This window comes from Lissotriton helveticus, chromosome 2_2, assembly GCF_964261635.1.
Source record: "Lissotriton helveticus chromosome 2_2, aLisHel1.1, whole genome shotgun sequence".
Lineage (NCBI taxonomy): Eukaryota > Metazoa > Chordata > Amphibia > Caudata > Salamandridae > Lissotriton > Lissotriton helveticus.
In genome coordinates, this window is record NC_136060.1 from 9,480,398 (window position 1) to 9,552,486 (window position 72,089).

The window sequence follows — 72,089 nt, forward strand, 5'->3', positions numbered from 1 at the left end:
AAGATGTTGGGGTCTTGATTGCACCAGATATTTAATCACCTTTGTTGCATTGTTACCCTTTCCCTTGGAAATATTATCAATTTCTGTGGGTCCCTCTTTGTTCAATTGTCAAGTATTGGTGGCTAATATGAGCAGACCATCACCCACGATAAACTCTAGGGAGCATGTCATCAGGATCTATAAGGAAAACTAGAGAGCAGAAGACCCTGCAAGTCCCAAAATTCTGAATATCATTCAGTTATTTCCTGTGTATTTAGCCAGTCTCTTTTGTCTTGGAGATCAGGAATTCTCAGAGACCTCAATATAAAAACACTGCTCACTCCCGATAGTGTAGTTCTGCATAGATACGCACACAAGCAACTGACAGGAGGCATGCTCACCTTTTGACCAAATGAGAACATGATGCTTCACCAACAGTCATACCAGGCGAGCCAGCTGTCCATCGCTGGTTATCACAGCCACCGTCATTTTTTTGCAGCGCCTCCAATCACAAGAGCCGGCCATGATGAGCGTAATCCCCAGCCGAGTCTTGATAAACGCAACATCCACGAGGCACGCCTGCGTCACCTCAAAGACTTGCCACCTTGCTGAAGACCTGGAAGCAACCTGAAGATGGGGGAGGAGCTTGCGGTCTCTAGCAGCTACGCAATATGGGCATGCTGTAACTACCACCCTCTACAAGCACCGTCTCTCCTATTTTCTGTCAACTGTGGAAGATAATAATCTTGCCCTTGGTCTAGACTGTATTTTAGACCACAACCAATGGTGCTAGTTCTACACTGGATTTTATATGCATTTATGCAGGCTGGTGTGCAACATTTGCAAAATTTCCTTTTTCGTAATGATAAAAGATTATGTAAAATGTATTAAAATGTGATTCTGGCATTTAGCACTATGTTTTAGCATGAAATGCATTCTTCCATCCATTTTTGATGTAAGAACACATTTTGCACTGACATTTTTTTATTTTATATTCATTTATGCAGTCTGGTGTGAGACATTTGCAAAATTTCCTTTTTCATAATTATAAAAGATTATGTAAAATTTCATAAAATGCGAATCTGACATTTAGCTGTATGTTTTAGCATGAAATGCATTCTTGCATTCATTTTGGATGTAAGAACGCATTTTGTGTTAAATAAATTTGCACAAAAAACACAAGTGCCATGAATTTTGAGTAACAAGTGTGTGGCAGGCCAGGTGTATGGTAGCAGGCCCTGTGAGATGCAGCACGCAACACAGGCACACAGGATGATTTAGTGTATCCTCGCCCAGTGGTCATGTGTGATCCTTGCCCATTTATGTATACACTCGGGCCAAGCCTGGCCACGAGTGCTGTCTGCGGATAAATTGTATGAGAGAGACTGGGTGGCTCTCTACATCCCTCCGATCTTTTAGTTTTGAGCAGAAATATAAGAAGAGGGAAAAACAGGAAAGGAAAAACAAACAGAAACAAATAAACAGTGCATTGGCTGCTTAGCACATAAAGTCTCTCAGTCTCTGACTCAGCACTGGTTTAGGTCGCAATAGATATCGTTGACTTCTTGACTCCTCCACCGGGTTGGGATGGGGCCTGTCCCACTAGGGTCTCGCTAGTGTTTCCTGGTGTGATTCCTCTCTTCTATCACCTTCTGGTGTTGCTGCTTCCGTCCGCTGTGAATTGGGTGCTGGGCTCTGGCTGCCCAATGTGACTGGCACATCACCATCACTCTCGGGCCCACGTTGTTCTCTTTTGAAGGGGCTTGTAAGAGCAGCGGCATCGTGTAGGGCCTTGAACCAGGACATGTTCCTTACCAACATATGCTGGCCACGCTGAGCTGTAATCATGGTGCCATACACTCAGGTCATGGTCCACACCTCAAGCTCAGATGGAGTGCAAAACTTCCATCCTGGGTGTCGATCATTGAGCAGCATTTGGGTCCCAACACACAGTGTTGGAGGTTTCACTCCCCGGTCCTTGGTGGCCTTTTCGTTTGTTTCTTTCTGCTTCTGTTGGGCCCTTTCCACATCCAGCTGGGTGGTACCCATTCTGGGTCTTCAGGGATGACGTCGTGGGTGGTTGCTTGTGCATCAGCAAGGCTGGCACACACCTGTGGTGGAGTGAGGTGTCTGTCGGTATGCCATGAAGAATTGGTGCGGGCACACTTCAGCCTCCTGATGTTGATCCATGCTGATCTGTAGGGCCCTGGTCAGCGTTCTCATAAAACGCTCTACGTTCCTATTGGCTTGGGGCCACTGGGGGTGATCCAACTGTGTTTGGTGGCCCTTGACACTAGGAAATCATGGAAATCCAGACCCTGGAATGGCACCATGTTGTCAGATTTGACCTCTTCTGAAAGCCTGATCAGTGCAAAGGTTTTTTCCAGTATTGGTTGGACGTGGACAAATGCAGTGGATGGCACGTGTTCCCCTATCAGAAACTTTTTGAACGAGTCCATGATCACCACCATATGCCGCTCATCTGGGAAACTCCCAAAGTCTATGCTGATCTTCATCCAGGGAGTCAGGCATGGTTCTTCCGTCAGCATGGGTGCTGGAGAGGGGTCGTTGCCCGTGATTGCGCAGGGGTGGCATCACCAGATCTATTCGTCTACCAGCCAATCCATGTTGGGAAACAACACTTTTGTGCGGAGTCTTGCCTTTGTTTTCACAGCTCCTTGGTGTCCTTGATGAGCAAGCACAACCATTGGACTCCAGAGGTTTCTTCGGACCATGATCCTCTGCACTCATAGGACCAAACCAGAGTTGCTGATGCTTAACTCATCCCATGCTCTCAAGAGTTGTCATCTGATGTTCTGCTCCTCAGCCACTAGTGATTTTTATCTATTGAGGAACCAATGCCACTTTCCCCAAGCCAGAGTCTCCTTCGCCTTCGTGAGGGTGTCATCTGTGTCCATGGAGCTCCTGATGTCCTCCCGTGTGACGGTGACTGGGCAAGCGTTGGCCTCCACCATATTCACAAAGTATTCGGTGCGCTCATACTCCAATGTATGTTCACCTATGGTGCCTGGGATTGGGTATCTTGACAAGAAGTCAGCCAAGTTATCTGCTCCTGGTCTGTAAATCTATTAAAACGAGTATGTCTGCAGTTGGATGCCCCATCTCTCTATTCTCCGTGGTGCCAGTGGTTTGTGGTCTGTCACTATGCAAAACTGGTGGCCGCAGAGGTGTAAATGGAAGTGCTGGCACACCCACCGGATGGCCAAAGCCTCCCACTCTATTTGAGCGTAGCGGATCTCTGTCTGAGATAGTGCTAGGCTGGCATATGCAACAGAAACACAGGTCCCCTTGCTGTTTTCCTGGAAGAGGTCCACTTCAAGCCCTATGGGGCTAGCGTCCATGACAACCTCTGTTTTTTTCTTTGGGTGAAAGTACACAATGGTTGTTTGGTCCAGTAGTGCCTTCTTGATGCTGTTGAATGAAGTTTGCTCTTTGGAGCTCTATGCCCAGGGCACACTGGTCTTCGTGAGCTGGTGAAGGGGTTCTGACAGCATGGCCAGGCCAGGGATGAACCTCCCACAGTAGGTTACCATACTGAGGAAACTCTGTATCTCCGTTGGGTTCTGGGGAACCAGTGCATTTCTGATAGCGTTCGACTTCAGGTGGATCCACACGGAGCCCTTTTCGTGAAAAAACATTGCCAAAGAACTCGATCGAACCTTGATATTTCATCAAGCACATTTTGAGCATTTTTCTCGATGTAACATGAGGCCACAATCTGTGAGGCACTGTAGGGTTGCTTGCAGCTGGACTTGATGTTCCTCCAAGCTCTGTGAGTATATCAGGATGTCATCGCTTAAGTTGATCACGCCCACCAGGCTCGAGAGTGTTTCTTTGAGGCGTTTTGGAACACTTCGGCTGCTGCGGAGATACCAAAACTGAGCCGAGTGTACCTCCGGAGGCCCATGTTCATAGAGAAGGTCATAATGTAGTGACTTTACTGAGCCTGTAACAGCTGGTCGTATCCAGAGTTCAAATCCAGTTTGAAAAACCACTGGGTGACATTTTAGTCCGCGACAATGTCGTCCATCGTCAGGGTCACAGCCTTTCCCTCTAGATCGCCTGGTTGGGGAACCTCTGAGGAACTTTGTTGTATTACTCATTTCATGATAGTGTATTACTACGTGTTTTTTGTAAAGCAACAATAATTTACCTTGCATTATTCAAGCACATTTGCTTAGAGAAAGTTTGTCAATAACACAGGAAAAGACTGACTTTGATAAACTTTTCTTAAACACATATTCTGGGCAGAATCAAATTTCTTTTGTATATACCTAATGTTTATCAGTTGTACGTGAAACCACATGCTGATTTAGCACCTAGAAAATATTACTGTGTAATAAGCGCATTTAATGTTCCACTGTGACAAATTCCACTTTGAAGGTCTTTCTCCATCAGCTTGACCAACTACTTCACTTCCGTACCTTCTTTCCAATGACCTCTGTAATCAAAAGTCTGATTTTTCCCCTGCTTACCCAATCAGGATCCTGCTTCTTTCTCACTCCATCTTTTCGGATCATTTGCCCAACATCCTTCCATGCCAACCCAATGAAGAGTTTTGTATTCTTAGTTTCATGCCTATGTATCATATGACCACTCTCCATGCTTGACCAGCACTTCAAACACAGACCCATGCACCCAAATAATATAAGCCATTTCCTCCTTGATCAGGCCCTAAGAATGTCCCTTTCACCACCTGGAGTCCTTTAGTTCACAGATAATTTTTAGAAATATAATACATACTCACGGTCGCCAGTATGTACCAATAGTTAGGACCATATTTCCATAAAAAAGCGCTTTTTGACTTGCCTATATCTTTGGTGCTTTTTGACGAATCTCGGCCCCAGAGAATACCACTTTCCCTGGTCAGGCTCTTCTAAATCAAAAGAGGGCTGGTTCCTGCTATGTACTGGGGTGCCCACACCTGGGACATAGCGGTTTGCTGTGCCTTTGCTGTGACTTGGCAGGAGCTGTCAATGCTTCATCCAGCAACCAAGAGCTGATAAATGCTCCCTCTTGCTGTAAGTAGAGATTTTGTCTGTTCCCTGCCCACTGTCAAACGGAAAGAATTGCTGTGGCAGACAAGGAGCTACATGTTCAGCAGCTCCCTGTCTGTCTGAGCAATGCTGGCTCCCGCAGGAGGCAGGGAGCCAGCAGGGTCCATGGGGGTCTAAAGCCCCCCCAGTCTCCAACGGGGTTCACTTGTTGCCTGAGGTGGGTCTGGGGCATCCACCATTGAGGCCAGGCCCAGGAGGATGGGGTCCCTGGGCCCAAATCAGCCTTGGAGAGGGGTGAATGACCCCTTCCCCATTTGTTAATGGCCAGCCCCAGGGATTGGGTCCCCCAGGCCAAATCAGCCAGGGGAGGGTGGCCACACATCTCCCCTTCTCAACTAAGTTAGGGCCAGGTCCTGGGGAATGTATGTGGCCATGGAGGGGAACCACATGGTACACCCTCTCACTTTAAGAATGTATTTGGCCATAGGAAGTTGGTGGTCCCGGGGCCTGGGGTTCCACGCGCCCGCTCAATTAAAATACATTCAAACCACTGATAGGTGGTGATACTCGGGGCCTAGCTATCCATGTGGCCCCACGCATTTGTAAAAATATATACCCTTCGGAGATGGTTGTAGAAATTACCATGGATAGAGGCCCATGTTTTATGCATTTGTTGCAATTCGTCAGGACCTAGATGGTGAAAAAAACTGTACTACACACAGAGGATAGAGCTATACAACCTTATTTTGGAAGTCAGTATGTGCGCAGGCCAATCGGTCCTGCCCTCTATGGTTCGACCCTAATGTAGTCCCTAGGGTGCCTCAACGGTCTGCTCCCATGGAAATGGCACCTTGAAGTAGGTACCTGTCCGATGAGCGGACTCAGCCTGCTACACCTACACCTACACCTACCCCCACAAAGTCGGGTCAGGACAAGGAGCGGCCGCTGACCCGACTTCGTGGGGGTAGGTGTAGCAGGCTGAGTCCGCTCATGGCAGGGGACTCTTTGTTCCTGGACTAAAACGTATAATGATATTATACGTTTCTTCAGGAGACAAACATCGGACCTATGCATATTGACGTATCCGCTCAGATTTTCACACAAATGCTTACAAGAAGCACTGTCAATTCCCTGATGAAGGGCATAGCAAAAATGCCCGAAATGCATTGGACACGCCTTGAAAGACAGTGCTTAAGAGTTTAACGCTGCAAATGATCATTTAAAACTACTAATGAGTTTTGCAAAAAAGAACTTTAATATGGAATAAATGTGAACTGTAACGAACATTGAATGGAAGTCACTTTCTTGTTTTCAAGGAGGGACAACAATTTGTGTGCCAACTAAGGGATGAGACCAGAGACCCTCTGGCCTCACGTTTTCAGTATCTTGTCTGACGTCGTTGGGCCCTCGACGCCACCTTGTTGAGCACCTATAAAGCATCAAGAGACTTTTGATCCTCATTTCAACTTTCTTAATCAATATCGCTGTGCATCTATCCGCTAAATAGATATTATCAATGATGTCATAAAACATTTCATGTGTGATGTGATGTGATGTGTGGGGTAATTAGTAGTATCTGGCAAGGGCATGAGTTATAGTTACCTTATGGCATAAGTTGTATATACTATAAATAAAAATAACTGTTGAATTTCAGATGTGTTTGTTGAAAATGGTGCGTTTTAACTGGCATTTTCACCTAACTATAACGTTACTTTAACCTCCATTTTTTAAATGATTTTATACGTTAAAAAAATCTTAAGTAACATATATTTACAATTCCTAACTAGAATGTCACTTTAACCTTTGTTTTTTTCAAAGAATTGGACACATGTCCTTCGGTCCTACACCCAGGCCCTTCATCCTACATGCTATGGGCAGCCAACCATCTGCCACTGATGCCTTTGCCTGTGCATGGCATGGGATTGGCTGCAAGGCCTGGCCTCTGGTCAGGCCCAGCCTCCAACCCCCGCATTTTCTGCTATGTATGCTACCTGACCAAATGCGGGGGCATAAAAGTTACATTTCTGATAGCTCGAAACATTCTATGTAGTTCTGCAGAAGAGGACTACAATAAACATAGACCTCTTAATAAAACCTGCAACTAATGGAAAAAAGCCTGGGCTTCACTTAACCAAGAAATAGAGTACATATATCTAGAAAAATATATTTAAAAAACATATATTTTTTTAAAATCCTGAAGAACCTATTTTGAGAACATGTGATCCTAGAATCTATTTACTAATGATGGCAAAGCTCAATGTTAAATCATAGAAAAGGCTACTTTCATTTTTAGCTGTCTCACATGTAGAGCATTATGTTAATTATTGGGGGACGACGAAATTAATAATTCAAGTATGTTTTACTGATTGACTTGATAATGTAAAATCACGTCCCACACATCTAAGAATTAGGAAAAAGAGGAAACCCCTTTAGCTTTCAGGGGTTCTAATTACAAGTCTTATCTAGCCAACCCTGTTCTTGTTTGTAAAATGTACTGTAAAAATCAAGAGTTACTGTCAAATACTGAGTAGTAGTCCGTGAAATTTGCGTAATATGCTTTCAAGTAATCATGCAACATTTCAACACAATTATGCGAAAGGCAAGTCTGACATTTTGCACTATATTTTAGTTTGAAAAGCATCCTCACTCAAATAGGGCATTCGTTCTGTTATTCCTGTGTATTTCTTGTAATTTATTGCTGTATTGATAATGGCACATTATTAAGCAAATTGGCATACTAGCGTAGTTTCAGGAATTTCAGGTGTAATTTAAATTTCACCCAAGCCTTATACTAACCCACATCTTCTAGTGTGGTATGTATCTGTGACAACACTGACTATACAAATCTGGGGAAAAGGAAAGAGAGTTTCTTCGATGAAGTTGTTAGTAACATCTGTTCAATAATAGTGTTAATTCAAGGCTATCACTTCGTTAGCAAAGAAAATACATGTGAAATTATTTCATAATTTAGTACATATTCTGCCATTATCATGGAATTGTTCTGTATACAAAATCATCATTTAGAATTGTATTTGCAAATATTTGGGCCTATTCACAACCTTATTTTCGGCTGTAAAACAAAATTGCAGGTCAAATATACCTCATTTGTGCTACATGGATTTCACAAAGAGATTCATGACAGATATAAATGTACTTTTTACTGCTGATTTCTCCGGCGTGAGTGCAGGAAAGTAGTGGGCAATCTGAGGTGAGGTTTGACCTAGAAGTTTGGAAATGCCAAATGTTAGACCTGACACCCTTTGATGGAGTCCCCCAAACGTCTTACCTTTATCTCTCCTATCTTGCTGAATTTGTTTTTTGTTGGTACTAGCACTCTGTGTACTTTACCACTGCTAACCAGTGCTAACCTCCTTAAAACATGGTAAAATTGGCCTACATCTAACTGGCATATTGAATTTACTTGTAAGCCTCTAGTAAAAGGTACAACATGTACCCAGGGCCTGTAAATTATGGTTTATGTCTTTTTATTAGTAGCATTATCATTTAAACAAAGTAAACATTTGCTTCCTAGCTTAAATAAAAATTACGTTTCGAGATTGCATAATAACAAGCTTACCCAGATATGCTAATTCTCGCTGACCGAGTGATACATTAGATAGAACAGCAAGGAACGAAAATTCTTCTTAAAACTAATCCCTTCCTCCACCAAACTCACTCATTTTCTTCAGAAAAGGATTTGAGGCCAAGGCCTATCGCAGTTAGGGCGAAGACTCGTCATGTGCCTGTTCTATCTCTGATAAGTGAAGAATGTGGAGGTTCTTAGGGCACATCAATTCTCGATAATCTTGGGACAGTAGGGACAGGTAGGGTCTCCATAGTTCTCCGAAAGAGGCACCTTGGTTAGCAAGTCTCAGTGAGATCTTCTCCATACCCAACATATACCATAACCGGTGTATCCACCCCAGGTGTGTCGGTGCCTTTGGTGTCCCTCAGCGAGTGAGTATGTTCTGAGTGGCCGATCCTAAAGCTAAACCTAACTGTCTCCCCTGCTTCGACTTGAGTGGGTATGTGAGGGGGTTAGGAAAGCCAAGCAGGACCGATGTAGGTAACATGGGGAGTTGTATCTGGAGGTGGAGATCCACCTCATCAAGTATTTGCACCAGGTATTGGAGCAACAGAGGGAAGTCCCAAAGCAAATGCTTCAAAGTTCCCGGAGCCCCACACCCATTTCAGCACTTACCATCTTGTGCCGGGTTGGCCTTGTGTAGTCGGATCGAGGTGTAGTACCAATAGGCAGTTTTCTTGTAAATGACTCAGTCAATGCTGTATTGCATGCTGTGTGCTTGGCTCTGGAGTAGATCTCCTCCAATTCTTTATCACTGAGTTGCCTCCCTATTTACTGCTTCCACTGGCATTGACTGACTTTGCATGTGTGTCTAAAGCGCTGCAGGAGGAACGTCCACAGGTCAGAGACATGGCATCTATCCGAAGGTCTGGAGAGCAGGCATTGTTTATAGGGGGTGAGGCACCTCTGTGTGGTACCACTTCTGTGTGGTAGGTTTATTGTGTGGATGCAACAAACAATGTTGGAGCTGCCAGTAGTGAAGGTGCTCGGATTCACAGAGGGCAAAATCAGCGTGGAGTTGCATATGATCCGCAGAACAGCAGCTGTCCTTCGCCAAATCTCACATGCTCCAGCTCGCAGCCTGGGTGCAAAATCTGGGTTGTCAAACAGGGGCATAAGGGGCGAGGGGAAGGAGGTGAGACAATGGTGTACATTGGCTTTTTCCCTGGCATCCATTGTGGCTCATGGGATAGGAGATAGGTATACATTCTGGAGCCAGTGTGTTTTACGTAGGAAGGGAATTTCCATAACGACATGCCCGCTACTGCCTTGCCCTGGAACAGCCAGTGCTTCTCAGACTCAGCTCAGTTCCACTCCACCAGGTAGCGCAGTTAGGCTGCCTGATAGTAGAGTTGTAAGTCTGGGATAACCTGGCCTCTGTCTCGAGGTGGAGGTAGCCCAATCCCTTCCTCATTCAGGGCCCCTTTTTCCTCCATATGTATTGAAGTATCTCTGATTGTAGTTTTTCGAAGCATGCCCTTCGGGAGAGTACCCTAAAGTATCTGGAAAAGTTATAGTATCTTCGTCATTTTGACAGCGGCGATTCGCCCAACCCAGGAGATTTGGTGGTGCCAACTGCGGGTTAGGTCAACTCTATTTATTTATGTAATGCCTGATAGTTATACAGTGCTGTAGCTGGAATGGTAGGGGCCAGTGAGAGATTGAGCATTTATGATTTCCTCAGGTTTACATAGAAACCAGAGGCTTATCCAAAGGTCTTTAGCTCTGCCAGGAACGCTGGGAGGACTGTAATCAGTTCCCCCAGTGCCACCAATACATAGAGGCGGATAGTGTGTGGCTCCCCGCCAAACACTCTGTCAATCACCTTTTCAGCGACTATCGCCTGAAGCATAAGCTGTGTGCGGTACGGATAGCTTCCTCTATAATGTGTAAAATATGTTTGGTTTTTTCGCTTGTCTGTCTCTGGGGAATAAAGCCTGCCGGATTGGATCTATAATGGAGGGCATGTACAAGCTAAGCCTACTATCTAGAATTCCCATAAAAAGCTTGATATCCATGTTTAGGAAGGATATGGGCCTATATGAACCACACTGCTCCTTATATTTACTGGGTTTAGGAATAACAGCTAGCTATTGAGACAGTAAGCCTTGATGCCAGAATTTCCCAGGGAGTCGCAAATGAGTTAAAAATTCTTGTAAGTATAGGGTGAGTGGTTGGCAGAATAGTTTATAAAAGGCTGATGGGAATCCATCTGGGGGTCACTGATTTTTGCTGATTTTAGATGGAGATGGCTAATATGACTTCCTGCATACCTATGTTGCTCTCCAATAGGTCTGCTAGGTCTGACGTAGGAGGGGAAGTGCGAGTGGTCTGAAGGTATTGGGTACCTTTCACAGGGTCAAAGAGAAATGCTTGAAAGTGGCAGCTATTTCTTTGTCTCTAGTGACTCGTTCCCTACTTGGCGTCCATAGAGTGGCCACCCCAGTGTTCTGCCTCTGGGCACGCAGTTTAGTGGCAAGGAGGCGACCACACTTATCCCCACCTGTGTAATAGGAGTGGTGCAGTCGCAAGGCAGAATATTCTACCCGGTCTAAGTCTAACTTGTCAGCTGAGATCAGAGGGCATTTAGCTGGAGCCAGACTCTTGGTTTCCCAGTGTGTTAGTGTACGCGTTCCAGCTCTTGGACTTGCTTGGTGAGTTGTTCCCTTTTTTCCCAACATGCCTTATTATCGGCTACTGAAATTGCTATAAACTCCCCCTGTGTCACTACTTGTAAGGCTTTCCATAGTGCAGCAATGGAGGTGTTTGGGGTGTTGTTAATCGCTAAAGAGTCAGAGACGGCTTTTGTGACTGGTGCAATTATCTCGGCATGCTGCAGCATTATTTTCCCTAATCCCCAGACCTGTGTGGGTCACTTGAATGGGAGAAATGATAACAAGATCATCACTGCAGTGTGGTCAGCAAAGGGTCGCTGGTACTATCTCAATCTCTGTGGTCAGAGAGTAGATGTCCGATGTGCCAAGGAGATAATCCAGCCTGGCATACATCTTGTGTGCATGGAAGCAAAAGGAGTGTTTGGGTGAGTGTGGGTAGAATGTGCTCCATGGATCCAGATTTCTTGTAGCCATCCATGGCCTTTCTCAGAGAGTGCCCCAGCCTGGATGTGGCATAGCGCCGGTACAGCCATATCATTATAAAAAATGGGGTTGATATCACGCCCCAGAAGAACTCTCTGTTCCGTTGAGGACCTTGCCTCGGTAAGTGCATTATTTATAAATCCCTCGTGACCATCATTAGGAGTTGGAGTGTAGTTCCTATATTCCCAATAGGTTCTGCGCATTGGAATATTATATCCTATAGATATGACGTAGGACTTAGCTCAGCAGGTCTCTATCGAATATACTAAACTTAATTGTGAGTGCCAGCTAGCTCAGAGGTCACTAGAAACGTTCTCGAATACACAAGAATGAATTAGTTTCTGACAACTGCATAAACATGACAACTTTGTTTCCCTAGGACTGGAAAATATCTTCAGAGTCGTAGAAACAATAGATAACTATTTTACTCAGTCAATCGTGCATGCTTCGTTTCTACAGAGTTGCAGAGAAATAGTGAGACAGGCGTTTTCAATAAAAGGTTTATTGAACAGTCTTCTTTCTCATGCAAGAGAGGTGAACTGCTACAATCGTTTAGACAGAATGAAAAGTATAATGCGTACAGTGAGAATAGTATTCTAAAATAATACTGTAAGAGCATTGTATGGTTTCTAAGCCATATAAAAATACATACATAAATAACATAGGCTAAAATACTCAACTGGTGCTTCTAAAGTATGCCTACCCCAATGTACCTAACCTAGGTCTAGTAAGAGGGAAGAAGTAAGTATTGTTTTAGCATAAGTTTAATTCTGCCAAGAATTGCCAAAGGTTTCTCTAGGTTCTAATCAGCTCCATACCTTAGAATGAAGGAGGTCTGGTATCTCTGTCTCGGGACTCGTTTTCCCAACACCAGAAACACTGGAGCTGGATTTCTCGGCAGAGGAGAGCAGCTTCCTGATCGGTGCGTCAGCTTGGAGAGTCGGCTTCCTTCGGCACTTGCTGTAGCAAGCTGCGTCAGGCAAGTAGGTCGGCAAACTGCACCGAACCACCGTGCTCTGCTATAGCAAGTGAAGGTATATTTATACCTTGAAGGTGTTTAGGAATGCCAGCTTTGACGTAAAGTCGGGCATATGAACGTCATGGATGAACCCCTCAGGAATAGTTGTCCATGCATAATAAATGAGTTTCTTGGAGAAATCAATATCTAGGCTAGGGGAAGTCCCTTCTGCTTAAGACTCTGGTTTTCCAAGAAATTGTTGTGACGTTGATGAACAGATGGAAGTAGCCATGCCTGTATTTGGGTAGCATGGGCTATGCCTAAATAAGGGCTTGATTTCTATGCCTATATAAGAGCAACGCAAATTGTACCTATATAAGGGCATGAATCGGGAAAATTCATTCGCAATCTAAAACGCCATACAACACCTACTCCACTTTCTTATGTATGACATTACTAAGTTCTAAACACGTTAAACATTTCTAAACATGATGTGTTAAAACCCACCCAAAAAACATAAAAATCCAATGGTACTGGTTGTACACAAAAGCCATGTTTAATTCTAAGCTTATATATTGACAGATGGATGCTAAATTAAGGAATCATGAAAATACATTTATGAAATGGCTTGTTAATACAGAATAAAAAAGGTGCTGAAACCATTTCATGACAGATTACATAAAACTGTGAATGTGGACAAGGTCAAATATTGTCTCTGGAACTTTTCAAAGAATTCTTGTTCTCTATGAATAGTTCTACATTAAGCAGATTACTTTGTGTCAAAAAAGGCCAAAAATGCAAATTTGGAGGAAAAAAATGAATCGTAGGAAAAAAAGTCCCAAGTAAGAACTTTGTTTTGAAAAATGAAGGTCGAATTCAAAAGTCTCTAAGAACACTGTGTGCCAAATCTAAAGTCAGTGTTATTGTTTGGAGAAAACATCAAATCTTCTAAGTCTGTAAAAAAGTTGTCTGCCACTGTAGGTGAAAGTTGGATTACCTCGTTTAGAAGATTAACCACACATAGATGTGAAGCATTGCCGTCCGCATCGGTCGCATCAGCAATGTTCGCAGTGGATGATACCTGTGTGCCTGTTTCCTCACCGTCAGCATTTTGCGTCTGTGAGATCTCAATGAATGCCGTCATCAGAGTTGGTAACCGCTGGGGACAACACAGTGCATGGGCCATTTCTGGTTCAAGCAAAGTATCAATTTCCGTTGGCATGGCTGATGGGAGTGTGAGACATAAGTCTAAGACTCATTCTTCTCCACATAGCGGGCAGCGTAGAACAGGTAAGATGCAATCTTGCCAAATTGGTCTGAATGACAGAAACCATGTGGTATTTAATTCTCGTAGAAGAGATAGTCCCAAAATTTGGACAATGCACTCACAACACTTCATCGTCAGTAGAGTTGTCTCCATGGAGAACTGGATGTCGCTGGTGATTTGGCTTGCCATATCGCAGCAGTAGGAGCAAAAATAGTATCCCTGCAGTGAGTTCCAAAATGAGAGGCAGTCTGCCAAACACTGAGTGCACGAAGTTTGGAAATATTCCTAGGACTGCTTTAAAAGGTGCTAAAGGCTAGAAAATACGGTCTTAAATACATGTACAATACCGCTCGTATCAGACATGTTTAAGATACAACCTAATATTTCTGAGAAATGTGCTGGGCGATTTGTAGAGTAGTTAATAGGGCATGTATCTCGGCAGAAGTCCTTGCGACTTGCAGATCATAGGTCTCTTTGGCCGAGGTCAGTGGCACAGTTTTTTGCAAAAGAATAGCTTTCATTCGGCTTAAAGTATCAATTCGTATAAAAGAGATGTTCAGTGAAGGCCATAAAGGCGACTCCCGGTCTGTCTTCGTTTTTGGAAATAATACTTGCATACCGCAGCTGGTGAACCTTGCAGGTGGCAGGATAAGTTGGTAGAGGAACCATCGCAGGCCCTGTGTAAATTAATACCCTGACAAAGGAGAGAACTGCTTAGTGCGTTTTCACAATTATTACCACCAAGAAACACTTCTCTTCCCCCACTCCAACATCTGTGTGAGTACGGTAATTCACAGGATGTCTTGATGTATTCTTCTCCCATATGTGCCTGCTGGTATAGTGTTTAGGCAATACTGAATATGGATGGAGAGTGATTGTTCCATGTATAATCCATTCAGTGGCTGGCTTTTCAGCGACTGTAAATGGCAATCTTTCCAGTTTTTCATTGCTTAGCACCGTATAGTCTACTCTCCGTTGTGCCAATTCGATCTGTTTATCAGTGAGATTGAATTCTGAAAACAGTGACGTAGTATTGATTAAATGCCAAGGCACATAGCCTGAACGTAGGTTTTGTAACGTCCAACCTAATAGCATGATAGAAAGTAATTACGACTGACCATGTTGCAACATGACCAAGTCTTGTTCCAAGATGACTATGGCAGACGATACTATGCTGTCCAAAGAATATATCCTGGACAACAGAGTCCTTACCCCATTGTCAACCACAGAGAGAGTTTTCTCTAAATGAATACGATCAATTTCTCGTATTCTTTCTGCAGTCTCTGCTTGTGTAATCTTCCATGCTTCATTATAAGCAGCATAGATACCGGCATATATAAAACGTTTAAGACGTGGTGTTCTCGGCCCTCGCAAGAATTCCCTAAGATCAGCACCAACTTTAAGTAAAGGTAAGTGTTGTTTAACATCTTTAAGTGTAGATCTATGTAGCCAATCAAGGCAAAGATTCCCTACACTGTATGTTGTTACTATTCCAGGATGCTGTCTCTGAACATATCTTGGGTCTGGCCTATTGAATGTGAAACCCTATGTTTTGTTCATGACTCTATCTTGACAGTTGTTTTTGTCTGTGGGCCAGATTAACCATTTATTCCAATCTGGATCTGTTCTGTTGTGATGCAAAATAGTATGTACGTCGACCTTCCCCTCTGAAGTGTTATTATCAGGTGTAGGTGTAGGTGTAGGTATGGACAGATGGTTTAGGTCTTTTATCTTGGCTAACCCAAGGCAAGACGTCTGTTGGACAGTGTCATTCAAAAACATAATTTGCTCAGGGATGAGACAGGCTCTAAACATAGCTTCGATCCCCCGTACCTGCCAATCTTTTGTGCCCCAGACAGTTTTCATGTCAATTTTGTCTTTCCAAAAGTCTAAATCTAGTTTAGACAATTGAGCATAAAAGTTTGTAGAATAAATGTGTTTTGCATTGGTCAACATACTTTTCAATCCTATCTTATTAATATTTTTAAATGAAAATGATTCTGGATTGGATACATTAAAACCTGAAAGTATGGAAACTTATTTGCAAAAGTTTTTGAGCTACCCTTTGGTGGTGTAGGACAATGTTCCCATTGGTTATTTCTAGGATTTGCAGATTTGTGCAAGAAATGGTGACCATAATGATTATAACAATATATGTGTTCATAGTATGATGAACCTTCTAAATATTCATGTTTTGTAAAAACAGCAGACTTTTCCAAGTCTGACATCATATTATTAACAGTCTCGAAGTCCCAATCATCAGAAAAGGCACTAAATGAAACAAAGTCATTCAAGGAAATCTTGAACTGGTGTGGAATCTTCAACAGCTCCGCAGGGCCAAAAATGTCATAGACCGTTCTGTCCCTAGCTATACCACCAGGTATAGGAACGGCTGTGATGTTCACTGTTGACAAGTCTCTTTATTCACGATGAGTTGATTTGTGTGGTTTAAGGAGTAAGTTGATGTTCTTACTTGCTGTGTCCTCTTTTAAATATCTTCCATTTATCAGCATTCCCAAAGTTATTACCAGAGTCAACCAAAGTAGAAGAAAAAGCACACCCAACACAATCCAAAGTTGAATCCATGGTGAAACCAGATAAGTCTTTTCCAGGTGACGAAAAAGATCTTTTGCTTGTTCTTTGAAAGTTCTTTTAGCTGGCATTGTTTCAGATTTGCTTGGATCCTCAGAAAATGTATGAAAGTTAATGAAGTAGCCAGAGGCAGTTCTGTCAATTGCTGGGACTGCATCAGGATTCTTTGAAATTGCTAGAACCACTTGATCGCTTGTTACTTCATTGTAGGCAGGTGTTTCTTGACAAACTGTTATTTGGGTCTCAAGAGGTACAAGTTCCATGGCTATATTGCATAGTCTTTCTTTTCGCAATGCAGATTCTTCAAAGGTGATGAGTCCCTCAGTTTGAACCTTTTGGATTGTAGCTAGAGCAGGGCATCTGCTACATTGACGGAGACCACTTGGCCTACTGCTTATGATCGGTCACAAGATGTGGTTTGACCAGGTCGATTGACACAAACCTGTTCTCCTTTTTACCAGCAAGGGACTGCAGTAATACTGTTCTTGATCCAGTGGATTGATCGGCCAGGTACTGGTTGTCTGTAAGAAGGCCCAAATTCCTTCTTGTCCGCGATCTTCTCTCTGACTAGATCCCCAAGCTTGCAATCCAGACAGGTCTTGCTGGGATGGTTGGTTTCTCTTCAGTGGTGGTTGGCTTCAGGAACACGTTACTTTGTTTCGTTCTTATTTCATTTAAGTCCTGTAAGACAGCCAAACGGTCTTTGATATCAAAGGGTTTTTGGTCTACCACTGAAGTCTGACAATCAAGGTCCAATACTAACATTCTGGTCCCAAAAAGGACTTCATATGGAGTGATACCCCCTAGAGAACTTCATGGCAGATTGTTAAGACTATGTAGGACTATTATTAGATGTTTGACCCACCCGTCACCCGAGCCTAATACCCTAGCTGTTATAGATTGCCTTATGTCCCGGTTTTTTCTCTCCACAACCAAATTTCCCTCAGGATGGAATGGACTAGAGTACCTCAATGGCCATGGCCTAATTGTAAGCTCGAGAGCTAAAGGCAGGACCCTGGTCAGAATGTAGCGTGCCGACTGGGTATGTGCCAATAAAGAATCTTTTATAACAGTTCGAGGGTCAGCCGAGCGCTGAGGCCACATCCAAATGAACCTTGAGCACGAATCCACTGTGACCATGATATATTTATAGTTACCATCCCTTTGTAAGGGACCGCAGTGAGCCAGGTAAACGTAAGCTAATGGTTTATCTGAATCTAACAGGGGCGTCTGTGCAGGACGTTTCACAGTAGAGACTTTCATCTTTTGGCATATTTCACATTTCAAAACATAGTTTCTGGTTTGTTTCCTCATGCGCGGCCACCAGTATCTCTGTTTTAATAGCAATACTGTGGTTGCATGTGCAGAGGCTAGCCCTTCATGTGCTGCTAGGATTAGTCCTAATCTATGTTCCATGTTTGGAATTAAGTATTCCCCACTTGAGCAAATGGAACATTGTTTGCATCAGTTATATACGCGTATTTGAGTGGAAACCCTTTCGGTAATATTTTACCACTGTCTTTGCTTGAAGCATTGACAGCTAGCGTTATTTCACAGTCTATTTTTGATTTTGAACGAGTGATTGCAGCTACGGAAGCCGTTTGCACAGCTGCCTTCGCGGCGTCATCAGCCAATGAATTCCCTTCAACGTGAATGCCATCACGTTGATGACTCAGCATATGTATCACGTGAGTGTTTTGTAGTCCTTGTCGTAACTGAACTACTTGTTCCCAGAGCAGTTTATGCTTGATTGTGCCGCCTTTTGCATCTTTGTAACCTTTTTAAGCCAGTTTTGCAGGTATTCATTGTAAGATTCAACACAATAATACGAATCGCACACTATGAGTGTGGGGAATTCGCGATCTGTATTTTCAAGTGCCATCTTGAATGCTTGTAGTTCAGCTCGCTGAGCTGTACAAACTCCTTGAGATTGAGTTTTAGTGTCCATTGGTCGGAATTTGCCATTGCGCCAATGACCTTTAACAATGGCACACGCCGCAGTATAGGCTTATTTACCCTCCGTAGAGGGTTGAGCTGATCCGTCAGTATAAATTATTCATTCATACTGCTCTACAGGCAGAATTTCAGTAGGCAGAGGACATTCTTGTTCGTATTTTAGAAATGCTTGAGTCTTCCAATATGGGTCAAAAATATATTCAACGTCTGTTGCATCAAGAGAATTAACCCATTGTATCTATCCCGGATGTAAAGCTTTAGCATTTGAATGCTCGCTTTTGTCACTGCCTCTAAGGCAGGTACATGAGTTACGACCATAATGCGTTTCCCCTGTGCGAGGGCTCTCTTTTGCTACTGCAGTTTGAACAGCTGTCAGAATTTTTTCTGTTGAAGTGAATTTAATTTCTGCTTGTGTGTACAAGTGTGATTTGGAAGCTATTGGTACTGTGTCACCTTTGTTAAAAGTTAAGTACGTGAATCCGCATTGTCCTGGAATGATTCGAATCACTAAGTTGCGTACGTTTACGCATGTTTGCAAATGTTTGGTTGCTAACATATCTGTTTAGAGTGACGCAAAATTTCTGTGTGTTTTTGTGTCCAATTTATCGTTTTAAAATCAGGTTTGATTAGTTCGTAGAGAAGTGTAACCCTTTCTACGTAATTTAGAATATATGTGCTTCCGAAATTTAGGAAACCTGGAATCAACTGTAAGTTTTTCCGCGATTTTGGAGGTTGGAGTAGAGCACATTTCTCTAGAAAGTTGGCTGCCAGGCTTTTGCCTTCACTTGAAACTTCTTATCCTAGAAAGAGGACGTTTGAATGGGCAATCCTAGATTTTTTTTAATTGGATTTTTTCCCTTCAGAGGCGAATCCAAGTATAATGGTATTCACCCTATTCAAGTGCCTATCTAAGTCATCGTCTGTCAGCTAGATGTCATTGACATATGACAAAGCTTTGTCATCATAAGTTTGTAGTAACTCTGTTACCCTTGCTGAGAATAACCCAGGACTATTCTTGAATCCCTGTGGGAAACAACAGAAGTGACACTGTGTCCTCATAATTGAGAAAGCGGTCAAATACCTACTTTCTGGTGCAATGTTTTGACAGAAGAAATCGTTAGAAATATCTAATGTGGTTTTATTTTTTTTACACACAATGTTATTTATTAATGCTACACTATGTGCATTTTGTAAGGCAAAAGTTTTGCAACATGAATTTAGATGTCTGTAGTCCAAAACTAGACGATATGTATTGTCTGGTTTGGAGACAGGAAACAAAGGATTGTTCATTGATGAGGTGCATGTTTCAATCACCCCCTAGTATTCAAGTTGATCTAAGATCTCCCTGACCTGTTTTTTAGCTTCTTGCTTAACTGGGTACTGCCTTTGTGTTTTTAACTGATTTATTTTAATGGATTTTATGGTGAGGAGAATCCTCATCCCTTCCCGCATGATTTTTATATAATGCAGGAGCCTGGGCTACTGCCCATTTCCTGGCATAGGTATATTTTAATTGAATTGGAATATGGTTGGAGAAGGCTGGCATGATGATTGCTTCGCCATGTGGGCACTCCCTGATAAATTCTGGTGGCCAGTCTTGTTCAGCTAGAAGAATGTCATAACCCTTAGAAAGTCGCTCCCAAAAGAGTGCTCTCACTTTTCTTGGTATGTCTCCCTCCATCCGGAGTGTTACTTCATATAACATATGTGGAGAACTAACCCTGATATCTGCAGTTTTAACCTGAACGAATTCATTCAAGTCCACTGTCTCCAGATGATCCTTTAAGTTCTTACGAGCTATGGTGACTTCTGCTGCGCTGTCCAACATTGTCTGAGCCAATTCCCAGTTCCTGAGTTGTTTCCTCAAGATCATTGGCATGTCTGATTTTTAGACCTGCTACCTTCTTTTTGGTAAATTGAGGTTTCTTGCTTTTTTTAACGTGTTGATCGTCTTTGGACTTCACACTTTCTTCTTTGCGTTCTGACCGTCCTCTTCTTTCGGATTTCTGTGACGAAGTCTGAAAGGTACGAGAGGAACGTGTATCAGTATCTTGATATCTATCAGGTTTTCTCAAATTATCCCTATTCCTGAGGTTACACATCCTTTTTGAGGAGACCTACCTCTGGAATGAGAACGCTTCTCTTTAGAAGTTTGTTTGCTATTTTCACACTTTTTTTTAAAAGGAGTAGGAATGTTTTTAGTAAAAACGTTTTCAGGACTTTCAGACAGTTGGGGTTTTACTGTATAATTCTAATAAATTTTGTATATTACTTAGTAATTCATCATCTGACATTGCTTCAATGTCAGGGTCAGGTCTGTAGTTGGCTAAAGCTAGCCATGTAGCTCCTGGTCTACCTCGTGGACCAAGCCTGGTGACGTGATTTGTATGCTGTAGGGTGACTTTAAACCAGAGCTAATCCTCCCGGTAAGTTAGTGGAATTTCAATATCCTTGAAAGGAATGTATTCCTCAGGTGGTTCTTCTTCTTTGTAGAAGTAAAACACATGTTACTGGATTTGCTGCGGTGAAGACTATCCATGAATGGAATACCTCTGTCTGGTGATGTTCATGTGCCTCTATCACAAAAACTGCCCTACCACCTCTCGATGATAGAGCATGTTTTATAAGTTTTATTGTGATGGCTTTCCTTAAATTTATCGGAATGCATATAGCATCCTCGTCGGTTTCATTAAAGCCTGTTTGATTAAAAGCTAGTACGGATTTGTCACGAGCATCTCCACCGGTTTCGGTGTTATTGTCCCCGTTTACAGACATTTTTGTTTAACGAAAATACTTGCAGAGCAAGATTCAAGGAAACAAAGATAAGGTGCACAATATTTTGGAACACTGTATCCTACAACGTTGAACAAACCAAGAAGCTAATACATAGGATTTTCGTCCTACTCAGCTATGGCAGATATTATTCCTTACCCACTCCAGACGTCTATTGGAGTATTACGGAAAAGGGGTCTCTGAGAAAAGCACAACTGAGTTACTTTAGTATCTAGCATTAAATGAGTGCCTTACCAAAGGTTGGGTGCCATGAAGTGTAGTTCCTATATTCCCAATAGGCTCTGCGCATTGGAATAATATATCCTATAGATATGACATAGGACTTAGGTCAGTAGGTCTCTATCTAATATACTAAACTTAATTGTGAGTGCCAGCTAGCTCAGAGGTCACTAGACATTTTCTCGAATACACAAGAAGGAATTAGTTTCCGAAAACCGCATAAACATGAGAACTTTGTTTCCCTAGGACTAGAAAATAACTTCAGAGTCGTAGAAACAATAGATAACTATTTTACTCAGTCAATCATGCATGCTTCGTTTCTACAGATTTGCAGAGAAATAGTGAGATGGGCGTTTTCAATAAAAGGTGTATTGAACAGTCTTCTTTCTCATGCAAGAGAGGTGAACTGCTACAATCATTTAGACAGAATGCAAAGTTTAATGCGTACGGCGAGAATAGTATTATAAAATAATACTGTAATTGCATTGTATGGTTTCTAAGCCATATAAAAATACATACATAAATAACAGGCAAAAATACTCAACTGGTGCTTCTAAAATACGCCTCCCCCAATGTACCTAACCTAGGTCTAGTATGAGGGAAGAAGTAAGTATTGTTTTAGCATAAGTTTTAGTTCTGCCAAGAATTGCCAAAGGTTTCTCTAGGTTCTAATCAGCTTCATACCTTAGAATGAAGGAAGTCTGGTATCTCTGTCTCGGGACTTGATTTCCCAACACCCCGCAAAGGGAGTCAGAAACACTGGAACTGGATTTCTCGGCAGAAGAGAGCGGCTTCCTGATCAGTGCGTCAGCTTGGTGAGTCGGCTTCCTTCGGGACTTGATGTTGCGAGCTGCGTCGGGCAAGTAGGTTGTCGAACTGCACCGAACCACGGTGCTTTGCTATAGCAAGTGAAGGTATATTTACACCTTGAAGGTGTTTAGGAATTCCAGCTTTGATGTAAAGTCGGGCATATTAACGTCATGGATGAACCCCTAAAGTTGTTCAAGCATAATAAATAAGTTTCTTGGAGAAATCAATATCTAGGCTAGGGGAAGTCCCTTCTGCTTAAGACTCTGGTTTTCCAAGAAATTGTTGTGACGTTGATGAATGGATGGAAGTAGCCATGCCTGTATTTGGGTAGCATACGCTATGCCTAAATAGGGGCTTGATTTCTATGCCTATATAAGTGTACCTATATAAGGATATGAATCAGGAAAATTCATTCAGAATCTAAAATGCCAAACAACAGAGTGTATATGGATCCTACAATAAACGTCTGGTCCCCTAGTGAGCAATGGTAAGTGAGAAGCCTGCCTCTGATTTTCACCCCTTTGTGTTCCACCCTCCCCCGGAAACTGCGGGCCACTAGTATGGCAACTCTCTCTGCTTTGTGTGGGGCGCAAGAAAGACACACAAGCTGAGGTGATGACAGTCTTGTGTGAAGAGATGTTTCTCCTGTAATAAACAGACATCTGCCCCAAGGTTCTCTAAATAGGACAAGACTGCCCTGTGCTTCATCTGGTTGTTAAGCCCTCAGACATTAAGGGTTAGAACTTTAACAGGAGTAGCATGAACAGCAGACTTCGAGGAATCGTGGAACTGCCATAACAACCCATGACCATGGTGTTGTCTGCCATGGCTGGCAGTGGCCCACAGAGGTTGTGTCCCTTTTCTGCATTTGTCGTTGCATGAGTGAGTTGGGTCCCCAACCACCCCCCCACCTTAAGAACAGAACAGAAAACCCATATGAGAAATGGAAAAAACACATTTTAACAGTCTGAATGTCCTTCAGCATTGAAAGAGTAAGGACAAAGGATGTCCTATAAGTGGCTTAGGAGCTATATGCCCTCCCACCATCCCCGGCCTACCAGCCATAAGCTATGCGAATCTGCTGCTAGCTGCCCTAGGGATCATATGCCTTGACTAGCACAGTGGGGGTGGATTACAGTGCAGCTCGCTGTCCCTCCGCAATCTACTTCAGGGCTGCAGCCCTGCCAGCAGGGTCGCCATTTCCCCAGACGTGGGGAGGAAGTACCTGATGTGTGGGCCTTTGTTGACAAGTCCAGCTTCAAAATAGGGCTTGCCTCCACCAGTGATTAGAGCTGAAAACTTTTCCCATCCATGTGAACGATAATGCGGAAGGGATGTCCCCAGGAGTTGGGCCCCCTTTTTGCTCCGGAGGTGTGCCGTGACGGGCGGACTTCCCTCTGCTTCTGTGGCGTGATTGCTGCTAGGTCTTGGTACAATCTTGGTGACTGATTCTCAAAACAGATCGGTTGGGAAGCAAGGGCTTTGCAAAGTATCTCTTCTTTCAGTGGAAAGTCTCTGAGGCATACTAAGACATCTGCCGGTGGACCAGCGCCAGTGTGTGGCCCTCTTACCCAGTGCGCCTGATTTATCAGGATGGTGGTGTCTGAGGAGGTTCCCAGGATGTGTTGAAAGAGATCTTGGACATAGCAGTACAAATCATCCCCGTCTGCTTTCATCTCTATGTCCCGAATGTTGATGTTGTTCCGGCAGGAGCTGTTTTCGAAATCTTCTGTGTCGGCCTGTGCTGTTCACGAAGGTGAACAATCTCCAGCTGTAGAGCTTCTATCTCCTCCTCTTAACTGTCACCCCCCTAATCCAGTGTCGTGACAGGGTACCCCAGTGACCCCACGTCCTTCCTGACCTCCCGAATGTCCTGTGAGAGGTCCCATTTGATGGCCTCCAAGTCGTTCCGTATATAAGTGAACAGGGACTCCAGAGAGGCTCGCGTCACTGGTTCCTCTGCAGTGTTCTCCTCGCTATTCCGCAGAGGGTCCGCAACCACCTAGTGCTCACCCGCTGGGCCTGTGGACGGCCTGGCTAACATGTCTTTGTGTCACCCACTAAGGTAGCACGTTAAATTATCTCTCAGGCCTGCCTGTTTGCCCATCTGGCAAAATAAACATTCTGCCTAAACCTCCCTTTTTAATACTATTAATATTGTGTGTGTGCTACATAAATATTTAATATATTGCCTCTAGTTTAACCCTGACTGCTTTTGTGCCAAGATACCAGATGGTTAAGCACAGGTTAATTTTGTGACTTTTTGTGGTTCACCCTGGCAATGATTGGGTATATTATTTGTGTGGGGCTTCCACCCCTCTCAACTAATAACCCAATTTATTACATCCAAAAGCATGTATATTTGTGCATATTTCCAAACCCTGATCTGCCCTGTTCCCACCTGTAAATGATGAGAGATTTACTCAATGTGAAAATGCCATGCCATTGGAAAAGGCTTTCCCTTCAAGAAAAATAAATATTTGCATTTGCATGAGCAGATCCATCGCCCTGTGTGAAAGCTACTGTATTTAGAATTCTGCAATGGGTTATAGGACGCCGTGGGATATATTAAATGACATTCCCAGTAGTACACCTGGAAAACTAGACCAGGTTTACTTCTGAGAAGTGGATACGCAATTGCCTTTAGACAATAACAATATTGACATGTAATGGAATTGTGGGAAACAGAAATAAATTGATTTGCCGAGGGGCACACAATTTGTCTCAGTAGGATTGTCAAATAATGCGCAGCATGTGCAAAATAACTACTGTACCATAGTGATATACATTTAAACTGTAAAAGTGAAAAAACAATATATTGTTTGACATATTTATATAGATGGTGGCATAAATGTCACAAACAAATGTAGATAATGTTTACTACATCATAAATGAATAGAAATTGAAAGCAAGCAATCACACAAAACCATTAATGACTCTTTGTATTTCTGGAAAGAAAACGATAACTGCTGGCAATATTACTTAAGGTGGTCCATTGGCAGATCCACCTGACTTCAGTGGATTGATTTTCAAATGGAAACCCTTGTGCCTGTGCCTCTGGAGGCTGTTTTCTCTCAAAATATTTCCTGCTTGCCTTCCATATCTGCACCTTCCTTATTGGAGCACATGCCTCTTGTTCCCAGTCCTCCCTCGCACTTATGTGTCCTCTCTCAGAGCCTGTCATCATGGCTTCTTGTGCCGCTTACAACTAGCATTTAATATCCCCAGCTGGACACGCATTTTATCCCGAGGCATAAGATAGGTTTTACATTTCCAAAACGTCAAAGTGATCGTGATCTATACATCTTCATTACCACAGAAACTTGGCTGTGTGACTGTCCAGGGCTCGGGGAGGGTGCGGGGGGGGGGTCATTGCCATACCCTTTTAAATCAGGATTCATCATGTTCACAACCACACAATATTAATACCGCAGAATTATACAGTTTTATTTATAAAGACTTGATGTCTGTTTGCCTGCTCATCCCTCCTATCAATACTTCTTCTGTAATCTATTTTGCCAGCGTTTTCTTCTCACCTGAATGCTCCTTTCCCTGCCATGTGTTCTTTCAGCCACCAGGCTCTACACCAAAATTTGGACCTGTTCTTATTGTTGGTCATGACCAGGTCAGCTGAATTAAGACTACTATATATTGTCTCTGCTTGTTCTGTAATTATGAATCTATTGGCTTCTGGAATAACCCATATTGCTGGCCACGTCTTCAGATTTATTTTTCCTAATTTCAGCATATTTTACTCACTGACTGCCAATGACATGAATTGAACAAGTATGCCAAAATGTGGTGGTCCACCCTGTACCTGAGCACCAAAAACCCAGGACCGGTTTTGCCCTTGTTATGGGCTCCTCAGCAGGGTATAGCTTGGCTCCAGTGACACAGTGTGCATGGGAAATGCACTGGGTCTTGTTTTTGTTTCATGAATATCTCTTCAAGCTAAGAAAGTCAACTCTATGTCATGCATAAGTGTGATGTTAAACTCTTACAATAGAACTGACCTACAAGCAATTAAAATCTTCTGAACATCTACATTTGTTGCTTCAAGTTTCATTGTATTACCTGTTTACTTTCTGGTTATTTGACAATGTTTTGATTGGTTTTGTTCACTTTGAATCCCTCGGGCACAAGCTGGGTGCATTGAACTTTGTTGTTCTAGCCTTTCTGAATTTGTTCCAAGGGCGGAGGCAGGGCTCATTTCAGGACTGGACGCTAAGTCTGTCCACAATGTTGTTATTTTTATAACATTCCTGTTGGTATCGTTTAACTAGAGTGCATTTTAGGCACTGTTAGAATTTGCTTCCTCTGCCTACCATTCACTGATTCTTTGACATATTGGTTTCTATTTCTATTTTCATAATCAGGATACCTATTGAGGTCACTCCCACACGTCATAAATCCTCATTGCATTTCATTGCTAAGAAAATTATCATACTTTTGCTGTTTGCTGTATATTTTTTATTAGACCACCCATATATTTCCTGTATTTCCTAACAGTATTATGACATTTAATTGAACATTAAGCCAAAAAAGGTTTCCTGAGCAAGTGCTTATGAAATTTCAACACTTTCCATCTAGAGTTTATCAGAGCATATTGTACAGCCGCCTCTTCAGAATATTTTTGCTGATGAAATGTCTCTTATGCTCAATCTACTGAAAACGAATTACAGCTATGACTGTGACTATGATCACAAAACCAATGAATGTTCAACTGTTTCACCTGATATGTGGAAATGTTTACAAGTCCCTACTTTGAATAGAGTATTATTCCACTCACCTTCACGGTACATCTCTGGTAGTGCTTATAACCTTGACTGGAAATGTATATTTCTATTTCTTTGTGGGATCTCTACTATAAGAGATAATGAAAGAGGGACTTTTGCCATTTTACATTCAGATGATTACACCACGGAAACACATCACTAATTATTGTTTTGTACCTGTTACAATAAACTCAACTTCAACCCAACCCAGAGAACAAATGAATCACTAAAACAAACAAACTGATTATACAGCATGTATTAAATCTTCCACCAGCGGAGGTAAATTACTTTTGGAAATAGAACATCGAACAAATGTCACAATGTATCTTTTACCAAACATATGTTAGGGAGGATTCCCACCACTTAGCAGACTGGAATTTAAATTCAGTACGCTGAGGAATTTTAGAAGGTAATGGTCAATCCTAAAGCCGTTTGTGAAGGATCTTTAATTGTGAATTCATAACACAAAGGACACTTTAAGTAAGCCACAAGATATAGAGTTGAAGGAGGTATTTTCGCACACAGTAGAAGTGGTCAACATTTACAAAGATTCATATGTAATTCAGATTGCATCTGTGCTACATATAGAGCATTGTCTTAAATATCAGCATATTTTGCAGCTGGTAATACAAGGCTAAATGAAATGCTTGTATTTAGCTTGACACACATTTTCTTCTCATACAATAACTAGATTTATGTCTGACTAAGGATGGTGATGTCAATTGCAATGTCTTGCCATTTTATGGGGGAACATCAAAACATCTAGGGCCCGATGTAGGTAAATCTGATTTACCGACTCTAGAATACCGAATTTTACCGATTTGGTATTCTAGATTCGGTAAATCAGATGTAGGAAAAAATTCGGTAATTTTTACCGAATCTGTATGATTCGGTAATTACCGAATCGGTATTTACCGATTCAGTAATTGCCAGTGATTTCTATGGGCCTTGAGGCCCATAGGAATCAATGTCAATTACCGAATCGGTAAATACCGATTTGGTAAAATTACCGAATTTGTAAGGGGGACAGGGTGTCACTTTGCCACCCTGTGCACCCCTGATTCTGGCTTGTGTGCCATGTGGCAGACATACATGCCCTAAGGGCATGTATGTCTGCCACATGGCACTGGTGTACATGGACAGATGTGCATGTACACAGGAATTCCTTATTTACAATGACATAGTATGTCATGGTAAATAACGAATTCTTAAGGGCCGGTGGCACTGTTTTCAGTGCCACCTACATGACAAAATTGCGATTCAGTAAATTTACCGATTTGGTAATTTACAGATTCGGTAAATTTACCGAATCTGTAAATATACCGAATCGGTAAATTTAAGGCCCCCTACATCTGTAACTCCAAAAACCGGTCATTAACGGCCAAAATCGGCCTCCTACATCTGGCCCCTAGTCTTTGGAGCGATACAAATGCTGAATAAGCATTGTATGGTATATTTTGGGTAAGATTAATTGCTGATATACTGGTAACGTGGCAAGGTATAATGGTACTTTGACAATAAGAGACTCTTAAATGAAACAGTTTCAACATAAGACTGACCCACAATTTATCCAGAACAAATGTAGAAATTTTGCATTTGGTTATCTAGAACGAATCTAATCAATTGTGCACTAAGTGATACAGAGACTGCAGTCAATGCTGTTCTACAAGGCACATGTTTCCAACCCAAACATTTAATCAAAAATACCCCAAAAGGAGAGTTTCAGTGCTTAAAAATAAATTGCAGCCAAGAACTGATAATTAAAGAGGAAACTTCAGAAGCTGTAGTGTAAACAATATTACTCAGGGGATGGAAGTAGTCACAACTAAAAAGTCAATGAACATAAAATACTCATATTCATAGCAAAATAATGTGAAGATCACCAACATATTCACAAGCTCTGCAGAAATATTTTTAAAAAAATTAGGAACAATTCAGTTTTGTCTGTCATTGTACTAGACAGATCAGTGTTTTCATGAGAGCCAACAACTTGAAAGACATTAATGGTCCTTTTGAATCTAAAGATCAATGGACTAATCTGACAAAAAATTTGCATAACCTAATGTTTTTTCAGATGTCAGAACTGTGCTATTTGTGAGTGTAGGAACTACATTTTCCAATAGAAATGGTCTAAACTGTAACAGCAGACATATAATATATGTGAATACTGTTCCCTGTTGACACATCTACATTGGGACCAACATGTGCCCACTTTGGACTAGAATTCAGGAACAATATAGACATTTACATAAAACTGACTACAAGACACTCTAGATAGAACATTTCAGTGCCATGCATGAATACCCTAGACACTTTACTTTCTAAGCAATTGAAACTGTAAAAACAGGCTCAAAAGAAACCCTAAACTGGAACTGAGGCAAACAGAGACTATGGGTAGTTAGAATGGACGCTGTAAAACAGAAAGTCAACAAAGAGGCTGGCATGAATTATTGGTTACTGTAAAACGAGGAAAGGTTTTAGCACTAAATATGATCAGAACTAACACTAGATTCTCTGTTGTACTGACAACTTGCATTGAACATCCACTTAAATAAGCATAAATAATGTACTTACAATCAGTTACTGAGAATGTTATCCCTAAAAATAACCTCAAAGATCCAATTGGAATAATCAATTTGTTGACACCACAGTATAACACTAAACAGTGTATTGTGTTTTTCAAGCAATCCTTGACAAGCTATGATTGATTTGAACTTTTATCTGTATCAGTACCGAAGTTAGGAAAGGGCAATTACTGCTTTGTCTTTGTAATCTTAGTATAAATCCACTCTAAGAATGAATGATCAATGTAATAATTGGATTGCAATTGCATTATAACTTTGTGTGAGTTCTTATAACTTATGAGTAGTTGAATAATGTGGTATTATAATATTACTGCAAATCTGCACAACCAGCAACTAATATATGTAACCGTTCGCCATACCATAACATGTATTTATTTATCAAAGTATGGGAAGCAAAATAATTATCTTTGTTTAGATTTATAGAGATGCACACATATGAATGAAACTGTCTTTGGTTCATTTTCACTAATTTGATGCAGGGATTGACTGTTTTTCTTTTGGGTTTCCTCATGATAGTTGCAGGTTAGTTACAGCAGTGTTTGTCGACATAAAAGTAAGCTTGTTCCCTTTTGTGGCTGGGAGCTTGATTTATGATTTAAAGGCCAACGATAAGCTAAATAGTTAAAACAACTATTTTTTTTTAAGTGAGGACTATCTACTGTCAGTTTCTTTTAGAGAAAATGTTCACTTGATTCTTCATCATAACTGCACTTCCATTCCAACTGTTTTCATAAGCAATACTCCTGGAAATCTCTTTAGTGATTGAAGGATATTTTTTAGTTCTCACTATTAGCGTTTTCCTGGGTAAGGCAATTATTGAGATGTCCATCTCCTTGTTTGATCAGGACTCGCACAGATGTTTTCTACATATTGAATCAGATGATTGTTAGATGTTCACAAATATCATAACACTGAGTATTTCTTAATAAAAGTGCATTAAGTAACTTAACAGGGGTTGAACAGTTGTGGGGGCATTAACCTCAGCTGCACATCAACTCTGGTTTTTGCAACAAGTTGTTGGAGACTTTGATTGGCGATGATACCAAAAGATAATTTTCGTAATATCTGGTTTAACTGAATGCTTTCGGAGTTGTTATAAAGGGCCGACAGAATATATGAGTTAAGGTAACCTAAGTCCGCAAGTGAAACCACATACATTTTGAATGAGAAAGTGAGCAAGGCATGCACTCTTGGCAGAGTGCTGGAAATCTTTTACAAACCCACTTTCTTAATACTCACAATTGCTTTTTAGGGCATAGTACAAATGTAGAAAGAGGGAGATTGAAGAATATTTAAACCTGAGAGTAAATCAGTCAATTTTCAAAGGTACATGCACTATTACACATGGGTTTCAATTATTTTAGTAAAGCAGTTGAATTCCTAAGAAAGCAAGGGTCAGAGTTATTGTTAAATTGAATCTACTTTCAAATAGTATCAGTCTATCCACTCACCTTTCCTTCCTGGGCTTTCAGACACAAAGTAGATATTCTACATTGAGTGGGTCTGCCACTGGAAGGCATTGGGCTGTGCTCAGTCTGGAGCGCATTCGCTTGTACTTGGAATAAAGATACAAACTAAAGGGTGTATTTCCAGTGCAGCATATTCAATTAACAGGGTTCTAATAAAGGGGAAAAGCAGGATCTACAGAATGCACAAGCATCATCCCCTTCCTTGTGATGATAGGCAAAATGGAGGTTGCATTGGCAGAGGTGAAGTGCAAGGGTACAAGCCTGTGTTCTGTTTCCTGGGAATTGAAGTATAGACTGTGAAGCAGGTGGGTGGGCTACAGGTAAAGAAGGTTGCCGCATTCCAAATAACAGGTAAACCTTGTGTCTTGTCGAAAATGTAAACTTTCAGAGGCTGCAATAATTGATCCGGAAGCTAACATTTCCAACATTGGGCTAGAAGCTTTTTCCCCTGGGGGCAAGTCATTTTACTGCACTTGCCAAGGTGCATCTCAAGGCTGAAGCCCCTATAATTAAAGAGGGAAGGAGGTCTGAAGAGGATACTCCTGGTGAGTGGAACCTACCATCAGACGTAAAACAAGCCAATAATCATGACATTGGTCCTACCCCTGCATTACTATCAAGACAAATGTTGATTTGACGCAGGTTACTCATAAATGTGTGTAATTGTTTGAGAATCTTAATCCAGCATTTAGCACTATTTTCTTTTCTTTTCCGGATACAAAATAGGTCTGAAGATGCATTTTGCCCTAATAAATAGCACTAAATGCTACAGGAAATGAGCAGCAGTAACCAGCAGCCACTCTCACATCGTTGTTCCTGTGCTGCTGGCGTAGGATATTTGCCCAAATTTACTTTGAATTACTCAAACTGTCAAAATTGCAGAATTTCAGTAATTTTCATAATTACTGGAATTACTCCATAATTATAATTCATCCTACTTTTTATTAATACATATAAGTCATCCCTATGGTAGGCCATAAAAGTCACTTGTACGGCCTTGGAGCAAGGATTTAGGAGTAGTTTTGATCCATTCGATGCTGATCTTAATGCAATAGTATCTATCTTTAATAAAGATCTCTCTGCTGCCATTGAGCAAATCGCTCCTATGCAGAACCTTGTCTCTTTAAGATCTAAACCCACGGCCCCATGGTTCACACCGACACTAAGGGAAAACAGAAGTAGATGCAAAAAACTGGAGCGTTCATGGCGCCGGTCATATGACCCGGCGGCCAAAGCCCTCTATAGATCAGCGCTCAAAGAGTTTCACAAACTCAAACGTATCGCCATGAAACAGTATTTTGCGGATAAAATTAAAAAAGCAGAAAATTCCTCCAAGTCCCTTTTCCACATTGTTAAGGAGTTCGCTAACCCTTCTGCTTTGGCCTGTCCTGTCACCCCTACCCAACTGCTTAGTGAAGGCCTGTCTGATTTCTTCTATGAGAAAATCATGAACATCACAGCAACTATCCATCAGAACCCCATAGCAGCAACTCCAGTTCAAGATACCATCTGTGTTGAAGTGTTCACCTCATTTAAACCTCTGTCTGAAGATTATGCCTTGTCCTTGTTTCTGAAGTGTAAATCGGGCTCCCCGCTCGATCCAGCCCCGGCTCAGATTTTGAATGATATAGCTCCGCTATTGATTAAGCCTCTGTTAGAAATGTGGAATTCCTCTCTGCAATCGGGCCTCTTCCCCTCCTTGTGGAAACATGCGCTGTTGTTACCAATTTTGAAAAAAACAGGTGCTGACCCATTATGTTTTAGCAACTACCGGCCCATTTCACTTCTCCCCAAGCCAGCAAAAGTATTAGAGAAGGCGGTACAAGAGCAATTGTCCGAATATCTAGAAACTAACCAGCTGCTTCATGACACCCAGTCAGGATTTAGGCCTGACTTTAGTACGGAATCAGCCCTGCTGGAAGTGTCTGAATCAATTCGCGAATGTGTGGATAGGGGAGAGGAGGCCATGTTGGTCCTCCTCGACCTATCCGCAGCATTTGACACCATCTCGCATGACATTCTGCTGAATCGCCTTTGTGAGGTGGGCATCGGAGGAATTCTGCTGGCCTGGGTGAAATCATTCCTGACGGGCAGATTCCAACAGGTCTCCCTCGGACCCTTTGTCTCCACAGAGAAACCTCTGAGAAGGGGGGTTCCGCAGGGATCTGCTCTTAGCCCTCTTTTATTTAATGTGTACCTGATGCCACTGGCGAACGTGATTGAATCTTGGGGCGTCAGAGTGATCTTTTACGCTGATGACACTCAGCTTGTGTTTTCTTTTAGAGATCACTCTGAAAGCTCTCTGGCTAATTTTCGCCACTGCTTGGTAAACATCACCTCCTGGATGTCCGCCAACAATTTAAAATTGAACACTGATAAGACGGAGGTCTTATTTTTTAACCAGAAATCTCTTATACCTTCCAACATTTGGTGGCCATCTGAACTTAACCCCCCCCCCCCCCGGCGCCAGTTCAAGCTGCCCGTAATCTGGGCTTCCAATTTGACACAGCCCTTTCTTGCAAGACTCAAATTAATAAAGTTTCATCATCCTGCTTTGGAAAACTCAGAATGATTACAAAAAATCATCCCTTTTTTGCCACTTGAGTCCCGTAGAACAGTAGTCCATACCCTAATAACGTCCCATCTGGACTACTCAAATAGTTTGTATGTCGTAGCCCCGGCGTATCTCATTAACCGTTTGCAAACAGTGCAGAATTCGGCGGCAAGGCTGATCTGTAACATTCCTTATCGCCACTCGATTTCACCTTATTTGGCCAAACGGCACTGGCTACCAGTGAGATACCGCATTCAGTTCAAGGCTTTGGTTCTCGCCTTCAGAGCTCTCAATGGCCGAGGCCCAGCATACTTAAGTCATAGACTCAGGTTGACACATGCGATGCAGGATCTTAGATCCAACCATCTTCGCCTCATGTTTTGCCCACGATTCCGTCTGGCTCGTACGGGTGGTAGGGCTTTTGCCGTGGCCACCTCCAGATTGTGGAATCTATTACCAGTGGAACTCAGATTCTTGACATCAGAGCCTTTGTTTCGAAGGAAACTTAAGACCTGGCTCTTTTCTCTGATCTAGCCTCGTTGAACCTTTCCAGCCGACCCTCTCTGACCTCACATGTTTTCAGCGCCAAGACACCCCCGTTGGGGGTAGCTGTCGCACTTTACAAGCTCCTAAATAAATAAAAATAAATAAATAAATAAAAGGCCCATAGGGCAGGGTGCATTGTATTTAAAAATTAGAACATGTGTATTTTAATTTTACATGTCCTTGTGGTGAAAAACTCCAAAATGTGTTTTTTCAGTCTGTAAGGCCTTCTATAAATCTATCCCTTCATTTGAATAACACTGGGTTACCTAATTACAATTAATAAGTGATGACCTTAGATTGACACCATGTAGAAATGTCATGTTTGACTCAAATGGATTATAATTAACATCCTCTATAATGGTAAATTCAGATTTTAAGTAACAATTCTGAAATTGGAACTTTTAGAAAGTTACCATTTTCTTCCCATACCAATTTGATGTCTGCTGCCAGTGCTCTGGGTCACATGACTATGAATAACTTACCTGTTGGGCTTTGTGTATTCCTTCCAGCCAGTGAAGCAAAGAGGGACTGGGTGTTGGAAGGATGTGTCATCGTGCCGGGATGGTAGTGCGGAGCTGTTACCTGCCCTACTTACATTTCTACGTGGCTTGCCTCCAGCATACACTATGGAACCTGACACTCGTCTTTTGTCACCCCAGACATTTTGAAACATTGATAGGGGAAGGCAAGAACTTTTCACAACCAGATTTGGGGGTGGACAATAAGATTCTCCCAAATCAAAGGGTCATGAGGTATAGAAATAGGCTCATGAGAACACTTCCTTAATACACTCCTGAACCTGTGGAAGACTTCAGAAGGACTGCTGTGGACCTCCAGAGGAGTGCCCTGCTGCTACAGGCCTGCCTTGTCCCTCAGAAGTCTGTCCAGCTGCTTGAGGTGTGCATTGCCACCCAGAGAACTGTCTGGCTTTTTGCGGCATGTCTTTGCTGCTTGAACCCACTGGAATCTAGCTATCCTGGCTGATGATGGCTAATAGCCAGAATCCGGTTCTAGGATGCTTGATTCCGGTCCAGGGAAGACATGGCTTGGCAGTTTGGGCTGGACTGTTCCCATGAGGCACAGGGTCAAGACTGACTTGCATATGGCCATGTCTGAACTGGGGTGGCATGGTGAGCAAAATAGCGATGGATTGAACCCAGATCTGTGCCTGGGGGTGAATGTTTTGCCAATGTGTAACATTCCGTCCATCATCTTGTGTGTTTTGCTGTTCACCCTACGTGGGAAGGGTATGCCCAGATGCAGGTCCCGTGCTCACTACGCCACTGAATGAATGAAGTACTTTATTTGTTGATTAATTAAAATCATTACAAAAACAAAAATGCATAACAAGGACAAAGTCTGATTGCACTAATATAAATACAATGCCAAGATATAACGTGCCCGACATCAGAATAACCGTTTTCCAATTTTGGAGGTAAAGTGCATAGGTACATGTGATAGCAGCTTATAATTTTCAGTTAAAATATAACTTGCCCAACATCAGATTAACCGTTTTCCAGTTTTGGAGGTAAAGTGCTTAAGTACATATGATAGCAGCTTATAATTTCCAGTTAAAGTGCAATGAGCTCACATATTAAAAATTAAGATTAAAATGCTAAAAACAAGCAACCAATATGACCAGATTTCTAAAATGACTATAACTATTAGCAACAGCGATACAATAGTATCCCGACATTAATACTAAGGTGGCCTGTGCTTTCAGCAGTAACTAAAGAATACAATACATTTTCCACTGGCAATACTAAAGTGCTGCGTGCTGACAATAACATAGTTACTAATACATTTTAGAACTCATCTGTACGTTATAGCACCATACTCAATTATTTAAAATCATTGAATCGATCAAGTTACTAAACAACATTAAAATATCGCAAGGTTTTAGAATGTTTTAAAAATGTTTTTAAAGTGCCTTAAAATTGCCCACATACTAAAATCATTACTTCGCTCCCAGCTGATTTATCAATTACTTTAGGAATCAGCTTTACATAATTGTTTTTCGGCTTTAAAGATAAATTGTACAAATTGCTGTGTATTATAGACATTAACGCCACTTAAACAGGATATTAATGCAGATATACAAGTTCTAACTCCTAATTCTTTAAAGATAGGTTTTAAAGTTAGCTTCCTTTCCTGACACATTTTTGGGCATAGCGTGACAATGTGCAGCATCGTTTCCTCAAACAGCCCGCACAGCCTACAGATGTTTGATGACCATTTGTACTCCCACTTAGGGGTTCCATCTTTGGTTGGATAAATTCCGAACCGTAAAAGCATAAATTTCTTTTTAAGCAAGGGTTTTAAATGAAAAAGTAAATACGGTTGAGCATACAATTTCTCAAAAGAATTTGCTATAGTCCAGAAGTGGGTTCTTTTTCTTAGCTCATCTTTATCCATAATTTCTGACAGAAGAGCAACAGTTGTATTCAACATCTTTTTATATGCCATGATGCTCCTCACTTCATCGACCAGATTTGGGCATTCAAAACGTAAAAGGCACTCAGATAGGTAATCCTGCCAGCTTCTCGAACATTGGCCCTTCGAGATCTCACACCATCACAGACTCGCTAATGTGCCCTCCTCCGCTCGAGCTAATACCAGTAAAGTTTTTTAAAATGCGGCTTGGCGGACCAAAATCTGGTTCCTTAAGCCATATTCCAGTCTTAAATTAGCACGCGGGATCTGTCTAGGTATCCTAAAAACTGATTTGTAGGTCCTTATAACTATGTCCTCTAACATTTTTACGTCCTTACCCTTAAAAATGATTGATCCATAGTCCAGGGAGGGAATGAGCTTTGCTCTCATAACTTTAAGTAAATGATCATGATTAGGACATAATAACTTATCTCGCAGTTTTCGAAAGGCAAAGGCAAGAGAAGTTCCTTTAGCCTCCGAATTATTAAAATGCTGTCTAAATGACAGTCCATCGTAAAATGTAATTCCCAAATACTTGTAGGATTTTACACAGTCTATTGTTAGACCATTAATAGTCAAAGCCTTTGCCCCTAATTTACCATTTCCTATTAACATTATTTTTGTTTTTTTTCCGTTAATTGTTAAACCATTTTGGGTAACATATATGTTAAATGAATGTATTAGTCTTTTCAAGCCTATTATAGTATGACTGATTAAAATAGTATCATCTGCATACTGTAAATATTTAATTTCTTTACCCATCACACTGGGTGAGTGCGACATTATTAAAATGGGCTGGGAGATCGGCCATAAATAAGTTAAAAAGACAAGGGGCGAGCACACACCCCTGTTTCAAGCCGACATTTGTATCTAGTCGACGGGTGGTGTGTCTGCCGTCCCCAATTTTAATCTGGACCGAAGTATTGGAGTACAATAAATTAATAATTTTTAGAAGAGTTTTAGATATAACCCAATTAAGAAGCTTCTTCCAGAGAATATTCCTAGGAACGGAATCAAAGGCGGCTTTTAGGTCGATAAAACATATGTACAATTTTTGTTTCCTACATTTTGCTCTTTCGCCTAACAATGTTAATAAAATTACATTTGTCAGAGTCGATTCACCCTTCCTAAAACCTGTTTGAAAAATGGGAATCAATTCTTCTCTTAGCGCCCAGGATTCCAACTCATCTAACAGACAACTTGCAAAAATGTTCGCCTCAACATCTGTGAGGGTTATTAATCGATAATTTGCCAGGTTGTCCTGAGGGCCATTTTTATAAATCGTCTGTATAATGCTTCCCCGCCATGAGTCCGGGATATGACTGGTTTTAAGAACCTCGTTAAAAAGGAACGTTAATAACTCTGGCCAATTTATAAGTTTAGCTTTAAAAATACAATTCGGCAGGCCATTGGGGCCAGGAGCTCCATTAGACCTAATCTTAAGTAAGACTTTTTTAACTGTGTCCATTGACCAAGGCTCTAAATCATTCAAAGTTAAAGGGTCACTGACACTTGGGGGGTCACACCAACCTACTGGCTCCAAAGAGGCATCAAATGCTAGTCCAGTTTTTGATTTCTGAAAAAAACGTATCCAACTTGATTCATCTATATTGGCACTATTACTTCTAGAATGTCCGTTTTCTAAATTATTAATAATACCCCAGAACAGTCGTAAATCCCTAGATTTGCAAGCAAAATGAAGTTTAGCCCAAGTTTCTTCGTAATATGATTGTTTAGCTCTCCAGATTTCCTTCTTATACCCCCTCTTTAGGTCTCTGAATTTAAGTGACAATAAGAAGTTGGTGGTCCCTTTTGCCTTTCTGTACAAAGATCTTATTGTTTTATTAAGGGATTTTTTCAAATATAATAAACGATGAGAAAACCAGCCCGGGTTCTTAGGATTCAACGTAACGCCCCCTGTGCGTTCCCGCCTAGAAAATTTATCCACGAGGGAAACACACAGGGAGGGCCAAAGGGCAACAATCGAGTTTCCTTTATGAGCTGAAACCAAGGCTTCTGGAATTGAGAGAGAATGAAACTCAATAATATCCTTCTCGGTTTTATCACTCCATATTGGCCTTTTGAGGTTATAAGCGACGGGGGCAGCTCTTAATATTCTCGCTTCTGGCAGATTCTTAAAGGCAAAACTAAAAGTAATAATTTGGGGATTGTGGTCACTCTCGATCCTTGGGATCACCTCATAGTTTTGAACTAGATTGCAAAGTCTATCTGACAATATTGTGTAATCAATAATCAATGAACTATCAGTTCTATTAAATGTTGGAGTATTATCTCTGTCGAACAAGATCTTTAAATTATATTTAATAAACTCACAATTAGACCATTTAGTAAGAAGATCTGATTCAATGTTTTCGCTTTTTAAAACACACAAGATGAGTATTAAAATCCCCAGAAATAATTAAGTGGAAGTCCATATGTTCGTAAAAAAGCACCTTTACCATTTCCCATAACTGGATAAATGTTAGTGATCGAACCTTTTTTTTCAAGCTTAAATACACATTTATAAGGATTAATGAATGTCTAGCAATCAATTTAACGCACTGTATCTATTTAACTTGTAGGTCAATCTCATAGTGTTTGGCATCAAGACTTAAGGAAATATATATAGAAAGACCACCACTTGGTCGACCAAAAGCAGCATCCCTAAATGCCTCATTCAAGTATTCCTGATAGCCGATCAGTGGCGTACTACACATATTCCAAGTTTCCTGTAGAATTAACAAATCAAATGATTTTAGAAAGCCTATAACATTTATGTCCTCTATAAGTGAGTTAAAACCATTCGTATTCCAGGAGCACAGTTTGAAGAAAGGAACATTAGTTAAAGTACCCTGACTTCAGTCTGTCTTTACTGTAATTTTTCTTGAAAGTGTGGATGGGAGCCAACTCCAATCGTCCACCGTCTCGATGACCCTCTTTAATTCCTCACACACACGTGATCCAGGCTGATTACTTTTAATTTTAATGCCACATAACTTGTTTAAATCTGAAGTTGGCCCTGAAGCGCCTTTCAATACTCTAAATTGGTCAGCCTCAATTGGTTTTAGGGCAACCTTCTTCATTACTGGACCGCACAATGCTATAGTTGGAATTAATGGGGTGGGGTATTGGAGACCTTGAGGTTTCCTTACCTTAATCCCCCAACTTTCAAAATTTTTAGCACTGTCTAATATTTTTATCACAATATCATTATTTAGCCAAGTCGTGATAGTTGATTCCCTATTACCACCATCAATTTTGAACTCGACAGAGTCCAGGTCAGCAGATTCTACGTCCTTTAAATCTGGAATTATTTTTAATAATTTCAGTATGTTACCCCTATTCAAAATATCATGAGTGCCTCGCGTAGAGTAGAGCGGACAAAAGACCACTTTTTTCTCTTCGGCCAATACTACAGGGTTATCTATGTCTCCCCTTACCGTTGAATCGCCTGGTAACATCACTCTATCATTCGTTGGCAGGTTCAAAGCCTGTAAGTTTATATATTCACCCTGCTTTATCGGTGGTTGGACCTGGATGCTACGCCGATCCACCTCGTCATTCATATCGTGTTTTAGTGATTTTCCATTAGGTGGGTTTTGATCTTGGCTACAAGGCTGTTCACTCAGACTGTACTGATTATTATGTAAACAGATGGCGTTACCACTTTTCACAATATCCGAATAGTGGTCTCCCTGAGAGGTTATTCCAACATCAATTGGTCGGACTGGCTCCATTTGGCCTGCAATTTTTGGCGTATTATTTTTGGGACCTACGATTTCTTGAATGGTACCAGTCAAATTCTGCTTAGAAGAAAGGAGCTTACCATGCAGGGGGACCGATTCATCGGTTCGCTGTCCTAGACCACCTACTGTCCCTGAGAATACTTGGGGCTGGTTTTTGAGACCCACAATTAGCTCAGACTCTTCGTTTATCAAACTCCTGCCATCTTTAGAAGATTGATTTTCCTTTTTATTAAGTCCAGAGATTTTTGTTGATCTAAAAATAGGAAAGAGTGCCACAGGTTTAGGGATAGTGGTTAATTACTTTCACACTCTGTTTTTTTTTTATCTTTGCTGCTTTATTATGAGTCTTCCTTAACCTTTTTCTCGCCCTTTTTGATAAAACCACAGGCTCCTCTTTTGCCACCACTTTTTCTATCAAATTAGAGGATTGATCAGACTCAGCAGGTACACAAATATTACCAACTACCATTGGCGGACCTTTATTTATATCACTATTAATCGATGCAGGGGTAATTTTCCGGACTTGAGGATTATTAACTGTATTTCCCGGAATCACTGTTTTATCGCACCCCTCAGATTTTCTACCTGACAACAATTTTACTTCGTGAACCATAGAGCCCACAATTGAAGGCAGGTCAGAAATGTTATCGATTAATTGAGCACATGTGCAGGATATTAGCTGATTCTCTTTATCCGCTTGAACATTAGATATCAGTTTAGTTAGCTGAAATAACTTTTCATCGATCCCTACAACATGTGATGCTAAAGTATTTAAAATGTCCACCTGCATGTCTAGTTTATCTCAGTGAAAATTAAGTGAGTTTGTTATAGCATCCATAGTGTTTAACATACAGTCCCATACACCACGCTCAGGCTTGTTGGAATTGTTTTCAACTACACTAGATCTTATCTGAAAATTTTCATCAAGTTTTGTTAACAAAGATAAGTCAGCTGCATAAAGGGATTGGCATTGATCGTTTGTATTTGCCTTAGGGTTGGTGCGCCTGCTAGCCGTACCTGGAATCAGAATAGACTTATTTAAAGGAAGACTATTCTCCAAAATTATACTGGACTGTTCGAAATTAAAAGGACGAGCATCACCAGTTGGCAGAGGTCGTTCAATAGGACTTGACACTAAATCAACCCCACCACCATTATTATTTGAACTGTCAGCATTAAGGTCCAGCACCACTGCTATATCACTCGCACTTTTTTGGAATAGGCCAGACGAGATATCTATTACTGGATCAGCAACAATTGCACTCTCTGTACTTTTTTTGCAAATCTCCACTGATTTGTTAGTCTGTGGGTCCGCCACCGGGTTTAACCCTGCTGTGTCTTCCACAGACTGTTGGCAGTGGATTTGGGCTTGCGTCAGCGTCTGCGGCCTACTAGGCTGCCTCAAAAAACAATCAAGTGGAAGGGGTTCTGAATCCTGTTCCTCATTGTCTGATTTTAGCCCCCTCTCCATACGACCACTTACTTCATGCCGCTTACATAAACCAGAGGAATTTTTATTTTTATTTTTATGCTCTTTTACTAAACTGAGTTGATCAGACTTTAGGCTCCTTTCTGGGGAAATGGCCCCTTCACATGACTTAACACATTCCGTGCCAGTTTTACACTTGGTAGATACACAAGCCGGACCATTTTTTGGACATTGAGCCAAAGATGATGAGTCAAATCTTCCACAATCTGTATTAGAGTCAATGTTCTTAGTTATATTTGACTTTTGTTTTTGGGTCTGACTATTATGATACTTAAAAAAGAAACTCTTAATCGACGGTTGAGCATCGGTCTTAGAGATTTTTTGGATCTTCCCGAGGGGTATGGGAGATATGGGGGGTAAAGGTGTAGAACACGACTCTACTGACTCACTCAGGAGTTCCCTTGATGAAACGCAGTCACTGCTTGTACTCCTCGTCCCTCTAAACCCCTCATTTTCAGCTTGCTTTTCATAAGACCCCACTACTGACTTTAGGCTTTGTTTTAGCTCAGGCAAAGCCCTGCGCTGACGACCAGATCTCATCATCATCAACCAACTCCCCAAAATAGGTACACACCGGGCACAGTGTTACCTTGTCTGATCTCAGTGGCCAAAGGCTGCCACACCCTACCGGCGGCAGACTGTGGGTGCACCGCTCACACGCTCACACGCTGCGTACTGCTCGTGCCTGAGAGCACAAAACCTCCCAGGCCTCCCAAGCCTGTCTGCTCCCTCTGTGTCCGGTGTACGCCTACTATGCACCACCACCGACGGCCTCAAGCTATGATGTGATACAAGGCGGTACAGGGTGGGGCGGAGTAAGCAAGATTAAAAACGCTGGAGCAGCTGCCGTCTGGGAGAGGCAGCTTTGCAGCGCAGCGGCGATGCATCAGTGAGACAGCCCTCCCGGCCCGGTAGTCAACAGCCGCGGCACTATCGGCCACAGACAGTTTAACTTAAAATAGAAGTTAGAGTTGGTAAAGTTGGTGAAGTCGGTATACAGTCAATAATATTGTTAAAATTTTCTAGAATTGCTAAAGGTCTAATCCTTTCACAGGGATGACTCACAACAGCAAAATCTTCCAAAGAGGTTCCCAAACGGCTACCAAACGGTTACCAAACAGCTCACAGCTGGCTCACCGCAGCAGCTACTGTAGTCCTTAGACTATAGTCTGTAGTCAGAACCGCCACTCCTCCACTGCTTCAGTCCACTCGTGGACGGCTCTCACTCCTACAGTAAAGACTCTCTTTTGAGAACCTGGGAACTTGCCGCTCTCTCTTTAGCTCCAGTTTGGCTCCAGTTTGGTATTTTTAGGCGCTGTTCTGTCCAGACTCTGATCTTCCTGGGTTGTGCTTCTCTTGCACCTTTGACGCACTATAGGGTAGTGGGGAACTTGGGGACAGGGTACGGTGCGAATGGCGGCGGGGTGTGGCCTGATCTCCCCCTTCCCACTCGTTGCTCCTTGTCTCATGGAATAATCCCTAGAGCAGTATTAACACAGTGGCCGTGGTAGCTCAGCGATAGTTCAGCACGGCCGACTCCTGTGCCCCGGCTCCCAGAGCTTACCGGAACGTTATTATGCCTATGCCTGTGCCTCACCCTCACGACCTCTTCACGTCACAACGCGTCAACACAACACAGCTCCTGGTACCTGGGCTTTGCTTGGCTGAACCACTGCTGCGATTCACCCTCTCGTCACGGGTCACCGGCTCTCCCGCTTCTTGCCACTGCGGGACCCGTTGTGGTCAGGCCGTGGCCGCTCTTCAGCCGCTCTCTCGGGGGTGGTGAAAAGGCAGTACAACGGATGGCGGAAAGCTCCTCCGAACGCCGGACACCGCTCGCTCCCTTCTGACTCTCTGGTTCTCTCGAGTTCTGCACAACAGCACCACCTACTGTCAGCGAGGCAATAGTGACTGATTCACAACACAGAGGTGGCTGGTACAAACTATGACAAAGGGTTGCAGCAGTTGTAAACGTGTTACGGGGGAAGCATGCCAGGGGTGTTCTCAGTTGCTACGCCACTGGATTCAAGCTATTCTGGCTGATGACGGCTGATAGCCAGAAACCGGTCCGAGGATGCTTGATTACCGTCCAGGGAATACATGGCTTGGCAGTTCGGGCTGGACTGTTCCCATGAGGCACAGGGTCAAGACTGATTTGCATATGGCCATGTCTGAACTGGTCTGGCGTGGTGAGCAAAATAACGATGGATTAAACCCAGATCTGTGACTGGGGGTGAATGTTTTGCCAATGTGCAACATTCCATCCATTATCTTGTGTGTTTTGGTGTTATTCCCTGTAGCAGCAAATCCTGTTCAGCAGGACCTCTCAGTGAATGTATCTGGCCTCCTGGATCCCTCGCCGGCTACAGCCTCCAGCTGCGCCACGCAGGAACCTTTTGACTTCCAAATAAGTGGCAAGCACTTACAAATAAGTGGCAGCACCTCCCCTCACTAAAACATCTCCTCTTTTGGCACTTCTGGCTGCCTTGCTCTGCTGCACTCTACCTTCTCAGGAGCTTTTCAGCATGTTTTCAGAGTCCAAATGTAAGCTGGGACCAGGCCCAATCCACATGGTGTATCTGACCCATAATGCATCGAGGTCAGCCTTCATTTTTGACTTTGCCTAGGTCTTGTGTAGCCAGATAAAAGTTTTTGGCACTTTGATCTTTTAGGTGCTATTTTTCACTAAACATTTTAAAAATTTATAACTTTGGTTCTGCTGCCTGGATTGAATTAGTTTTGGAGTCATTTAATTTATAAATGTTTTCTCTTTTTCTAAATTAGTGTGGGATTTTTCTTGTGTTGTGGTTTCACTTTTTAATGTTTGTGTGCTGCATAAATAAATGCCTCACCAGAGAACTATTACAAATGCAAAACACTCTCCTAGGATTTAAATGGTAGAATTGGACCTTGAGGCATGTTCGAATGCCAGAATTGTGCCCCGCACATTGTTGCTTGGGCTGAGTGTATCAGGTTAGATCCCAAAACCCTAGGTCAATGCTATTCAAACATTTTAGAACCATGGCCCAAATTTTAGAATGACAAACATTTGTGACTCACCTAGCTTTAATGGACAAGAGGCTCGGTGATTTAAATGTAGCTAAAGCATCATATAGAAAAAGCACATTTTCCCTTGAAATAGCCACTAAATTAGCACAGACACACAGCTATACTGATAAAACTATATTGCAGACAACATACTGTGCACAGTGTTTCTATGTATGCCGACGACCATCTAATATATATTAGAGACATTACCGAGGATCTAACACCCATCTGGACAACGCTGACAGAATTTGCGGAAGTCTCTGGGTTAAGAGTGAATTGGGATAAATTTTACAGTGTACCGGCTACACCCGGACCTTCCTCCCTGGGATTTCAGGCTGTGCGACCAGAGCATAGCCTGGAGCGCAGATGCCCCCCCCAATACCTCGGGGTCCGTCTCTACCACACTCCAACCGACATATATGAAGGCAATCACCGTAGAATACTGGCCAGTATCAGATCCTCGGTGGGATTCTGGAGGAACCTCCCATTAGCCCCGATCGGCCGGGTGGCTCGCACTAAAATGATAATAGCCCCTGATAACACATAGAACTACCGTCAAACGAGGCACATATCACCCCAATGCCCCATTTGACACTTGTACCCAGAACTCCATTAATACTCTTCACCAGTTTTGCACCCCAGTTCTATTTAGAAACTTTATGCCTTAAGACCTCACTAGTGGCAGAATACTTGTCTAATTACTGTGCGAATAGCAATGCATTATGGTATAAATACGGTAACGCAATTCAACAAGCCGGTTCTTGATGCACAATGTCATTGTAAACTTAAAATGCCAATAAAAATATATTTGAGAAAAATATATATATCTACATTGCAAACAAATGATAATGTGTGGAAATCGGGTTTCAATGAATATTTATTATTTGTACAATTCATCATTTATAATTTGTGAAAGCATCTTTGCTTTCCTAACTGCCACATGTATACAGTTCATTTAGAGGTATTTCATTTTGATGTGTGTGCCAAAAATTACATCTGTAGCCTTTATTTTCACACTCCAGCAATATTGCCACATAATTCACTTTACTTTTTGTTTCCTGATTGCAAGGTTAGCGGAGTTTGTAACCACCACTCCCCAAGCTAAAATATAAGCAGCAATTTGCCAGAATACATAGCATGACATTTTGACCTTTATCATTGAAGTGAAGCAAATGTGGTTCAGTGGAAAAGTGGCTGGCGTGTGCGAGACTCAGGACCTGTGGGATTGCCTTAAAATATGAGCGCAAGGAAGGTGTTATCTTTGTGCCCGGGTCCAAAACCGTTTTCTTTAATTTAGTTCTCTTAGATTTTTTAGGCTTGGCTTCTACTGATAGGTAAGAGGAGGACTTGGAAAGCGTATTTTTTGTACCGTCACTAATACTAGAAAACGTGGTAGGCGTTAGACTAGCTAAGCTAGCTGGGACTATTACTTTAAGGTCCTCAGTAGCGCTAGCCTGGGCCTCCTGTACAATAGACTGAGAAGACTCCAGTATTGGGGCAGAAAAACAGTTAGATTTTCCTAAGGCTGACCCACCTCGGTTACTCAGTACACTTCCTGTTTTAGTTGGTTTTCCAGCTCTACGACCTTTTCTGCGCGATTCTAGAACTGATTTTTCCCTTACTTCGGGCTGGGTGGTTGCCCCACTTCTTAGAAAGTAAGGCTTTTTTGCTAAACAACCAGCCTGGTCTATGACCCCAAACGTCGAGCTTATGCTACCGTGAGGGTCGGAGTGTACAACTGAGGGGGTCTCAGACTGATCCACAAGCTCAGCCACAAGCTCAGCTGCTTCTGACGCTTCTGACACATTAAACTTTGCAGCTTTCACCTCCTCCCTCGCCCTTTGCAACCCCTTCACCTTCTTGGTAGAATAATAATCCAGCTGCTCGTGGCCACCAGACCCCTTGGGAGGCACTGTAATCGGTATACCGGAACGCCCAGAGTCTTTGCTGCCTCTGCCTCCACTCGATGCCGCTTGCTGCCTCTCTGTGCCTGCTGCTGCAAAGACCGTCGGAAAAAGGTCTCTGCGTAGTGAGCGAGCCTGCCTCCCTCGGCGGTGCTCCAGGGCGGCTTGGTCCCACCTCCAAGGTGCCGGCGTGGGATTGACTGGTGTCTGCAATGCCGCCGGAGCTGACAGGCTCAGGAAGGTATGCGCTGACGCCGTTTGCGGATGCGGAGAGAGCACGCCCCCTGCAGGTCCAAGCATGGGGAGTGAGCGGGTTACCGGCAGGCTCTGAGCTCACCGAGACCCACCGCAAACGTTACAAGCAGAAACAAAACTGCTTCGTCGACAGTCCAGAGTCCAGAGTGAAAGAAATCCGCACCGTGCTCCAGCGTGTAAAAAAAAACATTAACTCGGCCCTAACATAGCGAGTGTAGCATAAACGCCCTGCTCGAGCCCAGAGCAAGGTATCGCGGCTGCTAGCCTGCAGCCGCCATGTTCCCCCACCTTAGCTCACCAAAAGTTGGCTATATGGCCGCGGTCTCTGAGCTTTCAAACATGGATAATAGGCAACCAACTGCTACACTAGGAAGCTCTGTAAACTCTAAGGAGGATAATGTCGCAACCCAGCCCAACATAAAAATGGCTGTCCCACTTAATACCATAGAACCGGCAGACCTTGGCTTCGACAATGGTAACAATCATGCAACAAAGGACTATCAGGGAGTAGAACCAGCTCAACCAGCTCAAGCACTTGAAGATTTGCCAACTTCAGTTGATAACTCTCAGACTTCTCAGGGTACTATACCGCAAGTAAATCAAATATCTCAATCTCTCGGTCCTGTAGTCGCTATCACTACTCCACCTTCAGACCTCTCTGCAGTACTAACCATGATTTCAAACTTAGCAGTTGATGTTAAACGGGGGTTTGAGGAGTCATCCAAAATCCAGAGAGAGATTAGGTCCTACTGCGAATCGTTAGACAGCAAAATCGATGGCCTATATTCAAGGACAGGGGCCTTGGAGGAGACAACAGCAGTGATGTCCATTGAACTAGACAACGCTAAGGAGGAGATACTAACGCTTAAAAGAGAAGACACAGCGCTGGCAGAAAGAATAGAACATTTGGAAAACAACGCGAGGCGATGCAATATTCGCATCCTGAATGTCCCAGAAGCTAACGAAGGCACCGACATAAAGGCTTACATTATCCAACTCCTAATCAAAACTCTAAATTTAAAACACACAGAGGAGGAACTTAATCTTGACATTCAGCGAATTCACAGGGATCCATTCAGGCGTAATCAACAACGTACAAAGCCCCGTAAGATTCTAGTGAATTTTCACACGTACCAACTTAAGGACCATATCTTAAATCTAGCATTAAAACAAAAATCCCTGACAGCTGATGGTTTTTCCTTCCAAGTCCGCTCTGACTTGTCAAGGGCGACCCTTGACAGACAGTGGGAGCTAGGCCGAAGGATGGAGGCATTCAGAAATCTGGGAGCATCAGTCCAGTTAAGTTTTCCTGCAGCCCTCAAAATCATGCTAAACAACAAAATGTTCAACGTTCGAACAGTCCTAGCAGCAGATGAATTATTATTAAGTTTGGGCGCCTCAAAAAAGTAATTCTTGGTGGCTCTCCTTATAAACCAGTTCACAGAGTCTACAGTATTTGATTCTGACCGAACACTATACGGCTAAAAATGACTTAGTATAACGAAGCAAATAGAAGGAAAACAGAATAGTCAACTTGAGAAGAAATAAAAAAAAAAAAGGGGAAGAAAAGGGGAAAGGAAAAAAAGGGAAAAAAGCGCATTTAAATACTTTAAAAACCTTGAAGGCCCTATTAAAAAAAAAAGAAAAGGGAGGAAGAAAGAAAAAAAGAAAAAAAAAAAAAATGAAGGGAAACAAGGAGAAAGGAGGAAAAAGGGAAAAAAAGGGGAAAAAAAATAATAAATAAATAAAATAAAAAAATATATATATATGAATAAATAAATAAATAAATAAACACACACAGCACCTAATGGGAAATTCCAGAGCACTAGTGTAAGAACTTTTTTTTTTTTTTTTTTTTTTCCCCCAATAAGACTCTATTGTCACTACTTTAAGTTATTTAGTCAAATTTCCACACTGTGACTCCCTAATAAAAGGCTCAATAGATTTAGATACATTCAGCCCTAAATGTTAAATAAGTCTCGCCCGAGCCCGGATAGAGTATCAGGGGTATCATAAACCGGAAATCTTCCGGTTGGATAATTAGGGGTTCCTCAGGGGTGGGGGGGAGGTTTTCACGAGGGGAAGGGGTGAGGCAAATAAAAAATAAAATGTTTCTCACTTCTAAAATGGCGGTCGATAATTTTGTAAATAAACATTGGACTAGTTTCTCGTATTTTTGTAATATTAAACTAAATACATCGACTGGACCCATAATCAATACCAATAGATCCACCAATTATAAATACCATTAAGATTCTCTCCTGGAATGTGAATGGCCTGCGCACCAAACCTAGAGCTAATACAATTATACAATATATTCGGGACTTTGATGCTCAGGTCATTATCCTCCAGGAGACACACCTGGTTGAAGCAGAAATACTAGACTTGGTAAAAAAGAATAGATGGATAAGTATGTCAGTTTCTACTTCCCAGACAGTTAATACAAGAGGGGTTGCTATTTTATTTAAAAAAACTATCACAACAAAGCTCTTGAAAGCAAGGGTTGATCCTCATGGCAGATGGGCTATCGCGGCAGTAACGATAGGGGGGTCAAATATTACATTGGTAGGCTATTACGGGCCTAATTGCGATGACCCCTCGGTCTTGGCCACGCTGTTCTCTGAGTTGCTTCATTTCCCAGAACCCATGATTATAGCGGGAGATTTTAATATTGTGCTGGACCCGAAGTTGGATAAATCTGCTTCCAGCCGCCAACAGCCACATTCGAAATCTAGAGATCTATTAATTAAAAATATGCAGCAATACGGTTTTATTGATATTTGGAGGGCAAGGTCGGGTCAGAAGTCCGGCTTCTCTTTTCGAAACTATAAGTACCGCCATAGATCAAGGATCGATTTCATATTGGTCAACAAAAGCTTGAGCAAGCAAGTGAAGGATATAACATATTTACCATCACACCTGTCCGACCACTCGGCCGTACTCTTAAATCTCGAACTACAGTCTCAAACCGCGACAAGATCGTGGACAATAGACAGATCTTTTCTTACATCTTCTGAGGATCTGGATTATATTAAGGTGGAGACGCAAGAATTCTTTAAAATCAACATTGGGTCGGCGCGCTCTAGTGTAGTATGGGACGCTTATAAATGCTCTCTGAGAGGGATCGTTAAAAATAAAACTTCATTTCGTAAAAAACAATACACCAAAGAGGTTTCATTAATAGAGGCCAACATATTAAAAGCTCAATCAGACTTAGAAAACTTAAATCACTGCCCAGATCAGGTTATACATGTAAAACAGGAGCAGTTAACAAAACTTAAAGGGCAAATGGCTTCTGTATTGAATCAGCGCATATTGCAGAAGTGGGAGGCTAGTAACTTAGCCAATTTTGAATTTGGGGAAGGTGCAGGCAAATTATTAGCCTGGAAATCTAGGACAGACCAAACACGCAATAACATCAGCTCTATAATCTCTGATTCTGGTATAGCATCTTCGGACACAGAAATAAGGTCAGTTTTCAAAGAGTTTTTTCAGGCTATTTATAGAGAGGATAACAACATTACCTCTATTGATGTAGCAAATTGGCTCAACAAAATTTCCCTACCAGTACTCTCTAAAGAACAGGCAACTACATTGGATACTCCAATCTTGGTTGAGGAGGTAGCATTTGCTATATTAAATAGTAAATCTGGCAAGGCGGCGGGCCCGGATGGCCTTCCAGCTGAATTATATAAATATATTGCAGCAGATATTGCGCCTTTTCTCACCACGCTATTTAACCAAATACTGGTAGAAGGGGATTTGCCTCCCTCATCATGGAACAAAGCTTCCATTACGTTAATATTGAAACCAGGTAAAGATGCTACCGCCTGTGGTTCATATCGCCCAATTTCAGTCTTAAATGCTGATTATAAAATCTTTGCATCTATACTAGCCAAACGTTTGGGACAAGTAGCCCCTTTAGTATTACATCCAAACCAAAAGGGCTTCGTTAAGGGCCGCCAACTCTACGAGTTAATTTATGACTTGATAGGTGCAATTGACATGGCAACTAATTCATCACAGCCCTTAGCTATTCTAACCTTAGATGCCGCCAAGGCTTTCAACAGGGTTAATTGGAAATACCTGTCGGGGGCCTTGGAAAAATTTGGGGTGGGGCGGGCTTTTTGCCGGGCTGTGGAATTATTATATCATGAACCGTCAGCCTCGGTTTTGGTTAACGGCGGACTATCTGAGCCTTTTACCATCACAAGAGGTACCCGACAGGGCTGTCCGGTCTCACCCCTGCTTTTCGATATCTATATGGAGCCTTTCGCCCAATCGATCCGCGAAGATGTCAACATTGCTCCATTTAGATACGGAGATTGGGAAAAAAAAGTGGCCTTATATGCTGATGATCTCATGATCTTAACATCGGACATTAACACAACGCTTCCATCAGTTATTAATTTGGCACAAAATTTCGGCAATATCTCAGGCTACGAAATTAATGCCACAAAGACTGAGATTATGGCATGGAATAGTATAAATGCGCCACCCCCAGTACAAACTCGGGACAACATGAAATATTTAGGTATAAAAATCTTACAAGACATCAACCAGATCGCCCACACAAACTTTACATTAGCAGCCAAAGACTGTAGGAACTTAATGAACTCTTGGAGCCATCTTCCACTGACGCTCCTAGGCCGATCTAATCTGGTCAAGATGTCCATTTTGCCTAAATTGACCTATGTCTTCAATAGTTTGCCACTATATTTTGAAAAGAAAATGATAACAAAGATGCAGAGTGACATCACCTCATTCATATGGAGGAACAAGACAGCAAGAATTTCTTGGAATAAGTTGAGGCGTCGTAGGGAGAAGGGGGGTTTGGCCGGCCCTGATATTCAAATTTATGCCTGGGCATTTCAGCTGACACACGCCCGAATGTTATTTAAAACTCCATCAGATCAGGGAGTCGGCCATATGTTTTCAACACTGCTGAAATGTGAAGGTTTAAATCAGACAGGTTTCTTATTTAAGTTTGGAGACCCAAAATTCTTTAAGAAAATTAAGTTGAAGACACTGCAAGGCCTGGCAAAAACTTGGTACAATGTTAGAACCATTACCAAAATAGGCTATTATTCTAACGGCTCTCCCATATGGGATCTTCCGGCTCCGCCGGAGTGGACTAAAGATGCTCTGACAAGCCCGCTAAAAGATGCTGGGATCTCAACTTGGGGAGATTTGTTTTTTGAGGGAGAAATGCTCTCCTGGGAACATCTAGTGAGTAAGGTAGGTCCCAATCTCTCTAGACTTAAATATCTGCAGATTTCTAGCTGGGCGACTGCACAAACATCCGGCTCCACTCGCCGTCAACAACAATTATTGGGAGACAATAGTCAGCTAGAATCTTCTTTATTGGATAATTCCTTAACAAAAAAACAGATTTCTCATTTCTATAACCTAATTTTAGAGGAAATAGATGGAGTGTTACATCTTCCCGACCAATTATGGGGATCACTGTTGCCGGCGGCAAATCTAAAAGAATTGTGGAAGTCATCCTTCACTGTACTATGGGACATTATTAAACCAGCCTGGTTGCGAAGAAACCATCTCTTTACCCTCCACAGGGCTTATTATTCTCCTCAGAGGCTGTCCAAATTTTCATCAGGCATTCAAGTAGTTTGCCCCCGTTGTGGTCAGGTGGCAGCCTCTGATGCGCATATGTTTTACGATTGCCCACACCTAACATCCTATTGACAATCAATAAGCAGCAAACTAACCTCTTCAACAGGCACTACGGTGAATATGGATCTAAGCCTGGTAATTTTTGGAGTGACGGACAAAAAACGCAGCGCAAATAATAACCTCCTGTTCTACTCAATCCTGGTGGCTCGACGGGAGATTTGTAGGCGCTGGAAAGAGGCATCCCCCCCGACACTACAAGACTGGAGTTCCTCCATACTCTCAATATCGAAATTAGATCTTGCTAGAGGTGGCAAACCAGAAAAAAGAGCTTTCTGGCTTAAATTTGATTGGTCTCAATAGTCAAGACTGGGGTTTTTTTTTTTTTTTTTTTTCCCGGTTCCAATGATTATGAAGCCATGTCGCACCCCTTTTGCTCACTCATGTTTGTCCTTTACAATTAAGGTCAATTTGTGGTATGAGTAGATGGTGGAATTTGGCTAATGGCAAGCATCATTCCAGGAGTATAAAAGGAGCTGTGATATACTGTGAAACTGACTTTGCTGTTGGGTCCTGGCGTACCCCCGTAAAGATTGACCCTTACCAGTCCTGCACTGAGACAGCATGTCTATTTCTCAAGTCACACTTTTCTTGGTCCGCCGTACTGAAGGACCTGCCATGGTTGAGATGAGGAACAAAAAAAAAAAAAAAGAAGTGAAGCAAATGTGACAAGATGAATACAGAATTTAAAGGCATCTTTTATTTATTTCTTGAGGTTTTGCGGCTCACCAAAAATCAACTTTCCCCCCACAGTTTGGGACATGCTACTCTAGGTTATTCTCAACAGGAAAATTAGTTTGCTGTTGTGACTGATGATGTTATGTTACGTTTCGCTATGTTGTGTTATGTTATGTTGTGTTACATTATGTTGTATGATGTTGTATTCTGTTGCACCGTTTTTTGGGTGAAGCACTTTCCCGAGCCTTTACCTCATGGGATAAAACATCTTGGTTTTCACTTGTAAATGTCTGAGATTTTGTTAATTAGCTAATAGTCTGCTATATCTTCTGGTCATTAACTCTTTTTCTGAAATTATAATTTATAGAATTATGCTCACTCATAAAGTCCTTCCTGCTTTTCTCAGTTAGTAGTAGGCCCAGATGTATAAAGAGTATTTAGTGATATCCTAAAATTGAAAATTAAAATTAACAAATCTCAAAGCAATATTTACAAAGAGACGTCATGATTTGGGATTCACGCAAATGGGCATGTAAAACTAGCTATTTGTTACAACCAATTAATTGTACTTGCATACATAAAAATTGCACATATTAAATCACACCTTGAGAAATCCAATGAGTGACACGCACTGATGATCTCATATACCTGAGCTCATTACAAATGTCGGCCAATGCAGTAGAGTAGAAGACTAGTCAGTGAGGCAGAAAGCACAGGACGCTAGAGCTGTTCAACATGTACAGCCCGGAACGTGCTCCTACATGTAAAGTACTATGTAAGTGAGAGAGAAGTTTTACTGACAAAGAGTTGAACCTGCTTTCCCTAGGAGAAGCACCCTCCTCAGCAGAGTCTTTATGTTTGTTTTCCATAAGATTACAGAAAGCAGCAATGTTGTTCACTAGTGCACATGTTGCTTCTATTTTGCACCATATGATGGTATTATCTTGCAGCATATAACCAAGTTTCATAACTGTGATTCCTCTGTCTTATGGCAGCATCAGAATCTTTATGTTCATTGTTAGTGAGAATCCAGGATCTCCATGATGATCCTGGAAAAAATAGCATATGCAATCTTACCTTCATTGGACAAGAGATTGCCATTTTTCCGGTGCTACCATAACATGGTGTGTTATGAGAAATGTTGAAAACTCACTTAGTAACTATCCTTCCCAGAGTGCATAATCAATAAACTGTCACTAACAGGTATTGCGGCAAAATGTCTAGGGGTCATGTCTGCTTCGATGGTAATGTGCAACACTGCAAGTGAATGTCCTAGGCATTGCACACAATTTATATTTGAATGATAACTTGTCCTTCCTTTTTAGGGAGCCATGCATATCTTCTGAAGTGGGACAAAACAAGATGTTTGTTTTATTAACATAACAAGTTAGATTTGGTATGTTCACTAGTCCATTAAAAGTTCCCATAAAAAACTTCCTTGGACCCCTATTGCGAGTTAATCTGAGGGCTGTACCTGGAAGCTCACAACTCTGCTTACTTAGAGGCTGATGTTCCAGCACTCAAACTGTTTTTGGACAACCAGACCCAGTTATACCAGCTGGGAAATTGAGTGTAAACTTGGTTTCGTTTTTGTCTGCAGGTACAATCCACCTCATCCCCTAGCCCTTGCCTGGCCCCCTCCTTATTCACAGGGGAGCATGTAATGCTCCTCCTTCTAAACCATTACCTCCCCTTCCCTCTGCAAGCCTTCCAGCTATCCTCTCTTAACCCACATTGCCGCTGTTCACATTACCACGAGCTTGGAGCACGTTTTAAAGTTGAGCATCAATCCACAAAAATACTGGAATTCCATGTGGGAGAAACAGGCCTGCATAGTTATTCCCCATTCCATGGGGATTAACTTAGAGTAGGAGGATTCAGGTGCAGATATACTGGCCGAATTTGTAAAATCTAGCCAGCCGGTACCTCTGCACTTAAATATTCCCTATTTATTTATTGTTATTGGGTCTCTGGTGTATTGTTACTCAGCAAGCATTTCAGGAAACTGCACATTTTTTATTTTGAAAGCATCGTGTTACAGAAATTGATGGAATAGCCTGTATAGCACACTTTATGTGCACAATCTGAACTTGCCAATTTTTAAATGAGAACAGCCTGGGACCTGGAATTGTAATCGACAAACGACATGATGTTGGACTAGAGATGTCTCCTTTAAGATGTGTGGTTATGTACTTCAGCCCTGCATGTGAATCTGGTATTCTGGTTTTTAATAGCCTAGCCATCTTGCTAATTCAGCATGTGTGCATGATCCGAGGTCTGTTCCTGTTAATACCAATGCCCTGAAATGTTTCAGGGACCAGGTGGGTTGCACCAGGTGTATTAATGTGGATGTGTGGCACATACATAATAATGAGGATGTGTGTGATTTTCATATGTTTGCTGAGACCACTGGTATCCACTTTTGATGCACCCTGGTTTAGCAGGCACAAAATGGAGGATGGACACAGCTTCCACCAGGGCATGGGAAAGTATAGATTGCAATACTGGATCCATGGAGTCACAGATTCTCATCTAAGGAAGGATGGACACCGGGCCGCCATGTTTAAATTCTATGAAAATGTATTAACGAATTAACTGCTGAGTAAATGTTCGTGAACATCGTCATTTGGTATGTGGTGGAGGATAGATGATGAGTCAGCAGAATCTGTTGCTAAGGTGGGAAAGTTCCATGGCAAGGTCTGACCTTTTGTCTATCCATGATTGCTACTTCAGGAAGGCTGATCAGACAGGACCAGAGTTTTCACACTTCATTTGTCCATGTTTTGGAAACTCCAGCTAGGCTCCAGCATCATCATTACTCCCTGTGATATTACCTTGCATAAAGGCTGTGTCTGCACTGCCACCAGAAATTTACATTGTAAGGGGAGCTACCTCAAACCAGTTCCAGGACCTTAAACAGTGGATCCACATCCCCTGTCTGGAAAATGAGTAAAGAAGTTACAAGCAGTGCCTTCCACGCCCCCAAGTGGCTGGGCGCCCAATACCCGTCCTTCTATATGCTGATGACGCCGTCCTGTTTCCAGGACTGCAATGGGATCTGCAACGTTTTAAGAAAAATGCCCCTTTTTGCATGATCACCCCAGTTTTGTGGACTGATGCTGCTGCTTGTTTGACTCTGTGCACTGGGACTCTGCTTACCACCAAAGTCCCAATGTGCATCCACTGACCCTTAAAACGCATCAAAATTGGATATACTTGTATTTCCCATACTTAACTTACATATAGGTCCGTGGTATATGGTACAAAGTGTGCCCAAGGCCTGTTAGATAAATGTCAACATAGTGCCACCCACTACTGTGACAGTGCAAACAAGACTGCAGGTCTTTGATTGTAGCCTGACTGTGGCAGTCTTTAAGGGCAATTCAACTGGTAAAAATAAACCCTTTTTAGAGGTCAAAACCTTCCTCCCCAATATTAATAAGTCATCCCTATAAAGGCATTGCAATCTCTAAGGCAAGATATATGGTACTTAAACATAGGGCATGCAGAAATGTAACAATACAGCTATCTTCGCTGCAGCAAGACTGGCTGTTCCCTAGGAACACACCAGATTACATTATTACATTTAATAATGATAATTTTGGTTAGACAACAGCTAGAAATCTCAATCAAAGACTCTTTTTAATAGTAATTTCATATCCAATTTGATGATAAAATCGAAATTGTGATAACTATTAAGGAAAAGGTATTTTTAGCAAGTTACATTTTCTCTGTCTAAAGCCACTACGGACCAATCGGAGGAGCACCAACGGCCACCTTGAAGATGACTAACCCCCTTTATGTGGTCTGAAACCTGCTCTCAAAGCAGGACAAAGGCCTTGGTTATAAGGAGGTGTTTCTGTTCCTCTATTAGGATGATCATCTGGTCTGTGTCCATGAAAATCAAAAAGTGGAGAAGTGTGGCTCACCGATTAGAGCAGCAGACCCTGAGGCAGAGGTCTGGCCAGGACCAGGGTTCAATCCCTGTCGCGGCAGGGTCTTGAGCTCAATGTCCTCAGACCCGATAATTCTCGCCTCGGTACCTACTCTAATCATGGGTTCCACTCTGCAACTCTGGGCAATAGCTTGCTTAATCTCCACACCGGCCCTAACAACGCTAGGATGCCTGGCTTCACCTGGAGGTGCCCAGGAGTGGACACCTCACAGGAACAGGCCAGGAAGGGTTCCACAGCGGTATTTGTACAGCGCTTAGAGACCCCTGGGAGATAGGCGCTATACAAGTGCAAATTACATTTACATTTACCCTGTCACAGGCCAATGTTAGTGGACACTTGAGCAGGGACCTTTTTTGTTGCCCCAGTCAGACAGTCACCAATGTCAGTGGGAGAGGAGCAGCCCCTGGAACTGGTTTGAAGAGACCACAGGCCAGTAGTTTCTTGTTTCCCTTCCCACACCTCTGGGATGAGCACACAGGCTATGCACAAGGGGAGAAGGATTTCTCCATCTTGGATTTGGCCATTTAGGTGCACTGTAGGATTGTTTGCAATACAGCACACACGACCCGCTGCAAATGTTCCTAGGACTATCCCTGGGAACTTTTTCTTACTGGTCATGGAGGGAGCAGGACTCTCCCCACCTGCAAGTGGGTATAAGTGAAAATATGGCATTGGGGCGTCCTCTTCAGAACACTCTAGACCTGTAGAAGAATAAAAGGACTGCACCTCCTGTTTGAGAACTGTGAGGAGGCTGAAATGCTGGACCTCCTTCCACATGTATCCAGAACAAAGAGGTGGATTATAAGGGTCAGTTGACTGACCACCTGTTAAGCTTCAGGGCTACACAAATCTGTAAAAAGCCCCATTTTCTGAAGAGCTCAGCCGAACATATCCAACTGGACCTGCCCCGGACCCTGATGGTGGTTTCTGCTGGAATGAGTGTTGCCTCCCAAGTGTAGTTCCTAACATTGTGGGATGCTTGTCTGTGTCAAAATGTGTTCCTCTTAGCATCCTGAAAAACCTGGGACCTCCTAACATCATGAAAAAATCTGGGGAAACCTTTGGCTCCCAAGATCTCTGTAAGACCAGAAAAAAGCTGCCATGTCTATCTGACAAAGGTGCATTGCCGCTAGGCCAAAAGTAGAGGTTGCTCCTGCTTGGAGCTTTTCCACAGCAACACATCTGTTACAGTGGGATGTTGCAGACTGTGTATCCAGCATGGTGGACCCTTGCTCAGACCCAGCTTTCAGCTTTGCTCCACTGGAGATATCTGAGCTCCACAAAAGTGACTTATTCCAAACAGAAATCTTTACCGATCAATGACACCAAACGTATCTGACCAGCGAGAGGCCTTCTTTAGAGGCAAATTTTTAATTCCTCCTGTGCAGAGCTTTCCCACCAAAAGTCAAAGGCTACTCCAGGACCTCATCTGCTGCCTTGCTGCACTGAGGATTTATATACTTCAATGTACAAGGCTAAATCCGAAGGTAACCGGGCAAACCTGCTTGCTGTATTTGACCCGGGCACCATCGTTGTCATCCTCAAATCATGCACCGGTCCCGGTCTACCATGAGCAGTTTATCACAGTTGGCTCTTAATACGTTTTGGTCTATCGGACTTTTGTCATTTTGGTCTCATTTTGCTCATTAAATTATTCTGAATTTGTATACATTGGAGTGAGATTTTATTTTGTTGTGGTTTCGACTTTAAATTGTTTTGGTACTTCTAAATGCTTTACACATTTCCTTAAGTTAAGAATATCTGCTGTGTCCCATAGGTACCAGGGGTTGAGCACAGGTTTAAATTACCAAAACCATTACCGGACCTAACAAGAAGAGCGACATTATTTCTTGTGGTGGACTACCATCCACCTCCACCAAAATACTTTTTCACAGCATGTAACACTGCACTCCCCATTAAGTAGCGCAAATCACCTGAGGCTCCTGTCTCACCCCAGGAAGTTCAGCATGCAGCAAATGTCTGCTTTTATTTATTCTCTTTCAGCTGTTCTTCCTGTATGTTTTCTTCAGGCTGTATGAGCAATCGGAAATGTTGCGGGTGAAGGGGGATGACAGTTGGTTTTACACATTATCACTAACAAGCCTCTCCAACATGTTACTTCAGAGGGCCTTGAGGTCCTCTGGGAGCAGGAAATGGGCAGAATGGGGGATGGGTGATGGAGGGAATCTCTGGAATAGGTCTGGCTCTGCGAGCCCTACAGGTGTCATCATCCTCGGTTGTATGTCAATACAACGCGGTTGTTACACTGCACTACCATTACAACGCGGGCTTTACAACGCAAGTCGTTACCACAACTTGCGCTGTAGGGCGCTGGACTTAGGAATAGTAAAATTTACTATTCTAACACCAGCCTACGTACAGTAGGGAAGGTGTTGGAATAGTAAATCTACTATTCCTTAGCCTAGAACGCCCTCCAGCGTAAGTCGTGGTAACGACTTGCGTTGTATTGCCCGTGTTGTAATGGTAGTGCGGTGTAACAACCGCGTCGTAATGGATGTTCCCCGTCATCCTCAGCGATAGTCTCATCCCCTCCTACACCTGTTCGGTTTCAGAGTGCATTAAGATGAATCGCAGGCAGGGCAGAGCTGACAGCTGCTAAGCCTGGGCTCCGAGTAGTTACTCAGCACTCCACAATTAACCGGAATTCAAGTTCAATCCACTGGAACCCAGTTAATTACCCATAGGATAACAAAAATGCAAATATGCCACAGCACTAGCCAGTCCCATTTGCCTTGCATGTTGGGAGATACGCTTTTGGGAATAATATGAGTGTGCCTGAGTGCCGAGCAGAAGCCTCAACAAAGCACCGCTCGTTTTGGGCTCGTTTGTCCAGGAGGATCTTGGGCCCAGACAGAGCCAGACATCTGGCTCGAGCCTTCAGTAGCTCATACACCTCTGTAAAAGAGTCCTGAAAAAATATTTAAATAGCTTCTCCATAATGCACCAAGCGAACAAAAATTGCAAGAGAACCTACTGCCCTCCAAGAAAGTGGAGAAGTTGAGGAAGAGGAGGATTCTCTATCAGCTTTGTTTTTTTTTTTGTTTAAATAAGACCCAATGTATCATTTTACTACAATGTTTCCAGTATATTTTAGCCACAGATAAACAGGTTTTGTAAGCAGATTTTAAAGTAAACGCTCTCAAAACATTCTAGTAATTTAGGATCATCATTACTTTTAGAAAAAAATCAAGTATGTGCTCCTAAGAAAACGGTGTGCGCCTCCCCCAGGGTTACCTTCAGAGGTGAGTATCCCTGCGCTCCGTGAAGGTAGTCCATTGCAACATACAAGGGATGCCCCCGTAGGTAATATTGTTAAAACGCGTAATAAACGTTTGCCAGGTGCGTGCCTTGAAGCAAGTATTGTACTCTTGTTTATAAGAGGGCTCACTTTCATACTTGCACCACCCCACAGTTTTGAAAACGTGGAAAGGGAGCTAAGTGGAAGCCACAAAAGGTCATCTTAAGTGGACAGAAGATATTTCTCTATTTACCTTTAATAATCCAAATTTGCAGCTGCACTGTATACTTACTGACTGATATTATATTTTAACAAATCGGCTTTGAAAGAAATACATATTTCCCCAACGAATTTATTTGTTCACTGTCTGTTTTTTTACAGCTCCGGCGATGAACGAAAGCTAGCAAGCTGTTGGCACACTTCTTACTCACTAAGGTGTGGAAAAGCACGTACAGTGAGAATATAGTGGATCGACTGCGCGGACAGACAGTAGGTGGTAGCTGTGATATTTTTTGTATGTTACGTGCTCGTATTTTCCTGAAGTTGTAATTAAAAAATTGTCAATCGCCCCGAAGCTCAGAATTTAAATTAATCGAATCTGTTTTTTAAAAGTGAGCGCCGCTGCTGCCCGGCGTCTTTGTCAAGGATTGCATGCAATTTAAAGGTGTGATTTGGAGAAAAAAACTGAACAGCTAAATTCAAGCTGCTGAAGTTCTTTAAACTGCAGTAAAGGGCAGCCAGTCTGCAAGATGCGCAAGTAGAGCACCTGCAGCTGGAAGTTTCGGTTTTGGGAAATCTTGAGGCATACGGGCGCTGAGGAAGAAGAACCGATAACCTAATTCCGTGAACAATACGCATGTTATGAAAAGAGGTGGGCATGTACACAGCATATGGGTGGGCGGATCTAGCGCTAAGGAGCAGCGGGCAGCCGCCCAAAGAACAGACTAATTATTATATAGCATGTAGCGCCAAACTTCGTAAAAGAGAGAGAGGGAGTGTGTGTGCGCGTGTTTAAGTTGGTTTGTTCAGATCAGTCCAGTTAAGGGGCGTGATGGGGAGAGGGCAGTACTATATACCATAACAGGCACTTTTCAACATTTTCACTGTTAAGTACCTGAAATTATTGCAAACCAGATGACCAGGCCTACATTTCAGCATTCCATAAGAGTATGTCATGCATAATGGAATTTAAGCTTTGTTTTTGAGAGCAATCTTCATTTGGCCACACTAAAGGGCTCGAGGGATGTATGGAATTAAACTAACATTTCTAAAACATATATTCATACCAAGAGCTCTGCATGCTAAGCTGGCTGCTCATTTGATAATTATCTATCTTTCTATCTATCTATGTATCTCTCTCTCTCTATTTTTCTGTCTACATTTGTATATCACCAAACCTTGTGATATATTCAGTCGTTACGGTAAGTCCAAAGTTTCCATGTAGGAAACATTTTGAAAAATGTGTTAATTAAATTTGGATCCGGAATGACAAGATTTGTACAGATCTGTCAAGTGTGAGAGGGAATAAAAGCATTTTCCATTTTAACTCCGATACTAAACTTTGCTATTCACTACAGAAACAAACACATTGGGTAGTTTTACAATAACTGGCGCATCCCTGCAGATCAGCAGGGATGCGCCAGTTATTTTGCATGACGTTAGGAACCCCTTGTGTCACCATGGATGCGCCGGCGCACCTTGGTGCAAGGAGAGACAGATGCGTGACACATCTGTCAGTGTATAGGTGACGCAGTGCTGGAGTTGTGTCGCAAGCGCAACGCAACTCCAGCACTGCTTAAGGGCGGCCGATACCCATAGTTCTGCGTCACTCCTTACGCCTGCTACAAGCAGGCGTAAGGTTTTGACGCTGTGGGGACGTAAAAGTGACTCAGTGAAACCTTGTAGATTTCACTGCGTCACTTTTACAGGGCTTCCTTAAGACGGAACGCCCACCCTGCATACATTATACCTGATGCAGGTATAATGTAGCGCAGGGCTTTACAACGTAATGCATCTCACTAGATGCGTCACGTTGTAAATCTGTTGCATGGTGTCATAAAAATGTCACAAGGGGCTTGCAAATCTGTCCAATTATATTTACACCAAACTTGGCAGGTAGGCCTTTACTCAAGGAAATGCCTTTGCTTGGATTGGTTATTGAGAACTTAGCATTACAAACTTTTTGGGGAATTGACTTAAAAGAGTTAATAATTTATAGATGTTTCGACAGTTGAAAATGTTTTATTCTGATTTGCCTATAACTTAACTGCCGTTTGTCAAACTTGCATAACATTTGTTAGGTGTTTACCTTGCTCTTGGTCTGTTCAAATTGGAGCAGGTCTGTCAGGGTGGATGGGGGGCATGTTTAAATGGGAGATCAAAAGTGTTCATCTGCTAGTAACAATGGCATGAGATGAATTCACATGAAATGTACAGAACTTTAGTACGTTTCTCCTTCTCTGATAGGCGCATCTTGTGCAGCCACTCACAGGAGTGTGTCATGCTCTTCTTCACTCTCCTAGATAGGGCCTCCTGCTCCTAGAAGGCTTGCCAGTATCCAGGATGATGTACAACTAGACTGTGTGCAGTACAGGATGAACACACTGGAAACATTCAGTATTAAAAGGAGAAAATCTAAGTACAAATAAAAAAATCCTCTAAAGGCAGGCAATGAATATGTAGGGAAAAAAGAAAAGATGACTGATTGAAAATGAACAACAAACACATATGGATGCAATATGCTCGAGTCTATGTACAGAGGTAGCTTATGCCCTTTGACCTGGAATTTAATTGAAGACCTATTCAATTGGCAGGTTACCTGAAAAAAAGGTAGAAAAAGCTAAACCAAAACCCAAAATGAAATACGTATTAGAACAATACCTAATGAAAGGTAAACAACCATATGTATTGCCGGCAATCGAACCCCACTAGAGGCATCTGGAATGTTGCAGTCAGAACGCTGTGTCTGCAGCTGCATCCATGATGATGGTTACAAGACTTGCTGATAATTCTCTAGGACAAAAACTGATACAACAGCACTCATCCAACCATTGTCACAGTAACAGGTGCGTGAAAGCAGCTGCTGGTACCAAAAGTGTGGACTCCCCATTAACGTGGTACAAATCAAGGTGTTTGTACTCCCAAATGAAACACAAATTATACTCTCTCATAACACAGTGACAAAATTAAAATTGGGATGAAATGTTTTCTTTCTTGTACTACTAATTTATGGGCTTCTCGATTAAACTGCATGGCACTTGGTAGGCTTTTAGCAAGTTTAGCCTAATGCAGGAGATTCAGTAGATAAAATAAAGGGGACACACGGACAACCAATGACAAAGAACTTACCTGCAGCTGGTCGCACTCTTCTACTTCTCCCCTCTGCAGGCACAGGCAGCCAGACTTCACTGCAGCCAATCCTGAAGCTGCTCTCATGCTGCTGGAAACAGCATCAGGATTGGCCTGAGCGCTCTGAATTTGCTCTCCCATTGAGACAGGCAGCCTGTGCCTGCTGTCTGTAAATTGTTCGCAATTATAGCCAGCGACGCATTCCTCATGAGGCTCTTATTGTTATTTGACGCTGTTTTTTTTTTTTTTAAATTTGCTGATACCACATAGATCTGCTCTTTTCCCATCTGGAACTCGATCGGGGACTTTATAATTCAATCTCACAAGTGCTTTGCGCACTGTTTTCTGAAGATCAGTGGCCGTATGAGCCTGCATTTCACACTGCGTGATTTCACAGATTTTTTCAGAGTTACACACTTAAGCACATATTGATCTTGGCATTCGAGCATCTTCCCTTGGTATTGTCAAGCGATTTGGCATATATGCTTGCATTATGACACGGGAGTAGCATGTTCTCTATTATTGATAGTCTAGTTCCAGTTGTTGTGTATTTCTTGTAAGGTAATGACCACATCGGAGGGGTAGGATTATTGGAGACACGTTTATTAGAAATGCGGTGTGTCCCTGCAATGCCGGCGCAGCCGTCCCTCTGCCGGCTCTCCTCCAACTGCCACCCCCAGAATCCTTCCCAATGTGTTGAAAATGGCAATGTATGTGTACATAAGCGGCGTTCATTTTAGTTCACTGTACCCCTTGTTGTAAGCAGAACAAATAATTACGAAACACTGACTGTGTTATCCCGCCAGCATAAGACCCATGCACACATGTACACGACAGCTATTTTAGGCACCATGGCCTCTCTGACCGTTTGCTAAACCCCCGACACCCCTCCCCGCACGCACTGCTCATGCATCGACCACAAGACCCTCTCCCTCTGCGTGACCCTGCTCTAAAAGTAGCACTCCTACTTGACCCACACCCCCCATTTCCTCCCAAGAACACCCTTCCCCTCAGCTGACAACCCCCCCCGGCTGCACTTGGCCTCTCGACCCGGTCCCAAGTCTTAAGACCAAGCCTCGTGGATGTACATCCCCCTTTTCCCTGCCCAGCATAACAAAACCGTGATACACCAACCGAAGTGTCCGACCTTACCACCTGACCAACCTTTGACCTGATCATCCCCTCCTGCCCTCGTGTCCTGTAGGAATGTCCAGCTGAGAGATCACAATCTCTTGTTACATTTAGGAGGGGAGGATGACATCTGAGCGACTGATATGGGAATAGGCCTGAAGCTGGGATTCCAAGCATGCCTTTCCCCTACTTTGAAGCGTCCGGCTGCCGATTGAATGAACTTCACCGATTCTGAACGGACCTCTCTCAAGTGACCTACTGTCCTGACTGGAATCCCACAGGAATGCTGCGATAAAAACATAGAGAAAAGAGGCGCTGGAGGAAGGAAGGCGAAGAATTGCCCACATGGTCCGGTCCGGGTAAGGTTAAGTAGGACGTCTTTACGTCTGATTGGTAGGATGGCTTTATCCATCTGATTGATTGATTGATTGTTGATATTGGAAACGGTATTTAGATACTGGTATTGTTCATTGATTGGTTCATTTAGCCTCGGTCGCTACTTGAAGTATTGGTTCTCTTGGAGACATTCTCTCTTTGCAAACAGCGACGAATAGGAACGTTCCTCTCTCTTTGCAAATAGTGAAGGATAGGTAATGCGGACTTTTGTCCCCCGTTGTAATCCGTCATGCCTATTTTTTTTCTCCCCACTGATTGATTGGTTGCTCTGTTGCTCTTTGAGACATTCGCTGTCTGCAAACGGGGAAGAATAGGAATATTCTGTCTCCCTTTGCAGATAGTGAAGGGTAGGTAATGCAGACTTTTGTCCCCGTTGTAATCCGTCATGCCTATCTTTTCTCCGCATTTGATTGTTTGTTATCGATTTTTATCGATTATTGCTCTTTGAGATATTCCCTGTCTACAAACGGGGAAGAATAGGAATATTCTGCCTCCCTTTGCAGATAGTGAAGGATAGGTAATGCAGACTTTTGTCCCCGCTGTAATCCGTCATGCCTATCTACTCCCCACTGATTGGTAAACCAGTTCCACCCGGACCATTTATTGAAGGTAGGTCATCTGGCTCGACCAGGAGGGTACCCCTAATACAAAAGGACAAATATAAAAATGCGGATTAGCCGCTGTATCATGCTAGCAAATAAAAGAGAAATATATATATATAAAAATCGTTAGGGAAAAGAAAAGGAATAGAGTGAAATCAGTAGGCCGCTGATGAGATCTCTTTTCAAACCTCGCTGAAATGGAAACATAGGGAACAACCCCTCAGGAAATATGAAACTGGTGAGGAAAGCCGAACTTAACGCTATAACTTTGAGACAGCTTGGCTTCGCCACCCACCCCGCCCAATTAACGACAAAACTTAGGCGAATAATAGAAAAATATATAACACTCTAGCGAAGTAACAGGTGAACACGTTTTATTTTTTTTTAACAAACAAAAAAAAACATTTAAGCAACTATTTGCAGGACAAACGGCTGCAACGGCAAACGAAAACCCACAATGCATTTCGCCGTCTGCCTGACGCCGTTCCAGCCCTTCCTTCCCCAAAGTAGCAATGTTGGGCTACTTTGGGCTGCTTTCTAGTAGTTTTTGGGCGTTTTAAAGTCTACAAAAACCGTCAGGGGCGGTAGGGTGGAAGGACCACTACGCGAATAGCCCGAAGGCGGCGCCACACGCCAAGGCCTGTCCCCCGGATGAACCAAGGGACCAGTTCCTGGGGCCGTGGCGAAAAGCGTCCGGCCGCCATCAACCGGAGGCCCGGCTCGAAACGTACTAAGCGCCACTTCTTTAATAATGGCTGCGACAACACTGGGGGGGGGGATGTCTTGCACATGCCTCCGACCCCCCCCCCTCGTCCTCATCGCCTGGTCCCGCCATAACAAATGTCAAGCGAGACGCCGTGGGGTGCACCGGGAGGGAGAGGCGGCGTGAACGAGCCTCTCCCACCTCCCCAGATGAAGGCTCCCCAGCTGCACCCCCAACGCTCCTCGCACCCGGCAAAGGGTTCATCCACTGTGGCGATGCTGCGACACCTCGCCCGGCAGGTTGGAGCCCGTCTGCTCATTTGACCCCGCGATTGCCGGTAGCTGCCGAACTCTCAAAATGGCGGTGGAGCTTGCAAAAGCGGGCCCAGCATGAAGGAATGGCCCGGTTGCTTGTTGATTCCACCATCATAAAAGTTCTCCTCGACCTTGAAGATTCTAGAGGAGCCGCGGGAGTCCCCGACCCCCGCAGATATCCCCGATGGGGAATGACTGCCATAACTGCCTGTGGAACGATGAAAATGTAGCCGCGGGACGTCGGCGCTCCCATGCTGACGCCAGCCTCAATTTTAATGACTAAAATCCTGCAGACTACAGTTCGGAACAGTTCCGGTGAAAAACCCAGTATGACCCGGTAGGGAAAATTGTTGCCTCCCTCCCCCTTTTGACTGATGGTTCATACTGCCGATCCCTTTCTGTTGCCCTTCAACGGAACTTTTTGGACTGCCGAAAGAGGTTCTGAGCCAACCACGAGTTGGTGGAGGTTTTTTGACTATGCCTGGATCTGCCTGGCCGCACCCAAAATGGCGCTGGTACAAATGAAACTTTCAACTCCTTGTTGTACCCCGATTGCTCAACTTTGGTGTCAATGAAATATGCATACAGTTTAAAAAAAAAAAATAACAATGAATTGATATGGGATGGGTACTGATTATGTGTTCGGACAATGAATTGAAGTGAGATGGGTGCTGATTGAACATTCGGACAATGAATTGTTGTTAAGTTTGGCGCATCATGATTATTGAAAGTTCGAATTTCAACACTTATGATACTCGCTCACACTGATATTTCGATATGATTTTATTGCACTTGTCGCACTTTCATTATGAAATCCACGATCACCGACTCCATTAGGTTTTCCACTAATAAGTCCCCACATGTACAGTTCTGGCCGGCCCGCTGGGTTGTAGGCCCGTATTTATGCACCGACATTTTTATTAAAGATTTTTGGAAAAAACGTACGAAGTTGTCACGTGTAAATTGGTACGTTTCGAATAAATGACCACTGTTTCCGATATAACTGAATTACAGGTGAAATGGCTCAGCTCGATTAGTTAAGGTTAAAAAGTATAATACGCAGAAATATCGCAAATATGAATGATCCAGGTTTTTGTTGTATGTACCTTGCACATTTTTGTGCAGCCTAAAGCAACCGCTAGAAAGACGCTGGAATTCAGCCTATACTTTATATGCTACCTGTATCAGGAAAATTGTGCTAAAATGCCCCTAAGTCGCCCCGAAGGAATGCCACTTGGCCTCCCTACATACGGTCTGTAATACCACACTTGGGTGACCTATGCTATCCACCGGCTTCTGATAAACATCTCTCCCACACTAAAAGGTCCATCTGGGCTTAAATGCCCAGTTGGCAAGAACTGCGTTCCGTGGAGATAGACCGAGTATGTAGTAAGTAAAAGCCTTTTCGGGTTTATGCGCGCTGATGTGTTTTTAAAATGCTGCCCCCGCCCCCATTCTTTTTCCCTCTTTCTGCAGGTCACTTTGGAGCATCGATTAAAAATACGAAAAAGAAAAAGGTGATCTAACGGACGAAGAGACGGGAAAAAGGCGTTCGATTATGGTGCCTACGCACCCCGAATAATACAACCAAAAATAATGTGCACTCATGATTAAGCACTTCACACTTAACTAAATAGGGAAAGGTTTAAAGAATATTTTGAGGTGAGGTTTAAACTCTAGTACACTCCGCTTGGAGGACTAGGAATGTTATCAGTATAGAAATTACTGCGTCCTTTCCACACCCTCATGGACCGGAAACTCAGAGCTGCCCTATTGTTCTCCCAACTGACACCAGCTGTTGTCTCAGCCTGGAAACACATTTACTAAAATGACTCGAAAATACCACCGTGAGCATTAGCCCGACCAGGTTAGTTCATGACCAATTGCCAAAGGCGTAAGTGTGTAAAACAGCAAAGACCAGTAAGGGCAGCCGACAATAAAAGGAAAGAAAGGGGTAAAAAGAGCTTAGGATGCTAAGGATACGCAGCATACAGGAAGAGATCATTATGGCCAATAACGGTTATATGTCTTGTCTTGGATTTTTGTATATAATACATGTACTGTCTCCCTCACCTGAGTATGTATGTACGTAATGTGTGGATCTACGTCATCCCTCTGCCTGTGTTTCCGTAGTACTTAATCCCTGTTGTTCTGTGTTGTGCGTGCGCTGAATGACCCATTATTGTACATGTCTCTCTCTCTCTCCCTCTCTCACTCTCTTTCTCTACTCTCTTTCTCTCTCCATGTCATACGTGTACCGAATGGACCATTAAGAGTGCGCTCTCTCTCTCTCTCTCTCTCTCTCTCTCTCTCTCTCCAAAAGCCCCCTGTTCCCTCTTTCCTTGTATGGTAACGTTATGCCCCCCCCGGCACAACACTTAATTGGGTCTCCTCGAACACAAAAGTGTTCGGCAAAATTGACAGGAACTAAAACGATTGTGACTTGCCATATTACTACCTCTCCTTTCTGCAAAACGATAGAACCCGAGTTGGTAATGAAGGAAAGGACAGGTAAGACGACGGATGTCCCCTAATCTGGCCTTTTATAAGGAGACTATAACGTCAATGGCCTTCTGTTTTTCGGTTCGCTAAAAATGCAATTCCCAATGCACAGATTACTTCGCTCCTCTGCACTTATGTGCGGATGTCCAAAGCGCCCCCGCTCCTCCCGATTGACCCCAGCTCCCTGTCCAAAGCGTCCCCGTTTCCCCGATCAACCCCAGCTTCATGTCAGCTACCCTCGAAGCGTAATTGATGACCTTGATTAACGGTCGCTCCCCAAGAAAAGCATGTTTTACATCTGCCCCCTCCCCCTTCTTCATGACGATAACGCCCCTGCTTACAAGAGTTAGCCGACCCCGGAGGGAAATGTAAGATTGTCGATACTTGGGTTAAAGGGAAGGACGAGTCCCTACATAAGGACTCGATTTTGAGTTTGATATAATACACTGTGTATAAAGGTCCAATTTCTCTCCACATACGTCACGAATGAACGCCAAACAGGTTTTATGAATTCAATGGTAATGCCCTCCTACATACTCCATAAATAATGACTTCTGACTGTGACCGATGAACTTATCCCCCACCTATATAGGATTGGGGACGGAATTGAGATGTATAAATGTCTTCTCCTGCCAGTCTTTCTAAAACTTGTTTTTACCCATTCAAAGATACAATCACCGGAGGAGAGGAGCTGGACGTGACGCACAGCCTGGCCACAGATCATGAAGCACGTGTGACCGCGACCAAAGGTAGAGCCACCGAGCAACGAGACGCGGGACGAGGCACCACTCTCAAACTCGGCAGATTAAGGAATAAAGGGCTGCCTTGAAGCCCTCGATTTGCTGCCCCACTCGTGCCTGAAGTCCCCGTCCCTTTTTTGAGCCCGACTAATGGGCCTGCCTGCTCGTCATCCTTTGCTGCTTTTGGTCCCTTGATGTGCTCAAAGATCTGATCCCACTCCACCCTCTCTTCCCTTGATTATTCAACAACATCACCCTTTTCGCATAAACTTTTGACTATGGAATAAGGTTTTGCCACGGAAAAAGAAAGACACGCAGGTGCCCAGCATGAGGCACCCCATAGACAATGAGTTAAGAAACAGGACTGTGGTCTAACAGCAGAGGACTGATCGCACCCTGCAACGTGTAAGGATGAATCCGAGCTGGACCTATAGCTCCACCGCCGGTGCTCAACAGCGCCAACAAAAGAAGACGGACTCCGTTAAAAAGACATTGAGACGAAACCCCCCTTCATGAACTTTCTACTCACCCCCTTGACCAAATTGCTTGTATCAACTCGAACTCCTCCCTCAGCCATTTTGTATTGCTTTCTAAAATGTTTCATCGGTCACCCATGTATCTAGTTTTCCAAAGCACTGATAAGACCCGAAGGTATCAGATTACTCTTACTGTATGTTGATGTCACCGAAGAGAAAGTCTGAACTTGATTCTATAATGTTTCGAAACCTCTTTTCTTGATTGACTTCGACTAAGTATTATGCCGATCTCTAGACTTGTATGAAGAACCCAACAAATGTAAATTAACATGTATTACATTCTGCCTATCGCATCGACTATGTAGAAATTGAACTTGCTTATGTAAAAAAGCGGCGACTGTTGAAAATGGCAATGTATGTGTACATAAGCGGCGTTCATTTTAGTTCACTGTACCCCTTGTTGTAAGCAGAACAAATAATTACGAAACACTGACTGTGTTATCCCGCCAGCATAAGACCCATGCACACATGTACACGACAGGTATTTTAGGCACCATGGCCTCTCTGACCGTTTGCTAAACCCCCGACACCCCTCCCCGCGTGCACTGATCATGCATCGACCACAAGACCCTCTCCCTCTGCGTGACCCTGCTCTAAAAGTAGCACTCCTACTTGACCCACACCCCCCATTTCCTCCCAAGAACACCCTTCCCCTCAGCTGACAACCCCCCCGGCTGCACTTGGCCTCTCGACCCGGTCCCAAGTCTAAAGACCAAGCCTCGTGGATGTGATCCAGCGGCCTATAGGAAATATATCATAAACAACGCTACCCAACTTCATAACCTATAAACAAAATTCTACACTAACTTATGGACCCATTTATAAACATGACATATTTGGGCCTACTGAATCAGGTGGTCAGATTAAATCTATATACACATTATTTACAAACTATATACAAATTTATACATCTGCGTAAGAAATATTGTCATTAGAATAAATCCTAACCATTTAAACGACCACCATTGGCGATGGGATCTAGCTAATAGTAACCTACACTTCTGAATAACCAAGACCAGCTTGTTTGTCAAAAGTAAGATTTTATTTACTAAATTATGGTATTTCAAAATGTAATTTTATAAATGCATTTTTATTAGCATTAAAGTAAGCATGTTTGAAAAGCTTCATGAGAAAATTACAGTTTAAGTAAGAA